The sequence below is a fragment of the Parasteatoda tepidariorum genome, chromosome 5 (genome assembly GCF_982258835.1).
Source record: "Parasteatoda tepidariorum strain Cologne lab strain chromosome 5, Ptep-v5.0, whole genome shotgun sequence".
In the NCBI taxonomy this organism is placed as follows: domain Eukaryota; kingdom Metazoa; phylum Arthropoda; class Arachnida; order Araneae; family Theridiidae; genus Parasteatoda; species Parasteatoda tepidariorum.
The window spans coordinates 100,969,484-101,030,431 of record NC_141759.1 but is presented as its reverse complement, the minus strand read 5'-3'; the positions used below and the strand labels follow the sequence as shown (position 1 = coordinate 101,030,431).

Sequence of the window (60,948 nt, the reverse complement as noted above, 5' to 3'; positions counted from 1 at the left end):
ATAAAATTACGAAAATTATTATATTTTCATTGCTTTATTTATTTACTTAAACGTAGGGGAGAGTGGGGTCAATTGTAACAGGGTACGATTGTAACAGAGCAAAAATTTCGAGTGTCGGGTTCTAGATTTGGTTCCTAGGTGGCGCACAAGGTGTATTTAATAAATCTACATGTACACCCCTGATGGCAACCATTTTTATGTACTTTTGAAAGAGTTACATCACAAAAGATATTTTCACGCCACGCAAGTACTTTTTTTGGTATTAGAATATTATATTGTAACAAAGTAATTTTGTTTAAACAAATAAAAATTAGTAACCGAATATGTAAGTGGACACTTTAATTAACATTTCAATAAAAAAAAAGATTAGTTTTGCTAATTAATTAGCATTGTTTTTAACAAATGAAGCTGAAATGGCGTCTTGGGACAATTGTAACAATAAGTAAAGGGACGATAGTAACAGCTGAAAATAAATAATCTTATGTTTACAAACCATTACTTAACTCCTTAAGAACCACCAATAGTTTCCTATATCATTTATATTATGTTGCATGTGCATTATTTTATTTGTCACCTTTCACAGCATAAATTAAAATTTTTAACCCCTTAAAGTTAAAAATTTAACCCTTTAGGTTTCTGCTCATTATTATTTTTACTCCTAAAATATCATTACTATTTTGATCAATAAAAAAATATATCACAACTATGATAATATGTATAATTAACTATGTTTTAGTTTAATTTATGAACTGTTACAATTGACCCCGTAAGACTCAACTCAGTAGGAAGGAGTTTTTTTTTCAGGAGTGTGTGTGAAAGTTTGAAACCTTTAATGTTAAATTTAGTTTTTGCGAATTTTACTGTATCCCGAATTTTTTTTAAGCGAATTGAAAAAGTTTTGCATACAATTCCAATCATATCAATCAATTCTAATTCGTTTTTCTAAAGATAATTTCATGCAAAATATAACTTTTAATAAATATTTATTATTACCTTATTTGATGAAAATCGAAGAACTTTAGAACAGCGTTGGGATCTACTGTCAAAATTCACTGGCGAATCGGACACCACTCTAAAAAAACTAAATCCGATTAGATGGTCCAGTAGGCTCAATACGATATCTGCAATAAAACTTCGTTATTTTGATATTATCAAAGCGTTATCAGAAATAGTTCTAAAGAGTCCTAATAAAGATGAGCGTAGTGAAGCAGAGAGTATTAAAACAAAAATGCTAAATTTCGAGCTCGTGTTGCTTTGCGAATTCATGCACAGTGTATTGAACAACATCAATTATGCATCCAAAACTTTACAAAAATGCGACATCAATTTGGGCGAGGCGAGTAAAGTTTTAGCAGAGACCAATGCAAAGTTGCAAATTTATAGAAATGATTTCGAATTATTCAAGTGCAAAGCCAGTGAAACTGCAAGAAAATATGGTATTGATACCCATTTTCAAGAAAAAAGGCAAAGAAAAGTTAAAAAAAACATTTTGATGAACTAGCTGCTAATCACCGATTTCCAAACCGAGAAAAAATATTTAAAATTGAGATTTTCAAGAATGTACTAGACACAGTAATATCTCAATTAGATACACGTTTTATTGGTATGAGTGCAGTCTGTCATATATTTGATTTTCTAACACCAACATTTTTATTACATGTTGATGAAGCAACTTTATTACAAAAGTGTGACGAATTCCAAAGAAAATATTCAGATATAATAGGCCCTAGTTTTTCACTTCAATTTATTAATATTTACCACCTAGTTTTACCTCAACTAACTCAAGCATGGACTGTTCACCAATTATGTAAGGAAATAATGAGCAAATATGGAGTGCTAGAATGCGACCTAACGGAAGTATTTACAGCAATGTTATTATTCTTTACAATTCCCGGCACTTCTGCAGCAGCTGAAAAGTCAGTTAACAAATAAAAAATAATAAAAAACTATTTAAGAAATAATATGGGCTAAACTCGACTCCGACATTTATCGCTAATAGCAATTGAAAACAAAACCGCATCAAGCCTGGATTTAAACGAAGTCATTGATACTTTTGCGAAAACTAAAGCTAGGAAAAAATTGTAAATATAATTGTTATTTAGTCAGTTGGTAGGCCCGACCTTTATATAATAAACCCTTGAATTTTCTCTATTTCGTTTTATTAGCCAAACCTACACCAAGTATTAATTGAAATTTATGTTGTTACTGTTAAATATTTTTATTACCTGCCCTACAGTGCACAAAAAAGAGCTCAAGTAGCTTAGCATTTTTAAAGTATTTGTATATTTCATATTTTTATTTGATAAAACCTAATCAGTTTACATAGCAGTGGGGCCCCATTTTTTAATTTGCCCCAGGGCCCTTGGTTACCTAGCTACGCCACTGCCTCAAGTATATTAATAAGAGCAGACGTTGTTGTTATTGTTAATTTACGTCGCACTAGAGCTGCACAGTGGGCTATTGGCGACGGTCAATAAGAGCAGACGATATTTTAAATTACAGACATGAAAAACTTACCTTTTTATCCAGGGATTATGATTTCTAACCCCCAAATTATAGTGGGTATTCGCAATCTGGGAAATATGTTCAAAATTGTTCGGCCAGGAGAGCGGCCTAAAGTTTACACTTCTTAATGTTAATTTTACTTTCTGTGTATTTCGCCATAGCTCGAGAAATTTCAAAGCGAATTAAAAAAAATTATAAAATTGATTAACGGTTATAAAATTTGTTAATCCTAAAAAAATTCTGTGCAAAAATTTTTTATTATTTTTTTATTCAATAATAGTCTAAATAATTTGTATTGTGAGCTACACAAATCTTTACATCATTTTAAGGAATGTAATTCTTCAATCCAAAATTTGACAAAATCAGTCGAATAGTTTCTTTGAAATTAAATATATGACTTTTTTAAATATCCCATGAGTTCTGCGGAAGTTCTTCGGAAATTTTCATTAAAAAAAAATATTGTAAAAAAATGAGTGACACATCGAGGTATAGCGTTTACAATTTTTGTTTTATTTTCTTATCTTTCATTAAAAAGTAAATTAAAGTGAGACAAGAAAAATGTTCCGATTACTGAGGTAAATTCCAAAATGATGTTTCATTAAAAAAGAATCCTGCCTACTTTTATAAAACTAACAAGACCTACACACTTAGAAGACACGTGAATGATAAAGTAATTCACATGTGAATGGATCTAGAATGAATATAGGAATGAATGAAAAGAGATAAGAATGTATCTAAAAAAATAAAAAAAAAATATCTAGGACTAAATGAAAAAAAAAAATGAATGAATTTAGAACTAAAGAAAGAATGAATCTAAGACTAAATGGAAAAAAAAAGAAGAATGAATCTAGAACTAAAGAAAGAATGAATTTAGGATTTAAAAAAAAAATGAATGAATTTAGAACTAAAGAAAGAATGAATCTAGGACTAAATGAAAAAAAAAATGAATGAATTTAGAACTAAAAAAAGAATGAATCTAAGACTAAATGGAGAAAAAGAAGAATGAATCTCAAACTAAAGAAAGAATGAATTTAGGACAAAAAAAAATGAATGAATTTAGAACTAAAGAAAGAATGAATCTAAGACTAAAGAAAGAATGAATCTAGGACTAAATGAAGAAAAAAAATTAATGAATCTAGATCTAAAGAAAGAATGAATCTAACACTAAATGAAAAAAGACGAAGTCCACACGTTTATTCTCTAAGGTCACTCCTTCACTGTTTTTGTCTCGCATTAACTCTTCGGGAATATTGCAGTGTAGCTTAAATAAAACTTTTAAATAGTGAAATTACCATATAGAAGGTTAATTTAAAAATTTATAATTAAAAAAAAAATAAATACGTGTAAACATAGTGTTCAAAAAAGGAGGAAATCAACGATTAAGTATTAAATCTGGGTCTTGTTCGGTGCCCCCTCCCATAACTTGGGATCACTCGCCCCCTTCGCCAGCCCAGATCAAACAATCTTAATTGAAAAAATATCACTACAGTGAATATAAATAGAAATTTGACACCTTTCGTTCTCCTACTATTCTCAGTAGGTTCAGTCTAACTAGTTTTAAATTCAACCCAAAGCAAATATGAAACTTTTTTTTTATTCTTCAAAAAATAGGCGTTATATCAGTTAAATGCCTGGAAAAGTTGCTATGACGTCATTCATTCTTTTAACCCACAAAGACAGAAACAGGATTGGATGCGAGTGAAGATGGGCACATCTAAAACTTTACTAAAGTTCTGCAAAGACTAAGTTCGATGTAGTACAGATTTTCTGGTAAATAGACACGTTGGAAAAGTCTTATAGCTGCCACAGCCGAACTTTTAGGGGATACTCAAGGTCTAGAAACAGTGTTCAATATGTCCTTCCCTTACGGAAAAATAGTGGTAATTTTGAGGCATAAATGAGGTATTTTCCTAAGGTATAAATGAGGTTATTTAAATACGTCTTGAAAAGGGTGCAAATGAATACCTCCACGGGTATATATGTATCAATATGAGGTGTTTCATCTTACATAGGTGGAGAGGTAGATGTTTACTACTTTGAGGTGTTTCGTTTACAACCTTAGGTTATTACTCATCAACCTGAAGTTTATTTTTTTAATCCTGTGGAAGTATTTATTAAACAACCAAAGGCGTTTCATTTAATACTTCAAAATATTCTGGATCTATCTCAAGTGTGTTTTTTGGCAGTTGTAAAGGTAATTTTTTTATTAACTGAGGTGTTTTATGTTCCACCTCAGGTTATTGTAATTCAACCTCAAGTATATATTTCTATGAATGTAGAGGTATTTATATTTTTTTTTGATCAACTTAAGGTGCGTCATTTTACACATTAAGTTAGAGATCAACCTCAATTGTAAACTGCTGTTTGTAGAAAATGCAACACCATGAAGGAATCATCAGAATCAAATGAAATTCGCAGCAAATGTCAATTATAGGATATTATGCAAATTAATAAAGTTTCAGAGCCATCGCGCGTGCGTGGCGCGCGCAGCGCCCTCTGAATTGATGCTGAAAGCGTATAAATAAAGTGCTGTAGCGGGACGTTGAAAATAGTCTATGATTATTTGTTAGTGGCAAACGTTTAGTGAGACCTGAGTATGCCTCCACGACGGAAGAATAAGAAATTCAAGCAACTTACGGAGTTTGAACGAGGGAGGATAATCGGCCTTCGAGAAGGAGGATTTTCCTATCGCGCAATAGCAGCTCGTATGCAGCGGAACAGTTCCACAGTGATACGAGTTTGGAAGCAGTGGACCGACGAGCACCGAACAACTCGAAAAACAGGCACTGGACGACAGAAGGTGACGTCAGAGCGCGATGATCGACACCTGCTCCGCATGGCGGTAAATGATCGCACAGCTTCCTCCAGGCAGCTGGCAGCACATTGGTCTACTGCTACAGGTGTACAATTGTCGGCTTCGTCAATTCGTCGTCGTCTGCTGCGCCGTGGATTGCGTGCAAGGGTGCCATTATACAGATTCCCCTCACGGCGGATCATCGACGGCTGCGTCGGCAGTGGGCTCTTGAGCACAGAGACTGGCGAGCTGATTGGCACCAAGTTGTCTTTTCAGATGAATCACACTTCAATTTGTGGACCCATGATGGCCGTGTTCGTGTTAGACGTTATGCCGGTCAACGCTGCCTTCCTGAGTGTATTATTGAACGACATAGTGGTCGAACACCCGGAGTTATGGTCTGGGGTGCGATTTCGTATCATGGACGATCCAATTTGATACGAATTGAGGGTAATCTCAATAGCAACAGATACGTCCGTGAAGTGCTACAGCCCGAAGTCGTTCCTTTCCTTCAAGGCATCCCTGGAGCTATCTTTCAGCAGGATAATGCACGCCCACATGTTGCGCGGACAGTTAGAGACTTCTGTTCAGCACAACGCATGCAACTTCTTCCTTGGCCTGCTTATTCGCCGGATATGTCGCCTATTGAGCACGTGTGGGATATGGTTGGTCGGCGTCTCACTCGTGATCCGCGTCCTGCAGTTTCCAAAGACGAACTTTGGTTGCGCATACAAGCGATATGGAATTCTCTTCCTCAAGCAGATATTCAACATCTGTTTGACTCCATGCCACGTCGTATAGCAGCACTTATTGCAGCGCGTGGTGGCTGCACCAAATACTGATTTCGGACGCTTAATTTGTTTCTTTTGTTTTGAAAATTTCATCATATATTTGTATCAGTACAAGTCGTTTCTGCATTAAATTTCATTTGATTCTGATGATTCTTTCATGGTGTTGCATTTTCTACAAACAGCAGTTTATTTTTCGACGTTTGGATAGGTTGCTTTTTATGAACGCTAGGTGTTCGAAGTTCTACTTTAGGTTATTATTTTTCTATTCTTCTTATTATTTAGGTTATTATTAACCTCATGTGTAAATTTATATATTTGTTGAGGTATTTATTTATCTACTTAAGGTGAGCCATTTTACACTTTCGGTTATTATAAATCAACCTCAAGTGTATTTTTTGACACTTTGAAAGCTTATTGTTTTATTAACGTGAGATGTTCCATGTTCTAAATTGGGTTATTATTTCTTAACTTCAAGTATATATTTTTAGAGGTATATCAATTTACCAACCAAAGAGCAACAATTTGCACTTCAGGTTTTTACAACTCAACCTAAAGTTGTTGTTTTTTTAAAAATACTTACGAAGGTAATAATTCACAGACGTGGAGGTGTTATACGTACCGCCTAGTTTATTAATGTTTAACCTCACTACTATTTATATTATATAAAGAATAGTACATATGTTTAAATTTTTTCACAAGTAGAGATTTTAATTTATCAACCTGAAGCTTTCAATATTACACCTTCGGCAGTAATTGCTTCTTTTGTTAAGCTATAAAAGAAAATTTCCAATATATAACTTATCCGTAATTTTAATCGATTCAAATAAATTATCTTGAAAAGACACTTATCACAAATTCCACAGTTGCAAAAAATTATTTGTGGGAATTTTTTATAAGGTAGATGTCTAAGGTGCTTGAATTTTTAAAGCAAATTTAAATTAGTCAGCTGACATTCAAAATATTTTCATTTAAAACTAAAATGTAATTTTTTTTTTACAAACCAACAAAATTATTTTAAATATTGGTTTTGTCTCCCTGTTGAAACTTGAAGTATTGAAACCTAAAAGTAAAAAATATGAATTCGTAAGAAAGTTATATTTATAATAGCGGCAGGTTTTTAAAATATTAGAATCATGTGATCTCCAGAATTAATTAAATAAAATAAATTGTTTTTTTTTTTCATTATTTAAATTAACTGGATGAAATTAATTTTCTCTTTCAGAGTGAGTCATTTTGTTCCAGCAGTGTTCCAGAGCTATCTTTAGGTTCCAAAGCCAGACTTAAGTTATGTAAACATTTCGCTTTTGTTTCCTACAAAATTTTTAGTTTTGTTTTTTCAATAAAGAAGCCCACTTGTATTATATCCTATTTATCTTTTAACCTTAATAGCTTTTTAAGTGTCAAATAATTTATTAGCATATTTTTGAAGCTGATCTGATAAGTCTTTTTGATGTTTTTGGATGAATACACCTTTACTGTCCAACACTGAATTTCATACTTCAAAATTATTCACGCACTTTGGTCACCAAATTATTAATTAAATTTCTTCTTGTTTTAAAGACCCTTGAAACAAGGATTGTTGATTGTTATTATTCACCTTAATTAATAATATCAATTATCATTTTGTTCATTACTCATTTCATAGACATTGTTCTTGAACTCTATTGTTTCAAAAGTTTTGTGCCCAGCATACTTTTATTTTAAAAATATATTGATGTAATTACTGTATTTCTATAAAAAAAAAAACTTTAAATTATGTAATACAACTACCAATAGTTTGAGAAATAAGATATAATTGAATTATATAGCGTGTCTACCACTACAAAAATACAATTCCAATTCACTAGTATAGCAGCAAAATAACTTGGGGCCCTTATAAAACTAATATTTACGAATCTTGGCTCAATAAGGAATAAAAGGGCTGTTATTTTACCAATATTGGCCCTATATAGAATCAGTCCGATATTTTACAGCTCCTTTACAACCAATATCGGCCGTATATGAAATTGTCAAATTCACCTGATATTTTATATTTATTATTAAGCCAATATAAGCCTATAGTGACCAACGTAGGCCATTTCAAGACCAATATTAAAAAATCTAGACATCCCAATATTGGTCCCGCATGTTTTTAGATGTCAATTTTTAGCCCAACTGGGGCCATGGTAGAATTGTTGCTAGGGGCATGTTAACTCGATTCTATGTCGGAGTACCTCTTCATAAATGAAGGTTAACTTTGTCGATAACTTCTCTCCCATATATTAAATGAAATGCATATAAGGAAAGAATTTTACTTCTGTTAAATCTTCATAATTTATATAAAACTATATACATAATTTGATGCATGAAAACTGAAAGCTGATTACTAAGCCAAATCATTATCCATTAAGATGTAATGTAATGCACATTAAGATATAATCAATATAATGTACTCTGAAGCAAACAGAGATTTTAAAATGATCTTTTATTAGGATGTATACATTAACAATTCTATTCTAAAACTTTACTTTTCTGAAGGAAAAAAATGATGAGCATAAATTTTTGCTATTTAATAATTTAATAAATATTTATAGAATTAAATGGTTGCTTTGAAAAAAAGACATATAAAAGTTGGTAAAAATTGGCTTATATAAACATAATTAGAATTTTTTATTTTATTTTCCATGTTAGTTTATTACGCTATAATATTGTTAACAATGTGTTTCTCTTAAGGTTCAAATAAATAAATAAAGGGGATAAATATTGGGAAATAAATAAATAAAGGGAAGAATAAAAAAGAAATTGTGTGTCGAAATATTTTTAAAGTTAAAGCTTCGTTAAAAACATTTTCCTCTTCCATAAATTTTTCAATGGCACTAAATGTTAAAAATAACCCATACATATGTACATGCTAAAATTTAAACAAATTATATACAAAATATGCAATTACAGATACATATACAGAAGTTAATAAACAATACACACAAATTATACATATATATATATAAACAAAATTTTCATTAATTTTTTGATCAACAGGTTTTAATATTGTCACATAGGATACAGTATCTATATAATCATTCAGCAGTGTTGAAACGGAAAAAAATGAAGAAAATAGTTGCTTTTAGAAACCTATATTGTAAAAATTGTTGCCTACATAAGAATTTTTTTTTTCTAATGTGAATAAAATTTTATTAAATAACTTAATTGTCATATACCACGATTCATTAGGTCAAGTTGGTGGCAAATATGATAATTTTTATATAAACATAAGTGGTCTAGCACTAAATTTTTCTATCAAAAAAATTAGAGGTAAATGGAAAAAAATGGAAAAATGTAGAGGAAACATGGAGAAAAAATTACAGAATAATGAAAAAAGAGAAGAAGAAAATTATTTAAAAAAATATAGATATATAATCTTTTTATCGGCTCACACGATTGTATTCGCAAAAAGAAGTGCTTTCTAATATTGTATTAATATAGTCAAAGCAAAATATATCAATACAATAGTGTGAGGAACACTAAAAAAAATTGTTTCTTTTTTGGTTGTTGATACAAAATAGAATAGAACACATTAAATAATAAATATCACTTAAAAAACAGATAATAAAATAGAAAGAAAAAACAAAACATAAAACGAAATCTATAAAGCTAGTAGCAAATTCAAATGAACTTTCATGAACGGGGGAAAATTTTCAAGTATGATTTAAAATACTTTTGTAATAAGATTGTCAGATTAAAAAATATGAAAACAGAAGCGCAAATTGAGGTAAAAGCGTAAATAGAGGGATTTTGTTTTGTAGCACGTTTTTACTGCAGTACGTTTAATTTGTTAGTTACCAAGGATGGGCCCAAAAATGGATGTGCGCAAGGTAATATTATACCGGGTAATATATATCCAATTTTAACGATTTTAGAAAATTAATTTTTATTCAAGAAAAAAGAGAGTGAAAGAAACATGAATTACCTGTTTCGCACATATTTTTAACCAAGGATTTGCTCGAAATGGATTAGCACATGGTAAAGATTACAAATAAGTTTGTAGTAAATTTATTTACAATAATATACTCCAGATTTTATTTAGAATTTAATTACTTTAGTTGGGAATCCATTGTTTTTTTTTATTTATCAAAATTTAAAATAATTTGTCTATTTGTTATTTGGATAAATAAACATTACTACATATTCTTTAAATTCTATTCATTTGATTAAAAATGGTAATTAAATAGATGTTTTCAGAAACATTAAAATTCCAAGTAATTAGTTTATTTATATTAAAATCATTTCTTTTATCATATAAAACAACAAAGCTGATATTTTCTTCCTTTATAATACCCAAATCCAAAAAATTATAATTAACATTATCATCATGAATTCAGAGCAAGATTAATTCATCGGGATAAATATTATTTAATAAAATTGTGTAATCTTGAAAATTAAAGATAATTAAATCATCAATAAATCTAAAAACAAATTTAATATTAAAAGTAAAATGTTTTTCATAATAGTGCAAAAATAAGTTAGCTAAAAGAGAGGAAAAATTAGATCCTTGTGGTACTACATCAATTTGAATAAAAATATCTTTTCCATTATAAAGATAATTATTAAAAACACAAAAATTAATTAGAATTTCCCAATAATCAAAATAGCAATTAAGGATATTTTTAAAATCATCATAATAATTCAAAAGGACATCTTTTAGTTTAGAAAGGGGAATACTAATGAAAAGACGCTGGAGATCAAAAGTGGAAATAGAATTAATTTTATTACGTTTAATAAATTCTAGAATTGGTTTATTATTAGTGATAATCCAAGAAAAACCTTCTTTAATAATATTGTTAATAATTTTAATTAAGTAGATAAGAGAAAATTGTGCCAGGTTTAGTTAGGTAAGTATTAGTCCCAAATGAGATTGTTCTAAATTTTATGAAGTTTAGGACTAATAATTAAGTAAGAAAATTGTATATTGCTAACTTTAATTTTAAACCTCTTATACAAAGCTAAAATTTTTTTAATAACAATATAATTATTTAAATTACTAAGTTTAAATTTTTACTATTTTTTGACTCTGTATTTAAAAGTTTAATATAAAATTTTTTTTACAGAAGATTGCATAATTATTGTTATCTTTATTTATGGGGGTAATTAAATTTTTTTTCTGTAGTTGCTTAATTGATTGAACAATTTTATAAAAATTTGTTGAATTGTCACGGCTATTTAAATTTTATTTATTCTTAAAAACAAAGTTTTTAAAGCAATAAAAAACAGTCCATTTCCATTCTAACATACCTAAAGATAAAGAGAATCTATTTGATATCTTTAAACAAAAACTATTATGATCGAAAAGAAAGTATTTTAAAATAAACTCAATTGATATATAGTAAATGGGTCTAAATTTTTTGCTTTTTATCATTAAATTCTCAAGTTTTCCATAATATTTAAATTACCAGTAATAATATGTTTATCAACAAAGTTCAAATATTTCTCTTCTTCACAGAGACATTCATAATCAGATACATTAGTCCTCCCTAAATTTTTGCTAATATCATTATAATTAAATATAGTTTTACCAAGAGATTTATCATATTTAAAGCTTTTAACTACGTTAAAATACTTTGATGGAATTAAAATTTTATGAAATTTGATCATATAAAAAATATGGTTTTGAGAGTTAATAACGAAATATAAATTATCTAAATTTTTCTTTTTATTTGGCGAAATTTTACTCGTTTTAGATTTTACAAGAATTTACATTTCTGAATATAATTTATATCCCTCTGAACTCGAATTTAAGTGTAAACAACGCATTGACTCTCTTCTTTGTTCTGGAAGAGAGGTAGTCTTCCAGTGGATCCCTGACCACTGTGGCATTTACGGAAATGAACGGGCTGACATGTTGGCTAGAGAGGCTTCAGCACTGCATTCATCTTCTCATCCAGTTCCCCTTAGAAATGCAAGGCGCGGCTTCTTAAGAGCAAATGCAGGCACAGAATAATATCTGCTCTTAGGGACTTAGCTGATGGAAAATCCTGGGCTAGCCTTCTTGATGACCAGCAGCGCTATCACCTTTCCCTCCTTCCCAGAGCTGAGGGAGTTGCTTGCCTTAGATTAATTACTGGACATGACTACTTACAGGCCCATTTATTTAAAATTAACTTGGTCAATTCACCTCTTTGTGTGCCCCTCTCTTCTTGACATTCGTTCCTGTGATGACTTTTGTGCCCTCTCACCTTCTGGAGCTACTTCAGTGTTGTATTGGACTGCAAGACGCCTTATGTCTGAGAAGACGATGGCGGGCGTAATTAAAAAAAAAAAAAGATTTTACAAGATTTAAAAAAAGAATTTTGAAGTGTAAATTAATAAAAGAAAAGTTAATAAGATCTTGAAGCTTATATACATCATTATTCTTAAGGGCAGAGCCGGATTATACCTTTCGTAGGCCCTAGGCACAGAGCCGGATTATACCTTTCGTGGGCCCTAGGCATAGCCGTTTTTGGGCCCTCCCCTCCTTCCCCCACTCCTCCCCTCTTTTCAAAATATATGCTAAAATTTTCTTGCATATTTTTTTTTTACATTTTTATTAATATGGACTTTAATTTACAAATTTGTTTATCGAACTTTATCTGCAATACCGACATACTGCCGATATTGCAGTAGATATCGATAATACCATTATGATTAGTTCGATCGATAACAATGTTAAAGATAAACTTGTGAATACTTTTCCTAACGTTCACATTGCATTAAGAATATATTTGTCGATTCTTGGATCAAATGCAGAAGGAGAAAGATCTTTCTCCAGATTAATATTGATAAAAAATTATTTGCGTTCAACAATGATCGTTTAGCATCGCTCGCACTTATGTCTATTGAATACGACATTTTGCGTAGTCTTGGAATTCGACAGCTAATACAAGATTTTGTTGAATACAAAAATCACGAAAAAGTAATATATTAGATCATAAGATTCTGCAAAATAATTTATTACCGAAAAATATTATATTTTTATATGTATCTTCATAATTTTGTGCAAAATACACTTGTTGTTTTTAAAGCTAAATTATTTTCGTCAAAAAATTTTTTTCTCCCAAGTTTTTTGTAGGCCCCTGAATTTCGTAGGCCCTAGGCACGTGTCTAGTGTGCCTATATGTTAATCCGGCCCTGCTTAAGGGAGAAAACAAAATCTTTCATTAGTTTAATATTGTAATATTTATTAAAATCTTTTTCCATATTAGAAATAAAATTTACATTTAAATTGTCACTATTAAGAGTTTCTATTACTTCTTGATCCCCCTGCGGTAACCCTGAGGCAGGAACCGTACTCCGTCATATTGATTCTTCTTTCAGTGCTTAGATGCATTAATTAGGAACTTTATAAGTTACCCTCTGTTTTTGGGAGTTCACTCAACATGCATGTTCATTTCACCTTCATTTTCCCCCTGGATTTCTTTCAGCATGTCAATCACGGTGAAAATATCTTGGTGGTAGGTTTGTGTCCTTCGAATTAATTTGGAATGCTGCCCTTCCACATTATTAGTTGTTCTTTCATTTCCACTATCGAAATGGTTCTAAATGTTTCTGAAAAATAAATTTAAAAATAAGATGAATCACAATAGTTTATAGCAGTACTTTGAGAAATTTTAAAACACCGGTATGGGAACCGTAGATTTGTAATTGTAATGGTAATTTTAACCATGAACACTGCATTACCAGAGCTCATTCTAGGCAGAAAAAAAGGGCAGGGTGCAAAAGTTTAAAAAAAAGGCAATAATTTCTTTCTATGGGCTTTACACGTTCTATTAAAAAAACATTGTCAATTAGTAAAAGATTTTTATTTTTTTTCACGTTACTAAAAGTAGCAAAGCAATCATAGTAATTACTAATTTTTATTAATAAATTAACATATATATTGAGTTAATGGGCTAATTAGCTTAGTAATTTGTGGGTCATTCCATGTCAAATCATATAGGATTTTACAAAAATGGCACCCACCATCACAGATTTTGATGAAAATTTGTACACTTATAGAATTTTTTGTGCTGATTTCAAAAATATCAATTATATTTAAATCGGTTAAGGGGTTTAAAAGTTATAACCATTTGTATTTTTGCCAAAATGACACATTTGCCGCCATTTTGATTCATACATCAAAGGCTATTAATGATTGTAACTCACCTTATATTTGTCATAGAGCAATATTTTTTTCCTATTTTGATCAGAATAAAGTAATCTGTCATTTAAACACTTTTTTTGCAAATAAATATCCTACTTTTTTAGTAAATGGGTCTGTTTTGCAGTTTTTTGATCAATGGAGTTGAGTAACTTCAGGAGATGATTTCTGGCAACTCGCCCCCTTCAATTTCAAAAATATTTTATTCAAAGATAGTTGAAAGTGCAAACTAACATCTGATATAAAAATTTTGATGGGCGGTTCACTCACTTTTTAAAAAAAAATATTTTTCTTAAGAATCATTATGCATTAAAAGTGTAGTTTGATGATTTACAGTCCTTAATTGTAACTAGAGTATAATAAAATGATATTAAAAAAAATGTGAATGGTAGAAAAATATGTAAAATAAAGTAATAATTTATTAAATTATTTTTTCTTCTTTCTTTGAGCCCTCCACCCCTACCTCAAAAAAGAAAAGAAAGGAAAAAATTTGAGAATGAACAAAATTTAAAAAAATTTGTAAATAAATTTATCCAGAATCAACTAAGTTTTGGTAAATGAGAGGGATCATAATCTAAAAAAAGATAAATAAAAGTTTCTCTGAAAGAGTAGAGGGCAGTACCAAATAATAAAAAGCAGCCATTAAATTTTTTTTTTTTAATTGAACTAACTTTGATCTTTATGGAAGGAGAAAATCAGAATTTATGATGTTGAATAATATCAGAAAAAATCATTGTACACTTTAATTTAATTCAAACATTTTGTTTGACTCTAAAATGTAATTGAAGACCAAATTATGAATATTTATAGTTAATTTTATCCTTTTATTTGACAGAATGATTGTTATGGTAATGAGATACTCCTAAAAAATTTCATTTGAAACACTGATAAAGTTAAACTATTTATTTTAATTATATTGAAATGAAATGATTTTATATCACTAACTATCTGATATTTTGTATGCATCACTAATACCTGCAGGCCCTTTTTATTCTCTAAGACTTTTATTATAATTATATACATCCAATTTTTTTTTAAAAAAACTTCTGAATAGAAAAAAAAAATACTGAAAACTATTGACACATTCCATCCCTACCTTCCCAAAAAAGAAATTTGACTAATCAGAATGTATCATCTGCCTGAACATTTCTGTTCGTTCCAATCAGAATTGAGTGTCATGTCAAATTTATTTTCCTTCAAATCAGTAAAATTGTATTTCCATTCATTTAGAACAGAAATAAAAAAGTTTTAAATGTATGAATTTGATATTTAAAAAAGTTTTATTATGAAAACCCAAGTATTATGTAGTATTGGATTAACTTTGAAAGATTTTAAGTGAAGTTTAAACTCACAGAAGATTTTAGAACTTTCTTCAGAGAATATATAACTTATTTCATTTAGGAGCTATTTAGATTTTAAGGAAAGTTCAACTATATGCCTCATACATAAGGAGTATCTCTTGTATCAGTATGAAATATGTAGAGTGACCCGGGGTAATTCACGATCACTCTGTTTCTGGGGTAAATAATGATCACCTAAGTTTTATTTAAAAAAAATTATTTATTTTTTTAAATTTGAGACATAGACAAGAATGCTTGTACATTTTTTAAAGTATAACTACATTTACTTTATTATAGTTTTTTGTTTAATCTAACAAAATAAGTATCTTTTAAACTGCTTTCTGTATTTTCCATTTCAAAGATGGGTTTCAAAATGTGCACATTTCTGCAAAGATCCCCCTCCTTCCCTTAATAATAAATATTTTGAGTTACTTTCTCTTTCTTTGATATAAATATAGTGTAAGCTTTTGTTTAATTGTTTTAGATCTGTAAACATTTTAATTAATTATAGGAAACTATATCAAATGTTGCCCCCTACAAATGGGCTAATTATTGATCACTGGGGTAATTCCTAATCATTGTCATTTCTTTTTATAAATAGTATTAAAAATAGCTAATTGTCTTTTCTTAAATAACAGTTCATATTTATTAAGTGGAACAACCATAAAATATATTTTAACTGCAATCACAAAATTTGCTTTTAACTGTATACAAGACAAATGTGTTCTGATTTGCACCATTTCTGGTTTGCCTTACCTTGCTTTTATCTTAATTTTATGTGTGTACATTGTTAGAATAATTTTTAAGTTTATAAATTTTTCTAACATAAATATGGTGAGAAATTATAAGACTGAAAAAAATACTAAGCTTCTAGAAAGCAAAATTAGTGAATTTCTTTTAATGATTGAAAATGAAATTTCAGCGTGAGAGCTACTGTCAGAGCTGTAGACATACCTTACTTAACTTTACACTCTCACTTAATGAAGTTAAAAAATCCAGCAAAAGAAATTTTCCTGGGAACTCTTTCTTATATTCCAACAGAACATGAGAATGAGTTGGCTGCTTGTCTAAAATGTATGGTACGATGCATAGATTTTTGGAAAATTTAAAGTGTTATTCTTTATTCTTGCTTTTAAATAAATCGTTTTATTAGCTGCTTAAACATCTCTTTGGTTTATTTGTTTGATCTTGATGTCTTATTTGTTAACTAACATTGTATAATTATTTTTAAACAACCTCTTTACTATAAAAACTGGTGATCAGTATTTAATTACCCCAGAAGTGATCAGGACCAGGACCCCAGAAATGATCAAGAGAAGGGGTAATTCCTGATCACTAAAAATTTAAAATCTTTTAAATTCTAATTAGATTTTCAAACAAGAGAAGGTAGCATAGGACTCATCTAATATAGTCTCAAACTTCCAGTAAATATTGAAATTCTATCTTGAATAGTTTTTTCACAAAATAGATGTTTGCATTTTTTGATCAGGAATTACCCCAGGTCACCGTGTATGGTAGGAGTGCACAACCTTTTTGAGTGAAGGGCCACTTGCACAGCAGGCTGGCTAACGAAGGGCCGCAGATCTATTTAGACATATTAATGACAAATGTAATAATGTTTATTTAAACATTAGCGTTCAATTTTTTTTTTATCAATAAACTTAGTAATATCAATAACTTAGTAGTGTTCCACTATTAGAATTCATTCAAAAATAAAAAAAACTTATACTTTTTCTTTTACAAAAAAAAAACATGCTATTTTTATCATATGAACAATAGATTTATCAAAATAATTAAACATTGAAGAAAAGAAATGTTTTTTTTCTTTTATCATATCGTGCAATACGAAAATTCATTTTAGAATTAAATTCTAATAAATAAAAAAAAAACTGCAATTCCCACACATGAAAGTAGGAAAAAGTTTAGTCATAATTAAGTAACATAAATTCAAATTAAATATTTTAATTGAAGAAAATTTATAGGTTTTAAACAAAAGCCTAAAATAAAAACAAAACTGTGATAGTTCAAAATAAAATTCAATGCTTATTTTGTAATGTGCTTTATTATTTTATTTTATTAATTATTAGATTTTTTTTTTATATAGTTAACAGTTTCCTTTTTTTTATCGAAAAAGATCACTTAAGCAGCAAAAAATTGAAATCTAAACTACAAACAGTGAGCAGTTCAAAAATTCACGTTTTCCGTCATTTTATGAATTTCTTAAGTTGCAATAACAATGCATTTAAATTAGGGAGGGATGTAACGAGTATTTGGCCCTTCTGTGAAAATTTCAGTTGGTTGAATGATCAGTCAAATATTCGGCAGAATATTTTTTAGAAATGTATTTTTCCAAGTTTTTTTAATTTTTGAATTTTTATAGATATTACTTCCTTTTTTTTAAAATTATAATCAGACAAGTCAATTTTGTCATTTTTTCAATACTTTGAGAATTGAGCTTTTTATCACTCTTTCCCTGTACTGTAATATAAATAACCAGTAACATAGAAAAGTTTGATAATCAGTATTAAAGTTTTGTTTCAGGAACTAAGAAAAATTTGCTTTTTCTGTTTTTCTTTTTTAAGGCATTTTTATTATGACTCAGCATTTTTTTTTTTTAAGTAAAGTTACTAATAAAATTTATTTTATAGCAATTTTTTTCTGCTAAAATTATGGCAATGAGAAAAATTTGAATTGAGATTTTCAGCATAAGATTTTCATTTAAAAAATTAAGAACGCTTTTTTTCTATCTTTTTATTTTCTTTAAATTAAAAATAACCTTTTTTTAGACGTTTTCATTATAACGTGGTAATTTTTAATAGCATTTCTTTCCTAATTCTTTTTTCTTGGCTTTTTCTGGTAATTGAAAAACTGAGATGTTCAGCTTTAAAATTCTTTTTCAAAAATTAAGATTGATTTTTATGTTCTCTGTTTCGCTTTTCGACATTTTCAAAAACGTTCTTGATTGGCCTTATTTTTTAGAGTTAATTTATGAATACGTTTTTCCAGGAAATATTATTCTGAGCATTGAAATTTTAGTTTCAGTGTTGCTATGCTGCTAAAAGATTTTGCTATTTGGCCCCAAGTGTACGACGTTCAGTCGATTTCTTCTTCTTTTTTTTTACCGAATATTTGATTTTTGATCAAATCACAATTCATACCACATTCGACCCAAATCATATTCGTTGCGGAAATAAAAACGGAGGAAAAATAACTAGGATTTAAAATAAAACTGTACCGAAATACTGTATCAAAAATGGATTATTTAATTGCGCAATTAACAATCACGTGTCGTAATAACATCATAGTTAAATAACGGGGTCGTCAAAATAATGTGGAAAAGCATAGAAATAAAAAATATATTTATGCTGCACTCAGCACGAATAAAGCATTTCAAATGCATGATTTAAAATTTGCATGTCGTGATAGAACAATTGGAATTTTTTATAATACGTGGGAACGCATAGCAATAACTGCCGAAAAAAATTTTTGAAAAAAAAAGAAAGAATTGCAAAAAAAAGATAAAAAATCACTTAGATTTAAGATGAAATCGTCACAAATAAAGTGCACAAAAAGTGATTATTTAAATTTGCGATCTGAAACTCGCGTCGTAATAAAAATTCGGGATTTTCGAAATCACGTAGAAAAGGGGAAATAACTGTTTAAAAGAATAATTTATATTTACGATAAAATCGGCTTAAAGAAAGTGCGTTAAACGTACATTTACTAAAGAATCTGATAAAATTGATTGTGTCAAAACGTGATGACTTAAAAATTGCGATTAAAAATTGCCATTTTTTAAATTTTTTTTTGTGTTTAGAAGCTCTCGCGGGCCGCGCTTTAGTAGTCGAAGGGCCGCATTTGGCCCGCGGGCCGCAGGTTGTGCACCCCTAGTGTATGGATAAAAAAAAAAATTGTGACTTATTTAATTCTCCTTCCAATAAGACCAAGAAAGTCTCCCTTCATGTCATAAGTGTAGATCAGGCTAAAACATACAGAGCTAAAGCAAATTTCAGCAATTCCTGGCCAGAAATTGTATTTGTCTTGTTCAGTCTCAAATTCTTTTCTTTTTTGAGGGGGGGGGGGCTCAAAGAAAGAAGAAATAAATAATTTAATAAATGATTACTTTATTTTACATATTTTTCCACCATACACATTTCTTTTATAATCATTTTATTATACCCTAGTTACATAAGGACTATAAATCATCAAACTACCAGCACTTTTAATGCATAGTAATTCATAAGAAAAATATTTTTTTTTAAAAAAGTGAGTGAATCGCCCATCAAAATTATTATATCAGATGTTAGTTTGCTCTTTCAACTTTCTTTGAATAAAATATTTTTGAAATTGAAGGGGGCGAGTTGCCAGAAATCATCTTCTGAAGTTACTCAACTCCGTTGATCGAAAAACTGCAAAACAGACCCATTTATTAAATAAGTAAGATACTTATTTGCAAAAAAAAGTGTTTAAATGACAGATTACTTTATTCTGAACAAAATTAAAAAAAGGTGAGTTACAATCATTAATAGCCTTTGATGCATGAATCAAAATGGCGGTAAATGTGCCATTTTGGCAAAAATATAAATTCTTATAACTTTTAAACTCATTAACCGATTTAAATATAATTGATATTTTTGAAATCAGCACAAAAAAACTCTATAAGTGTACAAATTTTCATCAAAATCTGGGACGGTGGGTGCCACGGCTGGATGAACTGACATGGAATGACCCTTATTTGAAATGCATGTTTTTAAGTGTCTGTAGTTATGATTTAATAATTTAAATGATTAACAATAATTATGATTTAATGATAGTGGAAGTAACTGCAAAATTTCAAAGACAAGTGCAACAAGGGGGTGTGATGGCTATTTTTCCTTTCCCATATAAATCCCATATATTGACAGCAATGACAAAATAAATAAAAAGAGTTGAAAATAACAAAAGTTTAAGAAATCCATAGTAGAGTTTGGGGAAAAAACAAAGAAGGGTTGAGGAAAGAAAGGGCAAAAAGGGTATGGAGTCTATTATATCAGGGCACTAATTTACTTCAGAGGCAACAGGGTGGATTTTTTTGACTAAAAGGACAGCAGGATGTGCGCCCTCAGGGTTCCCACTCTATGATGAGATTGAAATTCAAGGACTTTCCAGGACTTTTCAAGGACCTCAACAAAATTTTCAAGGACCTTAATCTAAGACCAATTTTAAAAATTATTCTCTTCTATTTTACTAGAAGCAACAATGCTTGTTGTGGCAATAATTAATTTCAAATATAATACCTAAATGCTTTGCCTATATAGAGAGAAGAGAGTATATGTATTATGGACTAAAATTTATATTTTTTTAAAAACAACCCTACTGGTTTTACATATTAATTCACAAAATCATTTTCAGCACAATCTATAACTAATGGTAATGAGGTGTTAATGGTAAAATCCTTTAATCCTGTGTATTTCCATGTGAAGGCTGCATGAAAGACAGAGCTAAATCTTAGGTATTCCATAACCCCCCCCCCTCCTCTATTAAACATAGTTTCTGAAATTATTCATCCATAATTTACACAACCTTCTCTAAATGTTATGCAGCAACAATTCTTTCTGAAAATAAAAATTAGAAGGAACATATCCCATTTTCACCATGTTTAAAAGTATTATTCGTTATGTGTAATCCACAACTGCCAATGAATATGACCTGGTGGGAATATTTCTCTTTTAATTCACACTGAAGCTTCTAATAGAATTTCCAATTGACATAGGGTCCATCCATGGATAATTGAAGTATTTTAGAGAGCTTTTAACCATCATCCATGCATTTGTAAAAAGAGGACAAAATATTTTCTGCAGTTCCATGACCCATAAATTGGGAGGTAAGATACTTAGTGCAAACTTTATTATCAATTCCTTACCATAAGGTCCATCTGCTTAGATTGTAGAGACTGATTTAACGTCTCATCAAAGAGTACAGTGTAGCAATCAACATTCTTCAGCTCATTTATAAGAATCCCTTTGAAGTATAGTGCCAATCCAAAGGAGCCCAAATAGGCTCACTTTGTGGCACTACAAAAAAATTTTCTCGCTATACAGCTATCAGCAAACATTTTGGAGAACAATTTACTAATCCCTTCACAGGAGTTACATGAATAATTACTAGTGATACACTTCAGACTCCAGAGAATTTCAGTATCAAGCACATTCCTTTTGACCAGATAAGACAATGTTACCTCGGCCACTAAACTTTCTGTTTTACATGCGGCACACGATGTTGAAGGAGTATTTACACCAGATGAATTAGACGTTAATGTCTTTGGAAAAAGAGAACTCAAGGCATGACACTGCTCTTTTGTTTTACCTTTCTTTCATGTGTGATTTCAGAGCAGATTCTTCCATTTTCGCGATATCGATCTCCTTCATGCATAATTGGCACTTGGCTCTGAACTTCTTTTCGGGCATCGATAAAATCCATTCTTTATAAACTTGATTATCCATCCATTGGGGATTAAAATAGCACTTCCCAGGCATAACTAGTCTAAACTACATAACACAAATACGAAGCCGTGCCTTTGCGAATACGCTTTACAATAAAGTTTTGAAATGACGCAAACGTAAGGACAAGTGCGGATGGTAAAACGGCAAATTTATTGAAAACTACAAGGTACATATTGTTACGAAATTCGAGAGTATTCCAGTTTCGATAAGAAAAAAGAAGATCTAAGCATATGCGACAGAAGATGAAGTGGAGTCTCGCCCCGAACGCATTGATTGTCTGCTGTGCTCCGCGCGCTTGGCAGACACCAAGACGCTAGGCCCGGTTAGAAACGGTGGCGTTAAAAACCACGTGAGAGAGCTCGGGAACAAAACAGAAAGAACGAGAAAGATCCGCGGGTGTTTTATAAAAAGGGCCGTCGGCAGTATTGGACAAATTCAAGGACCTATCAAGTTTTTCAAGGACCTAAGACGTTTTTCAAGCACTTTCAAGGACCTAAATTTAGCACAAAAAAAATTCAAGGACTTTCAAGGACTCTCAAGGACCGTGGGAACCCTGGCCCTGCTTACCCTGCCTAGAATGAGCTCTGGCATTGCATAGTAAAAATTAAATCTTTGCACTTGCTTCAGAACGTTTCTTGATTTTTAGATAAAAATTTAGCATTCCCCAACTTTTTACCCTGACATAGAATTCCTTAACAATTTTAGGTTTCTTTCACTTTGTGGATACTCTGTTTTCATAGTTTGCGAAACATAAAATTAACTGTTAAGTAAAATATTTCGTTTTGAAACTCATATATTTTTTACCATTACCTTTTTCCTCATTTTGCATTTTTTTGGTCCAATATGTTTCCTAATGAATGTCCTTTGCTAGTAATCATCAGATGTATATATAGATAACGTCGAATTTGAGTAATATTTCTTAAAGCAGTCAAAATACTCTTAGCAGGGTTAGAAATTAGAATGTAACTGTCAGGCATCAATGCCATTTAAATATTATTTTTCTTGCCAAAACCTTTAAGCTATGATTAATTTCAAAATGCTATTTTTAACCACAATATTTAATTTTTATAACAGAGCAAAAAAACTTTTTTTGTGAAAGAATATTCTGAAAAGGCTTACACAAACACTTATATTTTTTTACTGCATTCCCAACACCTAAATCAATGCTAAATGTCCAAACGATAAAATTTAAGGACAAAATTTCCTTATTAAACACACTTATTAACGGCTATCTATTTAGAGCGCTTGCCTCCCAATGAGCTGATCTTTGTTTCAATCTCAGTCATGGCTGGTCGATATCGATTGCACACCCAGCTCGTACTGACCACAATACTGACAGAAAATATTTCCAGTGGTAGACGGGGAAGTTAGAGTCTCTTTTGCGTCAGGTTAACCATGGGAGGTTTTCATAGTTCTCTCCATGTAATGCAAACATGAGTTAATTCCATCAAAAAGTCCTCCATGAAGGCTAGTTTGTTCCAATGCTTGATTTGGAAGTTTCCTAATTTTCTGGTTCAAAATTCAGGGCTACGGAGCAGGGTTGGGTTTTTGACATCAAAAAGTGGTTTTTGACATGACAAGGGTATAATACTGGTTTAAACCGTCAAAAACTGAAGTTTGCCAAGAAAATATATAAACTTCAAAACTACCAACAGCTGCCATGCATTATATTTAAAGTTAATTATACTATAGGTAATCAGCAGGTTTTAAAATATTTTTAATAAAAATTAAGGTAAAATAACAGATTTAAAATCTCAGAAATTTATATTCAAATGCATGTGCAGAAAAATTTTGCAGAAAATTTTTTTAAATATTTATATTTTGAAAAAAAAAATTTTTTTTTGATACTTCAGAAAATTAAAAGTTTATTACTATGCATTTTTGACATATAAGGAACATATAACTAATATTTATAAGGAACTTACAAGTTATGTTGTATAAATACAAACTTAATACAAGTGTATAAAAAATTTTTTTGATGTTATACCGAATATCTTTATTATCCAGTATGTTAATTTGAATTTAAAAGTAGTTATATTTGTGAATAATGATAAATATAATTCATATTGTTTATTATATTTATTTATAATTATTACACTTATCATTTTAGAACAATTTTTACCTCTTAGTTTTTTTTTCTCCACTTGTATTAAGAATACAAATAATGCATATCTTGAAAGCAAGAAGTAATTATTCAACAGCTGAATATTTAGATATTCAACAAAACTATATAGTATTCAGCAAAATGAAATTCACAAGTATTTGGATAAACTAAATTTTCAGCATAGTAAATGAATAGGCTGAATATACTGTAAATCGACACTAACTACTCTGTGTATTTAACAGAAAGCACTTAAATTTGTATTGTCTTATGTTAAAAAGATTATTAAGAAGATTTAAAAGAATATTAAAAAGATTTTTCTTTAAAAGAAGATGTCTAATGTGCAAAACTGCTCATGTTTATCTTTAAAAATGTCTAATTTTTAGTATAATCTATACTATACACTAAATTTGGTTATAAATAAATTTCTTAATAATATCACTGCAGATTTTCAATAACACATGAAAATGAATACATAATATTACAAAAGATGTGAGTTTTCAAAAGTACAAGATTTTGGTTACTATTCAAAATATAAGTGTTTCTTCAAAATTTTAAATTTATTTTTTCTAGAACATATTTAGAAACACTATCCTTTATAAAAAATATATAAATTTTATGTATTAATTAAATTTCACATATGAATATAGGTTTTTGACATTTCTGAACTTTTGACAGTGAGGTTTTTGACGTGACGGTTTAAACTGTCAAAAACTGTCACATGTCAAAAACCTGCCAACCCTGCTACGGAGTAAAACAATGGGAGTCGTAAGCTGAAATTGGGTCGGCTGTTCAATAGGCAGTTATAAAATAAAACCCTGACTCCTAGTGAATATTTAGTTCCTCTCCTCACTAGTTATTAAGAAATAAAAAAAAAAACTTCAAAAAGGGATGCCAAACTAACATTCACATCAATCCATGATTTGATTAAAATTTGAGGCTCAATTGAGAAACAAACTTAAATAATAATAATACTAAACTCTGTTTAACAATAATCTTAACATAAAAATTTAGAACTATGAAAAAACTCACTTTACAAATAGGACGTCTACACCAGATCCACCATCTTATTTGTTCATCAGTTTTGTATTGCTTTAATAGTGAAGTCTATGAACCTATAATGAATTTTTATTGGTAAAATTTTTAAAGCAGATTTTTAACATAGTAACAAAGTTTTTGAATATTATTTTTTAGGACCTTTGGCAACAGAATTTACAGAGAACTCTCTCTGCCCCAAGGTAATCAGACAAAAATTATTATTGTTAAAATGCCAGCTTAATTTAATGCATATAAAATCAAATTTCAAATATAAATTATTCAAAAATTGTACACAAAATTCAGTACTTTTCCATTTTGTTGGCATAAGTAAATCCAACTATTTTGTTTATTTATTCATTTTTATTTTATTTTATATCCGTCGTTAAACAGCCAACCCGATTTTGGGTATACGACTACTAATGTTCAACTCCGTAGCTTTGTAATTTTGAACCAATCCAGAAGACAAAGAAACTCCTGGATCAGTACTCCCAGAGGTATTGATTTGTAATGGGAACATGGGGGACTTTACGACTCGACAGATTTAACGTGCATGAGTCACCATTTACTACACTGGTAATCTTCGGCCAGCCTGGAATCGAACTCACGAGCTCTTGGACATGAGCCCAGTGCCCTACCAACCAGGCTATCCCGGCCCATTCATTTTTATTTAAAAAAATATCTACTAGCTAAAAAAAAATTAAAAGTAAATAAATAAATAACAGTAATTAAAATAAAAACAATTGAATTTACTTGTGCATGGTGATGTGGCATTTTTGACGCCTGCGCCGACAAATTGGAAAAGTACCCAAAATTCTCATGCTGCTTGTTGAATTCAATTCAGAGTGCGTAGCCAAATCTTTAAACAAAAAATAAGCACATTTTAAGTACTTTTTAAGCACTATATACATTAACAAAATGCAAAATAATTTTAAAAGACTTTAGATGATCATGATAAAATAACTAGTTTCTGACAAACAACGCTTTTCTTGATTATAGTAGCCGTTACAAATTTATCGAGAGATTTTTCAGTTCGACATCAGAGGGTGGAAAAGGAAGCCTAAAATCGAGAATGTCTTGCAAAATGCAGCAGAGTTGCACATTAGAGTGCTATAATCTCACCGAAACCAGCTCAATATACATGCACATACAGACTGGCAAATATTTCATCAAACATGTAAAATGATTGTGGTTGAATGAATCGTGAAATAATTGAATAGAACAATGTTAATAGCACGCTTTTGCATATTACGTGGCTAAATCGACATGGTAAAGAAAAAAATCTCATTTTTGAAAAGGTAAAATTAAGCAGCTTTTGAAAGTACCTTTAAGGGCTTTTAAATAACGAAAATAAGCACCTTTAAGCACTTTTTCAAAAGGCTATGCACCATGCAATTTGAATTTAATGAAATTGTTTTCAAAAACATGGAATTCTGTACTCTAATAAGCCTGAAATCAAGTAACATTTTTGTTTTCTTTTTGTCCTTGACGAATTTCTGTTGATTCAGCTTTGAAGTTTAGATGAGAATGTGTTAAAAGATATTTTAAAATAACGATCACTGGGTTGCCACAGGTGACCAAAAATGGAAGAAGTGGTGACTAATAAAATCTAAAATTTCATTAAAAGAGATTGAAATTACCAATTATTTACAGCATATTTTTACAGTTTACTGTTGAAAGAGAATGCAAATTATGTTTTGATTATTGAATATTTTGTTATTTGAAATGTATAAGTCGTTGTGGTAGTCATGTTTGAAAAATTAAAGAGTTAATAAATAAATAAAAATTCAATGAGTTTCTATCACTTATTAAATTTTTAGTCCTCTGTGGCATACCTGGGACTAGTAATTATAAGTAAATAGATCTGCTAAAGAGGAGAAAGAGCAAATGTTAATATTCAGAGGAAGATTTCCGTATCGTGATCAGTGGCAGAATACTCGCTAAGTCTTGGCAGCTTCCGGTAAGCGGCTGCAAGAAACTAAAAAAAAAAAAAAAAATCACAGAAAGGGACCAACTCGAAATGTATAACTGACTCTACTGGATTTTCTTGTAGACTACTGGATTTTGCCAGTTTCTCCTAGTCTACTGTTTTAATCAATATTCTCCTGGTTTCTGTACATTTTAAAAAATTCCCTAAAAGTGAGTAAGTTCACTAAAAAAAATCTCTAATGTGGTAGGCCTTAATGGCCTACGACAACACTAAATCTTACATACCAAATTGTTGATAGAACTTATAATTAGGGCTGCAGGTCTGTCGCGGCGTGAATTTCCGCGAAATTGTCATCTTTTTTCCTAAAGTGTGTGAGTTTATCAATATGTCTTGACTTGCGTGAAAATTGCTTAAGATTTGATTTTTTTTCCTTCATTTTTTATTTATTATTTTTATTAAACAGAATTTTTTATTTTCCTGAACCTCAAATTGAACATGTAAAATTGATTAGATATTTAGTGGAGTGAATCAATAGCGAAATGACATGAAAATAGTTCAGAGATAAGAGATAATCACAATCTTGTCAACTAAGGTGGTCTTTCTACACTTAGGGAGAGTAATTACCTTCCTGAAGTCAGTAAGAGTACAAAAGAAATTGGAATCACAAAAGAAGGAAAATGTGATAAATCAAATCTTGGACAGAAAAATTGTTATACATGCTATTGCACTGGGCAATGAAATTTCTACTGCCTTTCTACATATCCAGTTAATTTTTCCTAGACGGCTTCTTGTGATTTCTTAAATATGGATCAGTTTCTTAGATGAGAGGGGGCGGACTAGTAGTTAGTAGGGACTTGTAACTAGTAGTTCGAATGTAGAATGTTTGAGTTTTCAGAGCAGTTACTTCTTACAAATCAAAGGTCAAGGAATTGCGCGTTGGTGAAGGAAAATTGATCGAGTTTTGGATATCAAAGACCGAATGCTCCAAAATTGGCAATTTGATGTTTGTCGGTGACTAAAAACAGCGTTGACGAAGAAAGATCATTTTCTAAGTATACAAATGTATTAAGTGATGAAAGACGAAGCATAACTGAGAATAATCTGACAATGTACAATACTTTGTACCAAAATTCTGTTCATTTAAATAAAAATATTTATATTGCTTGAAATTCAAAGAAATACTTTTCTTGTGTAATTTTAAGCTTTTTTAATTATTTGTGCAATTTCTGTATTTTGCATCATTTATGTAATAAATTTTTTTATGTTTAGAATTTGTGTAATTTTCAAAATTTCCAGCGATTTTTCCGCGCACACTTGTTTTGTACAGAGTTAAAAACAAATTTTGTGATTACAGTTAAAATATATTTTATAATTGTTCCACTTAATAAATATGAACTGCTATTTAAAAAAAGACAATTAGCTATTTATTATCTATACTATTTATAAGAAGAAAGAAGATCAGGAATTACCCCATCTGTAGGGGACAACATTTGATATAGTTTCCTATGATCAATAATAATGTTTGCAGCAGATGTGAAACAATTAAACATAAGCTGACACTATTTTTAAATCAAAGAAAAAAACTCAAAATATTTATATTAAGAGAAGGATATCTTTGCAGATTTGTGCACATTTTAAAACCCATCTTTGAAACGGAAAATAAATAAAGCAGTTTAAAAGATACTTATTTTGTTAGATTAAACAAAAAACTATTACAGTGAAACCTGTGTATAACGATACTGTCTATAACGATAAACCTGTCTATAGCGATATTTCCTTGAGGTTCCGGTGAAATTCCTATTTACTCAATGTATTTTTAACCTGTTTATAGCGATAATCACTTTTCAGTTAAACATGTCTACAAAGATAATTTTTCCTCTTTTGATAGTTGATAGTTCTATTCCGATTTTTCTACCGTTGGAACTGAAATCACTGATGAAGAAGAAAAATGTGTGGCAGGCTTAAATTTGATTGTCAGTGATTTCCAAAGATCATCTAATACATCATTTCTATTTAACGCAGATGAATTTTTAAATTTAGATAATGATGTGTTGGTTTTCAGTGGCGCAAGTGATGAAGAGATTTTAGCAGAAGTTATCCCGGATGATCAAAGTGATGAGGAAGAAGCAGCTGACTGTTCTCAAAACAGGACTCAAATTTCACCCGAGAATGCCATATTGCTAATTAACACTTTGCAAGATTTTGTTGCAACATTACCAAATGTAACTGATGTTCATTTGAATTCATTAGATGGACTGAAATCTATGTACATGGAAATGGCAATTGCTTCCAAAAATAAGCAAACAAAACTAACCGATTATTTTTCTAAATAATTTCTGTTTTGATTCATAAAATTGTAAGTAAATTTTTCTTGTGTGCTGTTTCTAAGTAAAATTTTCATTTGGAGCCTATAAAAGAAGTTTAATTTATCATTAGTATTAAACGAATACTTTTAAATTTCAAACCTGTCTATAACGATAACCTGCCTATAACAATATTTTATTTAGGTCCCTACAGTATCGTTATAGACAGGTTTTACTGTATTAAGTAAATGTAGTTATACTTTTGTAAAGTGTACAAACATTCTTGTTCATGTCTCAAATTTTAAAAAAAATAATTCTTGTTTAAATAAAACTTAGGTGATCCTTATTTACCCCAGAAACAGAGTGATCCTGAATTACCCAGGGTCACCCTAAGTGGTACTTTCATTTTAATATTTACCGAAAATCGTTCACCTCCGATTACACAAGCATGAAATTATTCTTGATTTATGCTGCATCATTCTTCAGTTATAGGAAGCTCTTCTTTTGGTAAAACAGGCCTTGTCTCCTGTCTCTTTGCAAAGCCTGTTTTTTCATTGTATCAAATGACGGAAGGAGAGTCAAAGATTGTACAAGTTATACGGGAGAGCTGCATATTTCCACGAAAGTGCTTTCTTTTCATATTTCATTACTAAAATTATGCAAGAAAATAATGAAAAGATATAATAGGTTAAACTCTATCTTTAAAAAATCATGCACTTTAAATTTTCAAGTGTCCAGCTAAAATTTTGAAATCTTAAAATTCTAACACAAAATATTTGTTCTCAAATAAAAATTATAAATTGTTTCCTCATACTTCGTTGGTTTCAGTTCCAATTGTTTTCTTAAAAGCATTAACAACAAATGAAGTTTATTAGTTATTACAACTATATTTTGGTTTGAAAGTTCCACATTAGCTATAGCTGTCGACTGCCCAATTTTGCTACAGTAGAGATTTCCAACCTCTGAACTCGATTGTGCTTAAGAGCCATTCACTTTATTGATGAAAACCTGTTGTAGTTGTAGTTACATTTACGTCACACTAGAGCTGCACAATAGGCTATTGGCGACGGTCTGGGAAGCATCCCTGAGGAAGATCCGAAGACATGCCATCACAATATTGATCCTCGGCAGAGGGGATGGCAACCCCGCTTCGGTAGCCCAACGACCTGCACGCGAAGTCGAGCACTTAACGGTAGCACAGTTTAACGAGGAATATGAATTCTATGCGTGGAATCGTGCACCTTTCTTTGTTAAAGAACACATAATGGAATAATGATTAAAAAAAAATTATAAATAAAATGTCGAAGTGGGGTTTTCATTTCGAAGCCGTCTAACTACCTTCAATATTAAATTATAAATTTCAAACTTGGTCCCTAAGAAAGGGTCAATGGTCCAAACATTTCTGCTGGAGGAAATTTTTATATGTGAATTAGGGGCAGAGGCGTATCTATGAAAGGAAGCGCCTATGGCAAATCTCCCACTGGCGCCCTTCCTAAAATATTTATAATCTCTTTTTTTATGCGATGCGAAATAAAAGCGTTGTTTGAAGTATTTAAGCCTTTTGGCAATATTGCAAAAAGAGCCGCGGTGGCTCAGGGGATAGAGCATTCACCTTCCAACGAGGTGAGCCGGGTTCGATTCCCAGCGATGACTGCTCGACACGATTTCCGTATCCGGCTTGCACCTACCACGGTGCTGACGTAAAATATCCTCTTTGGCGGATCATTGGTTACCCTTGCCGTCAGACTAACCGCGGGAGGCTTTCGTGATCCTCCTCTCCATGTAACGCAAATGCGGATTAGTTCAATCAAAAAAGTGGTCCGCGAAAGCAAATTTCTCCAGAATGCTCGATACAGGCGTTCTCTTGTCTTCTGAATCGGGTTCAAAATTACAAGGCTACGAAGTTGGACATCAGCAGTCGCAAACTCAAACAATTGGATCGGCTGTTCAACAACGTTTATAAAATTTTCCAAAAAGATTGCAACGCAATTTTTTTTAATAGATCAATAAATAAATAAAAATTAACTACAACAATAAAATTATCTCTTTCTAATTATAATGCATTCAAGTGTGTTCGAAATCAGCATTAGTTAGAAATAAAAAAAAAGTCTGCTTTATCATATTTAAAGAAGATTCTCTTGCGTTTCTTCAACTGTCAATAACAATTCTAACAATTTGTTAAATTAAGCAACAAATACAATTAGGTAACAAAAATACGCACGCACAACAAATGTCTCTGAATTAAAGAAGAACTATAACATAACCAGACGATTACCCATTATTTTCAAAATTTAAACTGAATAAAATTAATTGTTTTTAGAAATAATCATGCTTTGCTAATACCAAAACAATAAAATCATCGAGATATAACAAATTCATTAAAGATCACAGTGTAAATAATTACGATTTGTTATGACAATTACAAATAAAATAGCTACAATCAAATTTTATAACTTCGTTAGCTTTTTATATACAAAAAACCGATGGTCTTAATATAATTAAGTTTCACAAACATTATATAATAACCGATAATAAGAAAAAATATACATATAGTAATTAATACAGAACTCTAGACAAAATAGCGACAATAATACATTCTTTAATGAGAAATAAATTAGAGGAAGTTGACGTCTTAGTTTAAGAATATCTAGAAATAATTGATTTTTTAACAGTGAAAAAAAAAAGGCAAAAAGTTAAGAAATAGACCAAAAAAAAAAATCAAATTATGAAAAATTTTCTTCGCATCAGAATGGAACAAATTAGAGAGAAAGCAGAAAAAAATTAAACAGATTTGAATCACAAGTTTGTAGACGTTCGGTGCGCAAAAAAATAAATAAATAAACGGACTACCCTGATAACTTTTGATATAATAATCAGATCTTCACGTTCTTCTCATGTCAATGGTTCAAGGAGGTGACTTAAAATATGCTAATTAATAAGTGCAGGGACAATATTTCAAGTTACGAAATCAGACACTAAAACGTACTTTCTCTGAATAAACATGCCATTTTTTTGACTGATTTGGATTTCTGTACCCCTAAGTATTGGGGGTAGTCACAATATGAGAAGTAACTCGAGAGCTTTTCAATCGAATTTCAAAAAAATTTTCCCATAACTATAAAGGTCCTTTGTTAAAAAATATCTTTTCGTAAATATTTATTATTTTATTTATAATAGTCGTAAAAAAATTCAATTGTTAGATGTACATTTTTTACATTGTTTTAAAAAATACTACATTTTAGCGAAATTGATCAAATAGTCAAATTTATAGTCAAATAGTCAAATTTATAGTCAATAGTCAAAATAGAAATCAAATTTTAAATATCAGACTTTTTTTTAATTCTATTTCTCAGGAATCCTAACTCCATATTCAAACAACATGAATTTAGACCAACCTGTATAACAGGGAAAAAAACTTTTTTTAAAAAAATAATCAAAATTAATTAGCTTTAAAATTTGCTTTTTAGGAAGAAGAGAAATATAAGTGATTGGAATATTTGAGGAAAAGAGGGCTTTTTTTGTATCTTTATGAAAATACATTATAAGAATGCGTATACTTCATTATTTAACAAGGTCTAATTTTTCAATATTTAAAATGCTTATTTTTTTTTATATTCTTAAAATAAGGATAATTATTTAGTGAAAAATAATTATTGTGATTGTTACTTTATTGATTTTTTTTCAAGTAATATAATATGTAGTGATATAAACATAATGCAAGTGATATGTATTGTAAAAGACTTATAAAATTAAAAAAAAAGTAATTATTTAATCTAATTTTTCTTTTCTTTTTTTTTTTTGAAAAGGGAAGAAAATTGTAATCTGAAATAAAATAAAAGATATAGGGGAAAGAAAGATGACAAAATTTTGCACCCGAGATGCTATGGAAGCGTGTTCCATAACTCGAAGAAAGGTTGATAAATATTAAATAAATGTAATTTAAAAGTACAAAACAAACATGTCTTTATGAATTAAAAAAAATCAATTTATAAGTGAAAGGATTATTGAAACTTACACTTAAAGCATTGTTCCTTAATATAACCCTTCAAAGAAAAGAAGGAAAAAAAAACAAGTGGTTAAACTTAAAATCTATCTATTTATGAATAGAAAGAGAAACATTTATCGGTTGTTGGAAACTATTTGCTGAACGTAATGAATGTTACGTAATAAACGCAAAATTATTTACTTATCGCAATTATTTTTCAGGAAAATTAAGAAAATATATTCCCACAAACATTAGAAATTTTAACATTCGTTGCTTTTTTTATTACATATTATTTATAATTATAATGCATTAACGAGTATTTAATTATACAATATATAATTATTAATACAAAAAATCTATGTGCATATTAAATGTACTGTCATAAAACAGTAACAATAAAAACTAAAAAATATTATAAATTCTAATTTATGGCATTAAAAGGAGGGAGAGCAAATGTCCCACTCGATCTACACATACAGAGATGCTAACTTGCAACTTAATGGGGAACTTCTTTCTAGTGGTAGCAAAATTTATGTTTTGATGTTTTATTCTTGGTTTATGTAAATCTGATTTAAAATTATATTTTCCGCCACTACGTATGTATAATTCGAAATTTTCCATGAAATACAATTTTACTTCAGTTACCTTGTGGTAAGAATTTCAAATTTTACCAATATCATCTAAAATTTTGCAAGGTTTAGTTTTTAACTCTCTACCACTTAATAAAATATTTCGGAGAAATCTTACATCCCTGCATATCGACATCATTTCTAGAAAATATAACGAACGCATATAACGGTATTAATAATTTAAGTATAATGCATTAATTTAAATATTTAGGAAATGATTACTTACAATCAAAGAAAATCCTTGTAGTACACGTTGTTTTCTTAAATCTATGAACCAACTATAAAAGTCCAGAAGCTGCATCAAAATAGATTATAAAAATCTAAAGACTTTAAATATTTGATTTTCTTGGCTTAAATCTCGAAACATTAACTAAAACGAGCAGAATTTTTTGTATGAGCACCTAACTATTTATAACGCCTGCCCTTTATTTTTCAAAATAGTGGAAAGTATTCATTATTAAATCGTTCCATTGGTTTAAATTATTTGTAGAGCGAGTCATCAGAGGAACCTCCTATTTTTAGTATTTCACACTTTAGTGGCGGTGATTCCCACCATGGGTGGTAAAAATCTCCTGTTGAGGAAGAATTTACGCTAATTTATAGAAGGGGCTCTACTTGAAATCTATTCAGCAAATTCCGAAAACGTTTTTCAAAGAGATTTTAACCCCTGATAAAATTTAAGATTTACAAGCATTTCACTACAGAGTAATTAGTCTAAGCAAGACTGGGACACCCCATGGTTTTCACATCTCTCTGTCCTCTGGTCATCACCATCTGGCCATCTGGTTTTTCTGCCTGAAGGGGTTCCATTCATTTCACCAACTTTTGTCACCAACTTTTGAACTTCCAAAGTTTCTTTCGTTCGCCTTTCATTTTTTTAGTCTGTTGTACTACTAATTTTTTCATATAGATAAATATTTTAAATTTAAAGATTCAGCTTATATTATTATAATTTATATTTAACGAATAGCATTTTCAATTATACATAAATAATATCAAATAATCTAAGTAGAAAATCATTTTTTCCAAATAAATTATTTTAAATTTAATTGACTGTCTAAGTAAACTATTTTAGATAAACGAAATCAATAAATATTATTTTTAGGATTTGTTTTCTGTTTTTATCATCTTATTATAAAAAAGGACACGATTTTAAACAAATACGCTATGTATTGCCGAGGAAAAAGGCATTGACTTATATCTATATATTTGCTACTCAAGAGCTATAACATCATACATAGTACTACAATACACATTCAATACAATTCTACAATATACATTCTTAATGCTAGTACATATTCCATACTTTTGTAATCTAAATTATGTTATTAAGTTAATTATTTTACTTTTATATGTAACCATGATTTTTTGTGGCTATTTTAGTGCTTTTTTTTCCCTTGTGCAATATTATAGTTTGACTCTGAGTTACAGTTTCAATAAAGTCTTATAAATAATGTCTTGCTTGTTTATAATATTGGGAACTTCAATATTTATAACTCTTACTCGTGAATAACCCTTCTGAATGAACATTATTAAACTGTTTATTTTATCATCGTTTATACCTGGAAAAAAAAATTTTTTTTTTTTTTTCGTTTTCCTCAAAAAATTTCACGTTAAGTTTGTGCTTTATTTTTCGTTTTTAGTAGAAAAGATGAAATTAATAATGCACTAAAAAAATAAAATAAATAAAATTAACTGTAATTTTCTATAATAAATAATGAGCTTACATTTTGTCTTTTCATTTTATCAGCGATAACTTAAATTCTTTCTTTTACAGCTTTGACTTATCGTGAAGCAATAAGAAGCTACATTTTAGAAAAAAATAAGTTTAAATTCCTTTTAATTGCATAGACATCTGAGCCATCAATAATTATACAATAACTATAATCAATACTACTATCAATACTACTATCAATAACTATACAATAATTTGTATAGACATCTGAGCCATCGCGGCTCCCATATTTAAATATGGGAGCCGCGATGGCTCAGGGGATAGAGCGTTCGCCTTGCAATGAGGCGAACCGAGTTCGAATCCCAGTTGATACGAATTCCGCACCCGGCTTGCACCGACCACAGTGCTGACATGAAATATCATGGAAATATCCTCAGTTGTAGACGGATCATGGGTTAGAGTTCCCTTCCCGTCAGGCTAACCGTGGGAGATTCTCGTGGTCTTCCTCTCCATGTAACGCAAATGCGGGTTAGCTCCACGAAGGCAAATTTCTCCCATTTCTCGATATAGGAGTTCCCTTGTCTTCTGGATTGAGTTCAAAATTACAAGGCTACGGAATTAGGTCGGCTGTTCAACGACGGTTAAAATTAAATATGGGGCTAAAAGTCTTTTTGTCAAAGGATTTTGATCGACATTAAATGTTAAATATTTAGGAAATTCTCTGAAATTAAAAATATTTTTATTGGAAAGTATCAAAAAGTTAGTAAAGAGAGTTATAATTATAATTATTAAACCCTCTGCATTATTCTTTAAATTACGATATTATAATTAAAATTTGGTTTTTGCCGAAATCATCGTAAATATAATAGTAGAAAAGAAAAAGCTACTTTTAATTACTGATTTATTTTAGTATTTATCTTGAATGTATTCATGAATATAAAGTTTTTTTTATTTATTTCGAATCCTCTGTTGCTCAACTTGAAAGTATAATGAAAGAAAAAGTGTCTAGTGAATGAATGCAGAAACGTGTATGAATTGTTATTACACAGACGTCAAGTTGTTTAAAAAGAGGGGGTATGTGGAATGTTTTTTTTCTTCTTATTTCCCCCATTTTTTTTTAATGTTGAATCCAATATAACAACTTAGATTTCCCGCGCTCTTCGAGTTATGTAAAAGCGCTGGAAACCTTGGCCCTCCTATTATCCCTAACTGAGGTGGTCTATGAGTTTTCAAACGAAGTTATTAAAAAAATGAAAAACAGTGGGAGGTTAAAATTGTTTAACGCTCGTCACCTACTTTGTTTTTATTATTAGCGGTTCCCTTTCATATTTCACTCCCCCAGTTATAAAAAGAGTTCCTCGAAAGACCTCGATGTCTTCTTTTCGAGCCCTCGAGGAAAGGTTAAATGTTGGATGCTTTTTTTAATTCTGCCATAACTTGAAAAAAAATTAGTAAAATTTTTAATTAAAAAAATAATCGTTGATGATTTTGCGCCTTTTTGAAATAATGCGCCCATGGCATTCGCCATACTTGCCATACCCTAGATACGCCACTGATTAGGGGGTGCCTTAAAGGTCAATTGCATAGCTGACTGTGAGAGGACTTTTGAAGCGAAATTGTGGCAGGCTTCTCGTGTTCGAGTAGTGTGGTGATCAAGACACCGGACTATTAACCGACGGCGTTGGTGAAGGGAAGCAGGTTCGAATCCCAGCTTCAGCAACTTTTCAAAAAAATTCCTTTTTTTTTCATTCCGCTTATTTTTCATTTTATTTTTTTTGAATGTGTTTTTCTATATATTAGAGGGCTCTACATATAGGAAATCATTTTTTTAAATTGGAAAATGGTGAATAACGGGTAAAAACTGGAAAAATCCAGGAAAATTGGTTTATTGCCATTGTTTTAAATTATTTTTACAATATATTCGACAGTTTATCATGCGTAAGGTGTTCTATGTGTGAAATCGTGCATCTTCCTTTGTTAAAGAACACATAATGGAATAATAATTTAAAAAAAATGTAAATGAAATGTCGGGGTGGGGTTTTCATTTCGAAGCCGTCTAACTCCCTTCAATATTAAGTTATAATTTTCAAACTCAGTCCCTAAGTAAGGGTCTATGGTCCAAACATTTCTGCTGGAGGAAATTTTTATATGTGAATTAAGGGGAACAGGGGGTGCCTCAAAGGTCTATTGCATAGCTGACTGTGAGAGAACTTTTGAAACGAAAAAGTAGCAGGCTTCACGTGGTCGCGGGAAAAAAAATAAGTGGAAGAAAAAAAATTCTTTTTGAAAAGTTGCTGAAGCTGGGATTCGAACCTGCACACCCTCGCCCCAGCCGTCTTTTAATAGTCCGGTGTCTTGACTACCAAACTACTCGAACACGAGAAGCCTGCCACAATTTCGTTTCAAAAGTCCTCTCCCTGTCAGCTATGCAATAGACCTTTGAGGCACCCCCTGCACCCCCTAATTCACATATAAAAAGTTCTTCCTGCAGAAATGTTTGGCCCATAGACCCCTACTTAGGGACCGAGTTTGAAAATTATAACTTAATATTGAAGAGAGTTAGACGGCTTCAAAATTCGTACCCCACCTCCCGATTTTATTTATTTATTTATTTTTTATTTTTATTCCATTATGCGTTCTTTAACAAAGAAGGATGCACGATTCTACTCATAGAACACCTTATGAATGATAAACTGTCGAATATGTTGTAAACATAAATTCAAACAATGGAAATAAACCAATTTTCCAGGATTTTTCCAGTTTTTACCCGTTGTTCACCATTTTCCCAATTTAAAATTTTTTTACCCTATATGTAGAGCCCTCCAATATATATAAAAACACATTGAAAAAAAATGAAAAATAAGCGGAAGGAAAAAAAAAGAAATTTTTTTGAAAAGTTGCTGAAGCTTGGATTCGAACCTGTGCCCCCTCGCCAATGTCGTCGGTATAAAGTCCGGTGTCTTGACCACCATACTACTCGAACAAGCGCCAGCCACAATTTCGCATCAAAAGTCCTATCAGAGTCAGCGATCCCCATCCCGCCATTTTTTTTTTATTATTATTATTCCATTATGCGTTCTTTAACAATGAAAGATGCACGATTCTACACATAGAACACCGTACGCTTGATAAACTGTCGAATATATTGTAAAAATAATTTTAAACAATGGCAATAAACCAATTTTCCTGGATTTTTCCAGTTTTTACCCGTTATTCACAATTTTCCCAATTTAAAAAAATTATTTCCTATATGTAGAGCCCACTAATATATAGAAAAACACATTCAAAAAAAATAAAATGAAAAATAAGCGGAAGGAAAAAAAAGGAATTTTTTTGAAAAGTTGCTGAAACTGGGATTCGAACCTGCGCCCCCTCGCCGGAGCCGTCGGTTAATAGTCCGGTGTCTTGACCACCATACTACTCGGACACGAGAAGCCCGCCACATTTTCGCTTCAAAAGTCCTCTCCCAGTCAGCTATGCAATAAAACTTTGAGGCACCCCCTGCACCCTCTAATTCACATATAAAAATTTCCTCCTGCCGAAATGTTTGGACCATAGACCCCAACCTAGGGACCGAGTTTGAAAAATATAACTTAATATTGAAGGGAGTTAGACGGCTTCGAAATTCGATCCCCATCCCGCCATTTTTTTTTATTATTATTATTCCATTATGCGTTCTTTAACAATGAAAGATGCACGATTCTACACATAGAACACCGTACGCTTGATAAACTGTCGAATATATTGTAAAAATAATTTTAAACAATGGCAATAAACCAATTTTCCTGGATTTTTCCAATTTTTACCCGTTATTCACCATTTTCCCAATTTTAAAAAATTATTTCCTATACGTAGAGCCCACTAATATATAGAAAAACACATTCAAAAAAAATAAAATGAAAAATAAGTGGAATGAAAAAAAAAGGAATTTTTTTTAAAAGTAGCTGAAGTTGGGACTCGAACCTGCGCCCCCTCGCCGGAGCCGTCGGTTAATAGTCCGGTGTCTTGACCACCATACTACTCGGACACGAGAAGCCCGCCACATTTTCGCTTCAAAAGTCCTCTCCCAGTCAGCTATGCAATAAAACTTTGATGCACCCCCTGCACCCTCTAATTCACATATAAAAATTTCCTCCTGCCGAAATGTTTGGACCATAGACCCCTACCTAGGGACCGAGTTTGAAAATTATAACTTAATATTGAAGGGAGTTAGACGGCTTCGAAATTCAAACCCCGTCCTGCCATTTTTTTAAAATTATTATTATTATTCGATTATGCGTTCTTTAACAATGAAAGATGCACGATTCTACACATAGAACACCGCATGCTTGATAAACTGTCGAATATATTGTAAAAATAATTTTAAACAATGGCAATAAACCAATTTTCCTGGATTTTTCCAGTTTTTAAACGTTATTCACCATTTTCCAATTTAAAAAAATGATTTCCTATATGTAGAGCCCTCTAATATATAGAAAAACACATTCAAGAAAAATAAAATAAAAAATAAGCGGAATGAAAAAAAAGGAATTTTTTTGAAAAGTTGCTGAAGCTGGGATTCGAACATGCGCCCCCTCGCCGGAGCCGTCGGTTAATAGTCCGGTGTCTTGACAACCATACTACTCGGACACGAGAAGCCCGCCACATTTTCGCTTCAAAAGTCCTCTCCCAGTCAGCTATGCAATAAAACTTTGAGGCACCCCCTGCACCCTCTAATTCACATATAAAACTTTCCTCCTGCCGAAATGTTTGGACCAGAGACCCCTACCTAGTGACCGAGATTGAAAATTATAACTTAATATTGAAGGGAGTTAGACGGCTTCGAAATTCGATCCCCATCCCGCCATTTTATTTATTGTTTTATTATTATTATTATTCCATTATTCGTTCTTTAACAAAAAAAGATGCACGATTCTACACACAGAACACCGTACGCATGATAAACTGTCGAATATATTGTAAAAATAATTTTAAACAATGGCAATAAACCAATTTTCCTGGATTTTTCCAGTTTTTACCCGTTATTCACCATTTTCCCAATTTAAAAAAATTATTTCCTATATGTAGAGCCCACTAATATATAGAAAAACACATTAAAAAAAAAATGAAATGAGAAATAAGCGGAATGAAAAAGAAAGGAATTTTTTGAAAAGTTGCTGAAGCTGGGATTCGAACCTGCGCCCCCTCGCCGATGCCGTCGGTTGATAGTCCGGTGTCTTGACCACCATACATCTCGGACACGAGAAGCCTGCCACATTTTAGCTTCAAAAGTCCTCTCCCAGTCAGCTATGCAATAAAACTTTGAGGCACCCCCTGCACCCTCTAATTCACATATAAAAATTTCCTCCTGCCGAAATTTTTGGACCATAGACCCCTACCTAGGGACCGAGTTTGAAAATTATAACTTAATATTTAAGGGAGTTAGACGGCTTCGAAATTCGAACCCCATCCCTCCATTTCATTTTTTTTATTATTATTATTATTATTCGATTATGCGTTCTTTAACAATGAAAGATGCACGATTCTACACATAGAACACCGTATGCTTGATAAACTGTCGAATATATTGTAAAAATAATTTTAAACAATGGCAATAAACCAATTTTCCTGGATTTTTCAAGTTTTTACCCGTTATTCACTATTTTCCCAATTTAAAAAAATTATTTCCTATATGTAGAGCCCTCTAATATATAGAAAAACACATTAAAAAAAAATAAAATGAAAAATAAGCGGAATGAAAAAAAAAGGAATTTTTTTGAAAAGTTGCTGAAGCTGGGATTCGTACCTGCGCCCCCTCGCCGGAGCCGTCGGTTAATAATCCGGTGTCTTGACCACCGTACTACTCGGACACGAGAAGCCCGCCACATTTTCGCTTCAAGATTCCTCTCCCAGTCAGCTATGCAATAAACTTTTGAGGCACCCCCTGCACCCTCTAATTCACATATAAAAATTTCCTCCTGCCGAAATGTTTGGACCAGAGACCCCTACCTAGTGACCGAGATTGAAAATTATAACTTAATATTGAAGGGAGTTAGACGGCTTCGAAATTCGATCCCCTTCCCGCCATTTTATTTATTGTTTTATTATTATTATTATTCCATTATGCGTTCTTTAACAAAAAAAGATGCACGATTCTACACACAGAACACCGTACGCATGATAAACTGTCGAATATATTGTAAAAATAATTTTAAACAATGGCAATAAACCAATTTTCCTGGATTTTTTCAGTTTTTACCCGTTATTCACCATTTTCCCAATTTAAAAAAATTATTTCCTATATGTAGAGCCCACTAATATATAGAAAAACACATTAAAAAAAAATAAAATGAAAAATAAGCGGAATGAAAAAAAAAGGAATTTTTTTGAAAAGTTGCTGAAGCTGGGATTCGAACCTGCGCCCCCTCGCCGGTGCCGTCGGTTGATAGACCGGTGTCTTGACCACCATACTTCTCGGACACGAGAAGCCCGCCACATTTTAGCTTCAAAAGTCCTGTCCCAGTCAGCTATGCAATAAAACTTTGAGGCACCCCCTGCACCCTCTAATTCACATATAAAAATTTCCTCCTGCCGAAATGTTTGGACCATAGACCCCTACCTAGGGACCCAGTTTGAAAATTATAACTTAATATTGAAGGGAGTTAGACGGCTTCGAAATTCGAACCCCATCCCTCCATTTTATTTTTTTTATTATTATTATTATTATTCCATTATGCGTTCTTTAACAATGAAAGATGCACGATTCTACACATAGAACACCGTATGCTTGATAAACTGTCGAATATATTGTAAAAATAATTTTAAACAATGGCAATAAACCAATTTTCCTGGATTTTTCAAGTTTTTACCCGTTATTCACTATTTTCCCAATTTAAAAAAATTATTTCCTATATGTAGAGCCCTCTAATATATAGAAAAACACATTAAAAAAAAATAAAATGAAAAATAAGCGGAATGAAAAAAAAGGAATTTTTTTGAAAAGTTGCCGAAGCTGGGATTCGAACCTGCGTCCCCTCGCCGGAGCCGTCGGTTAATAGTCCGGTGTCTTGACCACCATACTACTCGGACACGAGAAGCCCGCCACATTTTCGCTTCAAGATTCCTCTCCCATTCAGCTATGCAATAAACTTTTGAGGCACCCCCTGCACCCTCTAATTCACATATAAAAATTTCCTCCTGCCGAAATGTTTGGACCAGAGACCCCTACCTAGGGACCGAGTTCGAAAATTATAACTTAATATTGAAGGGAGTTAGACGGCTTCGAAATTCGATCCCCTTCCCGCCATTTTATTTATTGTTTTATTATTATTATTATTCCATTATGCGTTCTTTAACAAAAAAAGATGCACGATTCTACACACAGAACCCCGTATGCATGATAAACTGTCGAATATATTGTAAAAATAATTTTAAACAATGGCAATAAACCAATTTTCCTGGATTTTTCCTGTTTTTACCCGTTATTCACCATTTTCCCAATTTAAAAAAATTATTTCCTATATGTAGAGCCCACTAATATATAGAAAAACACATTAAAAAAAATAAAATGAAAAATAAGCGGAATGAAAAAAAAGGAATTTTTTTGAAAAGTTGCCGAAGCTGGGATTCGAACCTGCGTCCCCTCGCCGGAGCCGTCGGTTAATAGTCCGGTGTCTTGACCACCATACTACTCGGACACGAGAAGCCCGCCACATTTTCGCTTCAAGATTCCTCTCCCATTCAGCTATGCAATAAACTTTTGAGGCACCCCCTGCACCCTCTAATTCACATATAAAAATTTCCTCCTGCCGAAATGTTTGGACCAGAGACCCCTACCTAGGGACCGAGTTCGAAAATTATAACTTAATATTGAAGGGAGTTAGACGGCTTCGAAATTCGATCCCCTTCCCGCCATTTTATTTATTGTTTTATTATTATTATTATTCCATTATGCGTTCTTTAACAAAAAAAGATGCACGATTCTACACACAGAACCCCGTATGCATGATAAACTGTCGAATATATTGTAAAAATAATTTTAAACAATGGCAATAAACCAATTTTCCTGGATTTTTCCTGTTTTTACCCGTTATTCACCATTTTCCCAATTTAAAAAAATTATTTCCTATATGTAGAGCCCACTAATATATAGAAAAACACATTAAAAAAAATAAAATGAAAAATAAGCGGAATGAAAAAAAAGGAATTTTTTTGAAAAGTTGCCGAAGCTGGGATTCGAACCTGCGTCCCCTCGCCGGAGCCGTCGGTTAATAGTCCGGTGTCTTGACCACCATACTACTCGGACACGAGAAGCCCGCCACATTTTCGCTTCAAGATTCCTCTCCCATTCAGCTATGCAATAAACTTTTGAGGCACCCCCTGCACCCTCTAATTCACATATAAAAATTTCCTCCTGCCGAAATGTTTGGACCATAGACCCCTACCTAGGGACCGAGTTTGAAAATTATAACTTAATATTGAAGGGAGTTAGACGGCTTCGAAATTCGAACCCCATCCCTCCATTTTATTTTTTTATTATTATTATTATTATTCCATTATGCGTTCTTTAACAATGAAATATGCACGATTCTACACATAGAACACCTTACGAATGATAAAGTGTCGAATATATTGTAAAAATAATTTTAAACAATGGCAATAAACCAATTTTCCTGTATTTTTCCAGTTTCTACCCGTTATTCACCATTTTCCCAATTTAAAAAATTTTTTTCCTATATGTAGAGCCCACTAATATATAGAAAAACACATTCAAAAAAAATAAAATGAAAAATAAGCGGAATGAAAAAAAAAGGAATTTTTTTGAAAAGTTGCTGAAGCTGAGATTCGAACCTGCGCCCCCTCGCCGCAGCCGTCGGTTAATAGTCCGGTGTCTTGACCTCCATACTACTCGGACACGAGAAGCCCGCCACATTTTCGCTTCAAAAGTCCTCTCCCAGTCAGCTATGCAATAAAACTTTGAGGCACCCCTGCACCCTCTAATTCACATATAAAAATTTCCTCCTGCCGAAATGTTTGGACCATAGACCCCTACCTAGGGACCGAGTTTGAAAATTATAACTTAATATTGAAGGGAGTTAGACAGCTTCGAAATTCGATCCCCATCCCGCCATTTTATTTATTGTTTTATTATTATTATTATTCCATTATGCGTTCTTTAACAAAAAAAGATGCACGATTCTACACACAGAACACCGTACGCATGATAAACTGTCGAATATATTGTAAAAATAATTTTAAACAATGGCAATAAACCAATTTTCCTGGATTTTTCCAGTTTTTACCCGTTATTCACCATTTTCCCAATTTAAAAAAATTATTTCCTATATGTAGAGCCCTCTAATATATAGAAAAACACATTCAAAAAAAATAAAATGAAAAATAAGAGGAATGAAAAAGAAAGGAATTTTTTGAAAAGTTGCTGAAGCTGGGATTCGAACCTGCGCCCCCTCGCCGATGCCGTCGGTTGATAGTCCGGTGTCTTGACCACCATACTTCTCGGACACGAGAAGCCTGCCACATTTTAGCTTCAAAAGTCCTCTCCCAGTCAGCTATGCAATAAAACTTTGAGGCACCCCCTGCACCCTCTAATTCACATATAAAAATTTCCTCCTGCCGAAATGTTTGGACCATAGACCCCTACCTAGGGACCGAGTTTGAAAATTATAACTTAATATTGAAGGGAGTTAGACGGCTTCGAAATTCGATCCCCATCCCGCCATTTTATTTATTGTTTTATTATTATTATTATTCCATTATGCGTTCTTTAACAAAAAAAGATGCACGATTCTACACACAGAACACCGTACGCATGATAAACTGTCGAATATATTGTAAAAATAATTTTAAACAATGGCAATAAATCAATTTTCCTGGATTTTTCCAGTTTTTACCCGTTATTCACCATTTTCCCAATTTAAAAAAATTATTTCCTATATGTAGAGCCCTCTAATATATAGAAAAACACATTCAAAAAAAATAAAATGAAAAATAAGAGGAATGAAAAAAAAAGGAATTTTTTTGAAAAGTTGCTGAAGCTGGGATTCGAACCTGCGCCCCCTCGCCGGAGCCGTCGGTTAATAATATGGTGTCTTGACCACCATACTACTCGGACACGAGAAGCCCGCCACATTTTCGCTTCAAGATTCCTCTCCCAGTCAGCTATGCAATAAACTTTTGAGGCACCCCCTGCACCCTCTGATTCACATATAAAAATTTCCTCCTGCCGAAATGTTTGGACCATAGACCCCTACCTAGGAACCGAGTTTGAAAATTATAACTTAATATTGAAGGGAGTTAGACGGCTTCGAAATTCGAACCCCATCCCGCCATTTTTTTTTTTATTATTATTATTATTCCATTATGCGTTCTTTAACAATGAAAGATGCACGATTCTACTCATAGAACACCTTACGAATGATAAAGTGTCGAATATTTTGTAAAAATAATTTTAAACAATGGCAATAAACCAATTTTCCTGGATTTTTCCAGTTTTTACCCGTTATTCACCATTTTCCCAATTTAAAAAAATTATTTCCTATATGCAGAGCCCTCTAATATATAGAAAAACACATTCAAAAAAAATAAAATGAAAAATAAGCGGAATAAAAAAAAAGGAATTTTTTTGAAAAGTTGCTGAAGCTGGGATTCGAACCTGCGCCCCCTCGCCGGAGCCGTCGGTTAATAATCCGGTGTCTTGACCACCATACTACTCGGACACGAGAAGCCCGCCACATTTTCGCTTCAAGATTCCTCTCCCAGTCAGCTATGCAATAAACTTTTGAGGCATCCCCTGCACCCTCTAATTCACATATAAAAATTTCCTCCTGCCGAAATGTTTGGACCATAGACCCCTACCTAGGGACCGAGTTTGAAAATTATAACTTAATATTGAAGGGAGTTAGACGGCTTCGAAATTCGATCCCCATCCCGCCATTTTATTTATTGTTTTATTATTATTATTATTCCATTATGCGTTCTTTAACAAAAAAAGATGCACGATTCTACACACAGAACACCGTAAGCATGATAAACTGTCGAATATATTGTAAAAATAATTTTAAACAATGGCAATAAACCAATTTTCCTGGATTTTTCCAGTTTTTACCCGTTATTCACCATTTTCCCAATTTAAAAAAATTATTTCCTATATGTAGAGCCCACTAATATGTAGAAAAACACATTCAAAAACAATAAAATGAAAAATAAGCGGAATGAAAAAAAAGGAATTTTTTTGAAAAGTTGCTGAAGCTGGGATTCGAACCTGCGCCCCCTCGCCGGAGCCGTCGGTTGATAGTCCGGTGTCTTGACTACCATACTTCTCGGACACGAGAAGCCCGCCACATTTTCGCTTCAAGATTCCTCTCCCAGTCAGCTATGCAATAAACTTTTGAGGCACCCCCTGCACCCTCTAATTCACATATAAAAATTTCCTCCTGCCGAAATGTTTGGACCAGAGACCCCTACCTAGGGACCGAGTTCGAAAATTATAACTTAATATTGAAGGGAGTTAGACGGCTTCGAAATTCGATCCCCTTCCCGCCATTTTATTTATTGTCTTATTATTATTATTATTCCATTATGCGTTCTTTAACAAAAAAAGATGCACGATTCTACACACAGAACACCGTATGCATGATAAACTGTCGAATATATTGTAAAAATAATTTTAAACAATGGCAATAAACCAATTTTCCTGGATTTTTCCAGTTTTTACCCGTTATTCACCATTTTCCCAATTTAAAAAAATTATTTCCTATATGTAGAGCCCACTAATAGATAGAAAAACACATTAAAAAAAATAAAATGAAAAATAAGCGGAATGAAAAAAAAAGGAATTTTTTTGAAAAGTTGCTGAAGCTGGGATTCGAACCTGCGCCCCCTCGCCGGTGCCGTCGGTTGATAGTCCGGTGTCTTGACCACCATACTTCTCGGACACGAGAAGCCCGCCACATTTTAGCTTCAAAAGTCCTCTCCCAGTCAGCTATGCAATAAAACTTTGAGGCACCCCCTGCACCCTCTAATTCACATATAAAAATTTCCTCCTGCCGAAATGTTTGGACCATAGACCCCTACCTAGGGACCGAGTTTGAAAATTATAACTTAATATTGAAGGGAGTTAGACAGCTTCGAAATTCGATCCCCATCCCGCCATTTTATTTATTGTTTTATTATTATTATTATTCCATTATGCGTTCTTTAACAAAAAAAGATGCACGATTCTACACACAGAACACCGTACGCATGATAAACTGTCGAATATATTGTAAAAATAATTTTAAACAATGGCAATAAACCAATTTTCCTGGATTTTCCAGTTTTTACCCGTTATTCACCATTTTCCCAATTTAAAAAAATTATTTCCTATATGTAGAGCCCTCTAATATATAGAAAAACACATTCAAAAAAAATAAAATGAAAAATAAGAGGAATGAAAAAAAAAGGAATTTTTTTGAAAAGTTGCTGAAGCTGGGATTCGAACCTGCGCCCCCTCGCCGGAGCCGTCGGTTGATAGTCCGGTGTCTTGACTACCATACTTCTCGGACACGAGAAGCCCGCCACATTTTCGCTTCAAGATTCCTCTCCCAGTCAGCTATGCAATAAACTTTTGAGGCACCCTCTAATTCACATATAAAAATTTCCTCCTGCCGAAATGTTTGGACCATAGACCCCTACCTAGGGACCGAGTTTGAAAATTATAACTTAATATTGAAGGGAGTTAGACGGCTTCGAAATTCGATCCCCATCCCGCCATTTTATTTATTGTTTTATTATTATTATTATTCCATTATGCGTTCTTTAACAAAAAAAGATGCACGATTCTACACACAGAACACCGTACGCATGATAAACTGTCGAATATATTGTAAAAATAATTTTAAACAATGGCAATAAACCAATTTTCCTGGATTTTTCCAGTTTTTACCCGTTATTCAATATTTTCCCAATTTAAAAAAATTATTTCCTATATGTAGAGCCCACTAATATGTAGAAAAACACATTCAAAAACAATAAAATGAAAAATAAGCGGAATGAAAAAAAAAGGAATTTTTTTGAAAAGTTGCTGAAGCTGGGATTCGAACCTGCGCCCCCTCTCCGGAGCCGTCGGTTAATAGTCCGGTGTCTTGACCACCATACTACTCTGACACGAGAAGCCCGCCACATTTTCGCTTCAAAAGTCCTCTCCCAGTCAGCTATGCAATAAAGCTTTGAGGCACCCCCTGCACCCTCTAATTCACATATAAAAATTTCCTCCTTTCGAAATGTTTGGATCATAGACCCCTACCTAGGGACCAAGTTTGAAAATTATAACTTAATATTGAAGGGAGTTAGACGGCTTCGAAATTCGAACCCCATCCCGCCATTTTTTTTTTATTTATTATTATTATTATTCCATTATGCGTTCTTTAACAATGAAAGATGCACGATTCTACTCATAGAACACCTTACGAATGATAAAGTGTCGAATATATTGTAAAAATAATTTTAAACAATGGCAATAAACCAATTTTCCTGGATTTTTCCTGTTTTTACCCGTTATTCACCATTTTCCCAATTTAAAAAAATTATTTCCTATATGTAGAGCCCACTAATATGTAGAAAAACACATTCAAAAACAATAAAATGAAAAATAAGCGGAATGAAAAAAAAGGAATTTTTTTGAAAAGTTGCTGAAGCTGGGATTCGAACCTGCACCCCCTCGCCGGAGCCGTCGGTTGATAGTCCGGTGTCTTGACTACCATACTTCTCGGACACGAGAAGCCCGCCACATTTTCGCTTCAAGATTCCTCTCCCAGTCAGCTATGCAATAAACTTTTGAGGCACCCTCTAATTCACATATAAAAATTTCCTCCTTTCGAAATGTTTGGATCATTGACCCCTACCTAGGGACCAAGTTTGAAAATTATAACTTAATATTGAAGGGAGTTAGACGGCTTCGAAATTCGAACCCCATCCCGCCATTTTTTTTTTTTATTTATTATTATTATTATTCCATTATGCGTTCTTTAACAATGAAAGATGCACGATTCTACTCATAGAACACCTTACGAATGATAAAGTGTCGAATATATTGTAAAAATAATTTTAAACAATGGCAATAAACCAATTTTCCTGGATTTTTCCTGTTTTTACCCGTTATTCACCATTTTCCCAATTTAAAAAATTTTTTTCCTATATGTAGAGCCCAGTAATATATAGAAAAACACATTCAAAAAAAATAAAATGAAAAATAAGCGGAATGAAAAAAAAAGGAATTTTTTTGAAAAGTTGCTGAAGCTGGGATTCGAACCTGCGCCCCCTCGCCGGAGCCGTCGGTTGATAGTCCGGTGTCTTGACTACCATACTTCTCGGACACGAGAAGCCCGCCACATTTTCGCTTCAAAAGTCCTCTCCCAGTCAGATATGCAATAAAACTTTGAGGCACCCCTGCACCCTCTAATTCACATATAAAAATTTCCTCCTGCCGAAATGTTTGGACCATAGACCCCTACCTAGGGACCGAGTATGAAAATTATAACTTAATATTGAAGGGAGTTAGACGGCTTCGAAATTCGATCTCCATCCCGCCATTTTATTTATTGTTTTATTATTATTATTATTCCATTATGCGTTCTTTAACAAAAAAAGATGCACGATTCTACACACAGAACACCGTACGCATGATAAACTGTCGAATATATTGTAAAAATAATTTTAAACAATGGCAATAAACCAATTTTCCTGGATTTTTCCAATTTTTACCCGTTATTCACCATTTTCCCAATTTAAAAAAATTATTTCCTATATGTAGAGCCCACTAATATATAGAAAAACACATTAAAAAAAATTAAATGAAAAATATGCGGAAGGAAAGAAAAAGGAATTTTTTTGAAAAGTTGCTGAAGCTGGGATTCGAGCCTGCGCCCCCTCGCCGAAGCCGTCGGTTAATAGTCCAGTGTCTTGACCACCATACTACTCGGACACGAGAAGCCCGCCACAATTTCGCTTCAAAAGTCCTCTCCCAGTCAGCTATGCAATAAAACTTTCAGGCACCCCCTGCACCAACTAATTCACATATAAAAATTTCCTCCTCACGAAATGTTTGGACCATAGACCCCTACCTAGGGACCGAGTTTGAAAATTATAACTTAATATTGAAGGGAGTTAGACGGCTTCGAAATTCGAACCCCATCCCGCCATTTTATTTATTTTTTTATTTTTATTATTATTCCATTATGCGTTCTTTAACAATGAAAGATGCACGATTCTACTCATAGAACACCGTACGCATGATAAACTGTCGAATATATTGTAAAAATAATTTTAAACAATGGCAATAAACCAATTTTCCTGGATTTTTCCAGTTTTTACCCGTTATTCACCATTTTCCAAGTTTAAAAAAATTATTTCTTATATGTAGAGCCCACTAATATATAGAAAAACACATTCAAAAAAAATAAAATGAAAAATAAGCGGAATGAAAAAAAAAGGAATTTTTTTGAAAAGTTGCTGAAGCTGGGATTCGAACCTGCGCCCCCTCGGCGGAGCCGTCGGTTAATAGTCCGGTGTCTTGACCACCATACTACTCGGACACGAGAAGCCCGCCCCATTTTCGCTTCAAAAGTCCTCTCCCAGTCAGCTATGCAATAAAACTTTGAGGCACCCCCTGCACCCTTTAATTCACATATAAAAATTTCCTCCTGCCGAAATGTTTGGACCATAGACCCCTACCTAGGGACCGAGTTTGAAATTTATAACTTAATATTGAAGGGAGTTAGACGGCTTCGAAATTCGAACCCCATCCCGCCATTTTATTTATTTTTTTATTATTATTATTATTCCATTATGCGTTCTTTAACAATGAAAGATGCACGATTCTACTCATAGAACACCTTACGAATGATAAAGTGTCGAATATATTGTAAAAATAATTTTAAACAATGGCAATAAACCAATTTTCCTGGATTTTTCCAGTTTTTACCCGTTATTCACCATTTTCCCAATTTAAAAAAATTATTTCCTATATGTAGAGCCCTCTAATATATAGAAAAACACATTCAAAAAAAATAAAATGAAAAATAAGAAAAATGAAAAAAAAAGGAATTTTTTTGAAAAGTTGCTGAAGCTGGGATTCGAACCTGCGCTTCCTCGCCGGAGCCGTCGGTTAATAGTCCGGTGTCTTGACTACTATACTTGTCGATCACGAGAAGCCTGCCACAATTTCGCTTCAAAAGTCCTCTCACAGTCAGCTATGCATTAGACCTTTGAGGCACCCCCTACACCCCCTAATACACATATAAAAATTTCCTCCAGTCGAAATGTTTGGACCATAGACCCCTACTTTGCGACCGAGTTTGAAATATATAACTTAATATTGAAGGGAGTTAGACGGCTTCGAAATTCGAACTCCATCCCGCTATTTTAATTTATTTTTTTTAATTATTATTATTCCATTATGCGTTATTTAACAAAGAAAAATGCTCGATTCTACTCATAGATCACCGTACGCATGATAAAGTGTCGAATATATTGTAAAAATAATTTTAAACAATGGCAATAAACCAATTTTCCTGGATTTTTCCAGTTTTTACCCGTTATTCACCATTTTCCCAATTTAAAAATATTATTTCTTATATGTAGAGCCCACTAATATGTAGAAAAACACATTAAAAAAATTAAATGAAAAATAAGCGGAAGGAAAGAAAAAGGAATTTTTTTGAAAAGTTGCTGAAGCTGGGATTTGAGCCTGCGCCCCCTCTCCGGAGCCGTCGGTTAATAGTCCAGTGTCTTGACCACCATACTACTCGAACACAAGAAGCCAGCCACATTTTCGCTTCAAAAGTCCTCTCCCAGTCAGATATGCAATAAAGCTTTGAGGCACCCCCTGCACCCTCTAATTCACATATAAAAATTTCCTCCAGGCGAAATGTTTGGACCATAGACCCCTACCAAGGGACCGAGTTTGAAAATTATAACTTAATATTGAAGGGAGTTAGACGGCTTCGAAATTCGAACCCCATCCCGCCATTTTTTTTTTTTTTTTTTTTTTTTATTATTATTATTATTCCTTTATGCGTTCTTTAACAATGAAAGATGCACGATTCTACACATAGAACACCGTACGCTTGATAAACTGTCGAATATATGGTAAAAATAATTTTAAACAATGGCAATAAACCAATTTTCCTGGATTTTTCCAGTTTTTACCCGTTATTCACCATTTTCCAAGTTTAAAAAAATTATTTCTTATATGTGGAGCCCACTAATATATAGAAAAACACATTCAAAAAAAATAAAATGAAAAATAAGCGGAATGAAAAAAAAAGAAATTTTTTTGAAAAGTTGCTGAAGCTGGGATTCGAACCTGGGCCCCCTCGGCGGAGCCGTCGGTTAATAGTCCGGTGTCTTGACCACCATACTACTCGGACACGAGAAGCCCGCCCCATTTTCGCTTCAAAAGTCCTCTCCCAGTCAGCTATGCAATAAAACTTTGAGGCACCCCCTGCACCCTCTAATTCACATATAAAAATTTCCTCCTGCCGAAATGTTTGGACCATAGACCCCTACCTAGGGACCGAGTTTGAAAATTATAACTTAATATTGAAGGGAGTTAGACGGCTTCGAAATTCGATCCCCATCCCGCCATTTTATTTATTGTTTTATTATTATTATTATTCCATTATGCGTTATTTAACAAAGAAAGATGCTCGATTCTACTCATAGATCACCGTACGCATGATAAAGTGTCGAATATATTATAAAAATAATTTTAAACAATGGCAATAAACCAATTTTCCTGGATTTTTCCAGTTTTTACCCGTTATTCACCATTTTCCCAATTTAAAAATATTATTTCTTATATGTAGAGCCCACTAATATGTAGAAAAACACATTAAAAAAATTAAATGAAAAATAAGCGGAAGGAAAGAAAAAGGAATTTTTTTGAAAAGTTGCTGAAGCTGGGATTCGAGCCTGCGCCCCCTCTCCGGAGCCGTCGGTTAATAGTCCAGTGTCTTGACCACCATACTACTCGAACACAAGAAGCCAGCCACATTTTCGCTTCAAAAGTCCTCTCCCAGTCAGCTATGCATTAGACCTTTGAGGCACCCCCTGCACCCCCTAATTCACATATAAAAATTTCCTCCAGCCGAAATGTTTGGACCATAGACCCCTACCTAGGGACCGAGTTTGAAAATTATAACTTAATATTGAAGGGAGTTAGACGGCTTCGAAATTCGAACCCCATCCCACCATTTTATTTTTTTTATTATTATTATTTTTATTCCATTATGCGTTCTTTAACAATGAAAGATGCACGATTCTACACATAGAACGCCGTATGCTTGATAAAGTGTCGAATATATTGTAAAAATAATTTTAAACAATGGCAATAAACCAATTTTCCTGGATTTTTCCAGTTTTTACCCGTTATTCACCATTTTCCCAATTTAAAAAAATTATTTCCTATATGTAGAGCCCACTAATATGTAGAAAAACACATTAAAAAAAAATTAAATGAAAAATAAGCGGAAGGAAAGAAAAAGGAATTTTTTTGAAAAGTTGCTGAAGCTGGGATTCGAACCTGCGCCCCCTCTCCGGAGCCGTCGGTTAATAGTCCAGTGTCTTGACCACCATACTACTCGAACACAAGGAGCCAGCCACATTTTCGCTTCAAAAGTCCTCCCCCAGTCAGATATGCAATAAAGCTTTGAGGCACCCCCTGCACCCTCTAATTCACATATAAAAATTTCCTCCAGGCGAAATGTTTGGACCATAGACCCCTACCTAGGGACCGAGTTTGAAAATTATAACTTAATATTGAAGGGAGTTAGACGGCTTCGAAATTCGAACCCCATCCCACCATTTTATTTTTTTTATTATTATTATTATTATTACATTATGCGTTCTTTAACAATGAAAGATGCGCGATTCTACTCATAGAACACCTTACGAATGATAAAGTGTCGAATATATTGTAAAAATAATTTTAAACAATGGCAATAAACCAATTTTCCTGGATTTTTCCAGTTTTTACCCGTTATTCACCATTTTCCCAATTTAAAAAAATTATTTCCTATATGTAGAGCCCTCTAATATATAGAAAAACACATTCAAAAAAAATAAAATGAAAAATAAGCGGAATGAAAAAAAAAGGAATTTTTTTGAAAAGTTGCTGAAGCTGGGATTCGAACCTGCGCCCCCTCGCCGGAGCCGTCGGTTAATAGTCCGGTGTCTTGCTACTATACTTGTTCGACACGAGAAGCCTGCCAGAATTTCGCTTCAAAAGTCCTCTCACAGTCAGCTATGCATTAGACCTTTGAGGCACCCCCTGCACCCCCTAATTCACATATAAAAATTTCCTCCAGCCGAAATGTTTGGACCATAGACCCCTACTTTGCGACCGAGTTTGAAATATATAACTTAATATTGAAGGGAGTTAGACGGCTTCGAAATTCGAACTCCATCCCGCCATTTTAATTTTTTTTTAATTATTATTATTCCATTATGCGTTATTTAACAAAGAAAGATGCTCGATTCTACTCATAGATCACCGTACGCATGATAAACTGTCGAATATATTGTAAAAATAATTTAAAACAAAGGAAATAAACCAATTTTCCTGAATTTTTCCAGTTTTTACCCGTTTTTCGCCATTTTCCCAATTTAAAAAAACTATTTCCTACATGTAGGACCGTCTGAAATATAGAAAAAATACATTGAAAAAGTAATATAAAGCAAAATAAGCGGAAGCAAGAAAAATAAATTTTTTTGAAAAGTTTCTGAAGCCGGGATTCTAACCTGCGCCCCCTCGCCGAAGCCGTCGGTTAATAGTCCGGTGTCTTGACCACCATACTACTCGAACACGAGAAGCCTGCCACAATTTCGCTTCAAAAGTCCTCTCACAGTCAGCTATGCAATAGACCTTTGAGGCACCCTCTGCTCCCCATAATTCGCATATAAAAATTCCCTCCAGCAGAAATGTTTGGCCCATTGACCACTACTTTGGGACCGAGTTAGAAAATTACAACTTAATATTGAAGGGAGTTAGACGGCTTCGAAATTCGAACCCCACCCCGCCATTTTATTATTTTTTTTTATTATTATTCCATTATGCGTTCTTTAACAGAGAAAGATGCACGATTCTACTCATAGGACACCTTACGCATGATAAACTGTCGAATATATTGTAAAAATAATTTAAAACAATGGAAATAAACCAATTTTCCTGAATTTTTCCAGTTTTTACCCGTTATTCGCCATTTTTCCAATTTAAAAAAATTATTTCCTATATGTAGGACCCTCTAAAATATCGAAAAACACATTGAAAAAATAATATAACCCTTTTGAAAAAATCGAGTTATAAATGAGGTATAAACGAGGTACATTTTAAAGGTAAAAAGGAGGTTGTTATTTAAATACTTCTTTAAGGTGTAAAGGGTGCAAATGAATACCCCAAAATCAACCTCAAATATACCTTAAATATACCCCCAGAGTATTTATTAAACAACCTAAGGTGTGTCATTTTACACTTCAGGTTATTATAAATCAACCTCAGGTGTATTTTGTTCTACCTCAGGTAATTATTTTTCAACCTCAGGTATATAATTTTATGTTTGTAAAGATATATATTTCAACCAGTGATGTGTCGTTTTACACTTCTGATTGTTATAAATCAACCTCAGGTGTATTTTGTTCTTCCTCAGGTAATTATTTTTCAACCTCAGGTATATAATTTTATGCTTGTAGAGGTATATATTTTTCAACCTAATATGCGCCATTTTACACTTCTGGTTGTTATAAATCAACCTGAAGTGTATTTTCAACACTTGGAAAGGTTATTTTTTATGAAACGCCATGTGTTCCATGTTTTACCTTAAGTTATTATTTCGTAACCTCAAGTTTATATTTTTGTATTTTTAGAAGTATTAATTTATCAACCAAAGATGCGACATTTTGCACTTCAATCTTATGTAGCTCAACCTAGTTTTTTTAGCACTTACGAAGGTGAGGTGTTATACGTACCACCTAGTTTATTAATTTTCAGACTTACTATATAAAAAATATAATATATATAAAGATATTATATATATTATATGAAGAATAATGTATATCATTACATTTTTTTCACTAGTAGAGATCATTTATCAACCTGAAGTTTTTAATATTAAGCCTTCCGCAGTAATTGCTTCTTTTGTTAAGCTATAAACGAAAGTTTCAAATGCATAATTCTTATGTAATTTTAATAGATTGAATTAAATCATCTTAAAATAACACTTATCCAAATTCTACAGTTAGTAAAAATTATTTATGGGAGCTCATGCTCGTATTTTTAGAAGATAGTTGTCAAAGGTCCTTGAATTTTTAAAGCTATAAAACTACAAATTTAAATAATAAGTCAGCTGAAATTCACAGTACTTTTATTTAAAACTAAAGTTTCATTTTTTTTACAAACCAACAAAATTATTTTAAATACTGTTTCCGTCTAAATGTTGAAACTTGTAATTATAGGAACCTAAAAGGGAAAAAAAATACGAATTAGTAAGAAAGTTATATTTACAATAATAGTGGCAGGTTTTGAAATACTATATAATAAATACTATATATTTGAAATACTATATATATATATATATATATATATATATATATATAGACAATATAAACTTTGCAACAGATATCCAAGTGATGATCATACAGCTATAGTAGAATTTCAAAGCGAAATTGCTATTTAAAAAATCTTTCAATTTTCAATGACTTATTTATAAGAGAAATTATGAACATTTTATTCAATTAATCAGCTTGCATACTGCTACGTTAAAACATATACATTTAAGAAAAATAAAAAGAATAGTTCTGTTTGAATAAATTACAAACAATAAAATATACTGCTGTAATGATACCTGCTGTAATGATTCACCAGTAACGTTACCCTAAACAGCGACGAGAAATATTTCGATTGTTCTCTCTTATTGCTAAGCCTACAACGATAGCCTCTAAGAATATCCTCCAACTTAAATTATTTAAGATCAGGACGTGTCTTTAACACAAAAATAATAAAATTTAAGTTTGAAAATTGAAGCATATTTGATTAAAAGTGATAAAACTCAAATAATAAATGTCAAGCACACTTACAAAATTTCGAATAGAATTTCGATTGTCAACACACACGCCATTTGCCGGCTCGCATGGAACTCTGGGAAGTTAGCTAGTTAATATGAAGTGTACTTTAAACAACCTTAAAACAAACTTAGGTATAAATAAAATAACTTCATACACCTATAAATACTTCACTTGTTTTAGTTGAAATAAGGTATATTTTTTATACCTCGTAAATACCTCACTCTTGTTTGTTGAAATAAGGTTGATTTTTTTATACCTCATAAATATCTCTTTTGTTACAAGTGTAAGAAAAACAACCTCGTATACCTTAAAAATCACCTTATCAGTCTGGTTGATTTGAAGTGAATTTAAAACCACCTCAAAATAAGCTTAGGCATAAATAAAATGACTTCATATACCTCAATAAATACCTCACTCTCTTTAGTTGAAATAAGGTATATTTTTTTATACCTCGTAAATACCTCACTCTCGTTAGTTGAAATAAGGTTGATTTTTTTATACCTCATATAATACCTCTTTTGTTACAAGTATAAGAAAAACAACCTCGTATACCTGAAAAATCACCTTACCAGTTTGGTTGATTTGAAGTGAATTTAAAACAACCTCAAAATAAGCTTAGGTCTAAATCAAATGACTTCATATACCTCAATAAATACCTCACTCTCTTTGGTTGAAATAAGGTAAAAAATTTTATACCTCATAAATACCTCTTTTGTTACAAGTGTCAAAATAAGCTGAAGTATATATAAAACAACCTCGTACACTTTAATTACAACCTTTATGAGGTATAATTTTTATTGCTGTTTTCTCAGCAACCTTAAATATACCTCAAATCAACCTTGATACCTCAAATCAACCTTAAATATACCATAAATTTTCGTAAGGGAACAATATTTCCAGGAAAAAGCCCTGCTTATTGGAGAACCTCTGCGGGAGAGTCTGAAATTAGTTCTTAAAATACTCTCTAGATGGCACTGAAAGTCTCATTTTGAATCGATCTAATGTTGCTTTCCTGTTGCATCATTCAACCTTCAAGGCTGACACATTGATTATTTCCAGCTAAACCTTCTACGTACACGCGCCGAAGAAACCGTGTCATCTCGTAAATAACAATAAAACTTTTGCACAGAATTACGACAATAATGAAACAAGCTTTAATATTACTATTGCAGTCAGTTTGATTCCTTAAATTCTTTATTTTTATGTATGATGGTTATTATTTCCTTTATAATTACTCCATCAACTGTTTCTTTTGTAGAATTTATTACAGCGTTCAAATTTACAAAATTCTCCCAAACTGATCTTAGATTTTTTATTTTATTTATTTAATACAAAAATCAAACTTAATTGCAACAAACATATCTATCGTTTTAAAGCTGAAACAAAAAAATTAAATAATTTAGTAGTGCTTATTGCGACACGTCGGGGACATATGTGGTAAATATTCAAACTAACATGCAATCAGTACCTGCGCTACTTTTTTCGGCAAAAAATGTCCTTTATATATATATATATATCATACCTGCCAACTTTTAATCCCTTCCATTATTATTTTTCCTAGTGGTATTAAAATGGAATTTAAACTTCAATTTTAAGCAAACAAATACGTTGTATTTGAGAAAACTTAAGTTGACAACCATGACAGTAACGCATATTAATATATGTGCTTAATTTTAGTAAGAATAGTGGTGATCAATATCATTTAAAAATTAAGATTATAAAAGAAAAAATAGTATATAACTACTACCACTTTAAATATGAAAATAAAATCTTCCGGAAGAGTTGGCAGGTTTGATATATTTATATATATATATATATATACAGTACACTCTCGATTATCCGGTTTGCGGATTATCCGTGCTCATTCCGGAGTCACACGAAAAATATAAAGAGAAACATTTTAAAGATTAAAAAAAAAAATTTCATGCAGTTATAACACTACCTAATTTTTGAAAGCAATATTCGTTATTGGTTTGAAGTATAAGGAATATCAGCACCATGATCAAAGGTAAAATCGTCTACTTTATCACGATCTTGGAGAAAGATAATATCGCTTGATGAAATCTTCTTCAGATGTTCAAGAAAAATATGATAACAGTATTCTCGAACAAGCAAAAGAAATCTGAGGTTTCGAAATTCTTGATGAAGAAAATTTGGAAGATTGGTTTCAAAGTGATGCATGTGAGCCTGCCCTTATGAAAAAATCGAGGTATAAATGAGGTATAAACAAGGTATATTTTAAAGGTATAAAGGAGCTTGTTATTTAAAGACGTCGTTGAGGTTGAAAAGGGTGCAAATGAATACCTCAAAACCAACCTCAAATATACCTTAATATATACCTCCAGAGGTATATATGTTTCAACTTGAGGTGTTTAATTTTACATCTTGGGAGAGGTAGATATTTACTACTTTAAAGTGTTTCATTTTCAACCTTAGGTTATTACTTATCAGCTTGAAGTATATTTATTTACACTTGTGGAAGTATTTATTCAACAACCTAAAGTGTGTCATTTTACACTTCAGGTTATTATAAATCAACCTCAGGTGTATTTTGTTCCACTTCAGGTAATTATTTTTCAACCTCAGGTATCTAATTTTATGCTTGTAGAGATATATATTTTTCAACGTATGGTGTGTCATTTTACACTTCAGGTTATTTCAAATCAACCTCAGGTGTATTTTGTTCGACCTTAGGTTATTACTTATCAGCTTGAAATATATTTTTTTACACTTGTGGAAGTATTTATTCAACAACCTAAGGTGTGTCATTTTACACTTCAGGTTATTATAAATCAACCTCAGGTGTATGTTGTTCGACCTCAGGTAATTATTTTTCAACCTCAGGTATCTAATTTTATGCTTGTAGAGGTATATATTTTTCAGCCTGAGGCATGTCATTTTACTCTTCAGGTTATTTCAAATCTACCTCAGGTGTAATTTTTGATAGTTGGAAAGGTGATTTTTTACTAACGTAAGGTGTATTATTTTTCACCTCAAATATAAGTTTTTATGCTTGTAAAGGAAATTTTTTTAATCAAACTAAAATATGCCATTTTTCCCTTCAGGTTATATTTTTTTATGCTAATGCTGGTAATTAAATATAATTAAAATGTTTCTCCTTAGACTGCTAATTT

General features: G+C 31.9%; 1 long non-coding RNA gene across 3 annotated transcripts; it reads right to left on the bottom strand.

Annotated features, from left to right (window-relative positions):
* Positions 1-13,507: 13,507 nt before the first annotated feature.
* LOC107443001 (uncharacterized) lies at positions 13,508-30,368 on the bottom strand. 3 transcript variants are annotated; one of them, XR_011637620.2, is made up of 4 exons: positions 30,245-30,368; positions 25,951-26,056; positions 25,195-25,277; positions 13,508-13,647 (listed from the first exon to the last, which is right to left on the bottom strand). It is a non-coding gene; the product is annotated as an uncharacterized LOC107443001 (long non-coding RNA). The 3 variants fall into 3 exon arrangements; XR_015433881.1 differs by lacking the exon at positions 30,245-30,368 and adding an exon at positions 29,849-29,988; XR_011637621.2 differs by lacking the exons at positions 25,951-26,056; positions 30,245-30,368 and adding an exon at positions 29,849-29,984.
* Positions 30,369-60,948: the final 30,580 nt, after the last annotated feature.